Source organism: Pinus tabuliformis, chromosome 8 (assembly GCF_031772625.1).
Source record: "Pinus tabuliformis cultivar Carrire ecotype Pingquan chromosome 8, CPIR1, whole genome shotgun sequence".
Taxonomy (NCBI): Eukaryota; Viridiplantae; Streptophyta; class Pinopsida; order Pinales; family Pinaceae; genus Pinus; species Pinus tabuliformis.
The window spans coordinates 1,823,765,294-1,823,837,382 of record NC_142294.1 but is presented as its reverse complement, the minus strand read 5'-3'; positions in this window follow the sequence as shown (position 1 = coordinate 1,823,837,382).

The following is a 72,089-nucleotide window of genomic DNA, read 5'->3' as shown; positions in this document are numbered from 1 at the left end:
GTAGAGAAAAGTTCACGCACTTTTATGCAGAGAAAAGTTTATTTCATGTAGAGAAAAGTTCACGCACTTTTATGCAGAGAAAAGTTTATTCCATGTAGAGAAAAGTTCACGCACTTTTATGCAGAGAAAAGTTTATTTCATGTAGAGAAAAGTTCACGCACTTTTATGCAGAGAAGAGTTTATTTCATGTAGAGAAGGGTTCATGCACTTTTATGCAGAAAAAAGTTTATTTCATGTAGAGAAAAGTTTACGCACTTTCATGCAGAGAAAAGTTCCCTTCATGCAAGAGAAAAGTTCACGCACTTTCATGGTTGGTTCATGGTATTAGTCCATCAGTTTTTTGATCATATGGTTTTGGACCGTGGTATTGAGAAAGGACTAAGGCTATAAAAGAGGAAGGAGATCATTTGGCAAAGCATCATCTAAATTATTGAATATCTAGATCTGGAATACTGTGATTGGGTTATGGTGCAGATCTGGATCTGAGCTAAAGAGGGATCTCACCGGTTGATGGAGAACAAGATCTAAGGATAGATCGGGATCAAATGGTTTGAAATGAAATATCTCTATATAGTTGATTATGCTTATTCTAGATCTGTATACTGACGCTTGTAATGATCTGAACTGGGTATAACTTAAGTTCGAAATCACTGCAAGTCATGATTGAATATTTATAGATCTGTACACGGGTTGGCTTTTGTGAAAGCACGTATGTACGCAGGTTTGGTTCATTGTAGTAGAATATACCATTTGAGCTATGATGTTTAATGTTACAAGTGGTTCAGGTTGTTGATGTGTTCTGATGACTGTTTAATGGTGTCAGTATTCTACATATTTAGTTTGATTGATTGTGTTGATGGATGAGATCTAGTAATGGATCTAATGGACTAGATCGGGTTGCTAACACTCATATTATCCTTGTATATGTATTGATCTGGTGATTGGGTGATTCAGAAGATTGATTGATTATGTGCTTCAATGATATTTATGGGTCCAATATGAAAATTGGATGAAATGTGGCCTTTCAGATTATGTGTTGTGCTTCAGGTGTATCCAGTCTGAAAATGTATGAAACGTGGTACCCAGAGGAGAGAAGATTGTAGGCCGGCGCCTACGTACTAGTATCTTAGCTAGTACAAGAGCTACGGGGGTGGTAGCTCCCTTCCAGTAGCAGTTGAAAACTTTGGAGCATTATAGTAGGTAGCAGCCTGCGTACTAGTAAATGGATCGGCTAGTACAAGAACTATGGGGGTTGTAGCTCTCTGCAGGTAGAAGCCTGCGTACTGGTATAAGACTACACCAGTACAGAAATATTGTAAAAGGATTTTCTTATTAAGAAGAAGATTGAGATGACTTGCAACAGGTGGTTTTCTCCCACATTGGGTTTCCACCTTATATCATGGTGTTCATGTGTGTGGCTTATGTGTGATGATTTGTTATATTTTACTGCACCTGTTTACTGTTAATATGGTTGATAATGTTCTAATGCACTCATTAAGGATCAACTAACTGAATCATAAGAAGTTGTGGAAGTAGCATATATGAATCTGAATATGGAAATCAAATTTTTTTATTGATGTGATAATACTGATTCACCCCCCCTCTCAGTATTATTTCCAACAATGATAAGATGAGCTATGAGCTAACTGAGTACCAAGACAAGAAAATAATTATGTCCAAAAATTTCCAGTGAAAATGGGATCTCTGTCACTTACAGTAATCTTTGGGTTTCCATGTAGCTTTTGAACCGTTTCCATAAATTCAGTAGAAACTGTACTGGCTTTAAATGGGTGTGATAATGCACAAAAGTGTGCATACTTGGTAAGTCTATCAACTACCACCATGATGACACTCTTTCCCTCAGACTTGGGTAAACCTGTGATAAAATCCATTGAAACCTCTTCCCAACGTTGGCTTGGAATGGATAAAGGTTGTAATAGACCCGGTGTCTTAATTGTTTCAACTTTATTTTGTTGGCAAACCAAACATTTCGCCACAAACTTTTGAATATCTGATTTAAGGCCATCCCAAAAAAATTCCTTCTTAACCCTGTGGTAAGTTTTTAAAAATCCCGAGTGCCCTCCTAAGGGAGAAGTGTGCAATTCCATAAGAATCTTTTGTTTTAGCTGGGAATTCTTACAGAGGTATAAGCGATCTTTGTACCATCACGAATCATTTTGCCAACTAAATGTATCAGAAGTACTGGAATCTTGTTGTAGCTTTCGAATAAGTGCCCACACTTCTTTGTCATTCTTCCATTCCTCCCTTGCTTCGTTTATCCAATCTGGTTGGATAATAGAAATGGCACACAACAATGCTTCCACATCCTCATCCTTTCTTGAGAGTGCATCTGCCACCACATTTTGCTTCCCTTTTTTGTAGATGATTTCAAAGTCATAACCCAACATCTTTGTGACCCACTTTTGTTGCTCTTCAGAGGATAATCTTTGTTCTAAAAAGTATTTAAGGCTATCATGATCCGTTTTTACCTTGAAGTGTCTTCCCATTAGGTAGGGTCGCCATTTCTTAAGTGCATGGAGTATTGCCAACATTTCCTTCTCATAAATAGCTTTGCTTAAAAACTTTCCCTTGATTGGACGACTTTCAAAAGAAATGGGTCTTTCATCTTGCATTAGAACAACACCAATTCCATTTCCTGAAGCATCACACAACACAATAAAGGTTTTTGTGAAGTCCGGTGTAGCTAAGACCGGTGCTTGGCACATTGCCTCTTTAAGATGTTCAAAGGCCTTTGTTGCTTCTGGAGTGCATGAAAATGAATCTTTCTTCAATAATGTTGTTAGAGGTGCTTCTATTCTCCCATAATTCTTAACAAACTTGCGATAATACCATGTCAACCCAAGAAATCCTCGCAGATGCTTTATGGATGTGGGGATTTTCCATTCCTTAATGGCTTTAATTTTGCTAGGGTCTACCTTAACTCCTTCATGAGATACAATATGACCCAAATATTCCACCTCCTGGACTCCAAAGAAACATTTGGATCTTGTTGCATATAATTGTTTCTCCTCCAATAGTTGTAGCACCCTGTCAACATGTTCAACATGATCCTTCCAAGACTTGCTATAGATTAGTATATCATCAAAAAATACTAACACAAATTTTCTAAGGAATGGTTTGAAAATTGAATTCATCAAACCTTGAAATGTTGAAGGTGCATTGGTAAGGCCAAAAGGCATGACCAAAAATTCATAATGACCCTCATGATTTCTAAATGCCATTTTTGGAATGTCTTCAATCTTCATTCTAATTTGATGATATCCTGAACGAAGATCCAACTTGGTGAAGTAAATTGATCCATGCAATTCATCCAGTATTCATCAATGACAGGAATGGGGAACTTATCTTTAATTGTGAGCTTGTTGAGCTCCCTATAATCCGGACACATGCGCCATGATCCATCCTTCTTGTGCACCAATACCACTGGAGCTGAGAAAGAACTTTGACTCGTTTGAATTATACCAGCCTCTAGCATTTCTGCAACCATACGTTCAATTTCACTTTTTTGGACATAGGGATATCTGTACGGCCTGATGTTTGGAGGAACACTTCCTGGAATCAGATGAATAGCATGATCATGATCACGCATAGGTGGGAGACCTTTGGGAGTCTCAAATACCTTGGAATGATTGTCCAGGACTTTTTGGAGATATGGAGAAATAGATGATTCCAATGTGGAAACATCTAGCGAACATAATTGTGCAATTACACCTCTTTGCTCCATTTTAGAAGCTTAGTCGTGCCATTAGAGCTGATTATCTTTCCTGGTTTCCCTGCAATACCCCTTAATTCAACTTCCTTTCCTTTCGTAGAAAATTTGATGAAAAGTTCTTGAAAATTAAAAGCTATTGTACCCAAGGATTGTAGCCATTGGACTCCTAGTACAACATCGGCACCTCCCATTGGAATGGAAAGCATTGGGCTAGTCAATACATATTCTCCCATGGATAGCTTGATATTATGGCACTTTCCAGAGCAATTTATTGTTCCTCCATTTGCAATCATCACTTGACACTCTGGCGCCGGATATAGGAAGCAATTAATAAAATTGTGGGTGCTTCCTGAATCAATCAACACTATTACCTTTTTCTTCTTGATTTGTCCTTTTATATTGATGGTTTGAGGAGTGGTAATTCCCACCAATGCATTACAGGATATGGTCAGATTTATTTTTTCTTCATCTAGGCTTTGTTCCTGGAATATATCCTCTTCTTTTGACCTTTCTTGCTCCTTTTCTTCTTCCTCTTCACAATCTATGTAGAATAATTTCTTCTCAGCACACTTATGACCTTTTGTGTATTTGCTATCACAATTGTAACAAAGCCCTTTTTTTCTTTTTTCTTCCAATTGTTGTGGTGTCAACCTTGTAGGTTGTGGAAGACTAGGGGCAACAACACTTCCGTCTTTATAGTTGTGAGTGGTATGCTTCCTAGTTGCCATAATTTTGCTTTCCATTTTTCTTGCTAACCTGAATGACTTCTCTAATGAATCAGGTTCCCAAAGGCGAACATCATGTTAGATATTATCCTTTAAAGACCCTATGAACACATCAACCCTATGCTCCTCTGGAATATCTTTTACCCTTATGTTCAATTTTTGGAACTCCTCAATGTGCTCCATTATTGAACCCTTTTGTTTGAGACTTATCAATTGGCTAAAAAAAGTGTTGCTTTTTGTATCCTCATAATGTGCTATCAATTCTTCTGTAAAAATTGCCCTAGTGATAAATTGTTTACGAGAAAAAAGCCATTGATACCATACAAACTGATTTGGTTCCAAATATACGATTTCCATACATACCTTTTGTGTGTTTTGCACATTATTGAGATCGAAGAATTGCTCCATCTGTAATATCCATTTATCTTAGCTTCCATGCCATTTATCTTAGCATCTGTTAACTTTTGTGAGCGTGACATTTGTTGCACTTGTTCTTGTAATTTTGATATATCATGTAGCATTTCTTCCTCTTCTTCATGAGTCATGCTAGAGCTTTCAGGTTCCTTACTAGGTGTTCGCATTTTCTTTCCTCGGGTCATCAGTTACCGATAATATTGCTCTACTATGCCCTTTGAATTCCTTCAAAATAAATTTTCAAACCAAGCTTAAGCAAAAATTTAAAAAAATCTACACACCTTTTTTCACTTTGTAGGAGCTCGATATTGCCTCTGATGTATCTCTGTACTTTCCAATCATCTAGTTTTTAATTTGTGACCTGTAGCAGCTCTCTGTGTCCTCTTTCCAATGCCACCAGTCTGATCCAAATTGGATTCTCCAAGAAAGAGTTATGCACAATCTCCCAAGATGACCTGATTATAGACCTTTCCAGAAGAGTGAAGTTGTATGAAGTGCCACGTGTACGATATACAAGAAACTACAGTCCGTCCTCTTTCTGTAACTTCTTACGAAATTTCAATCTGATTCCCAGAGAGAAAGTTATGACAATTTTCCCCATGTCACCTGTTTTGAATGTAATTCAGGAGTCTGCAAAAAGACCAACTTCCTCAGATCATATCTCTGAAAATATCGTGCGAAAATCTCGGAAATTCGGACCCAAGGTTCAGTGCTATTTCTTCTCAAATGGGTGTTTTTTGCGACTTCTGAAACGTCACAGAAAAAAAGTTATAGCGAAAATGCCACGATGACCTGTTTGGAGTAGCGAAACCCTAGAATCCAAAGCTCTGATACCAAATGTTATGAAACCAGCTCAAGAAAGGATAGAAAAGATAGATCAACGCCTTAGAATTCAGCCTCTTCGAGGGGAAACCTCCTTTACATTACATAAATGAACAATTCTTGGATGATACAAATGACAAAACCTCCTTTCTATATATAGGAGTCTAAGGAGTCACAATATAATTCAGCCGACCTAACAATAATCATATAAAGCCACAAAAAATAACAATAGAGGGATTCTATGGGGCACAGAAATAACAATATGGGGGTAATAGGGGCACAACAATATAAATAAGGGGTATAAATACAATAGTAATGGGGTAATCACTAGTATTATAGGGACCCAACACATGATTTCATTCCTTTCAACAAATTTCTTCATGCATAGTATAGGCAGTTGATTCATTAATTCCGCTTTTCTAGTTTGTGAAAATGTATCCATTGCATAGCTTTTTGGAAGACACACATGTTTTATGTAGAGCAGGTGCTTCAGGAGGAGACCAAGAGTTCATAGCTAGCAGCCACCTTCCACCATATCCATCCCTTGTTTTCACCATCACACTCACTAATTTTTCATCATTTTTCATTGAAATTCTCCCAAACACATTGAGAAAATCTAGCCATCTATTATCTTGGATATTGACTCCTGAGTGATTCTAGACCTTCTAACACTCCATTCAACCCATCACACAAATTTCCTAAGCCTCCCATAACCTCCAACACCCCACATTTATCTCTCAGCTATATCTTGTAGGTTTCCTATAATTCCTACAAGATCATCCTGTAGGTTTCTAGTACATCCTATAGGTTTTCCTGCAATGGCTTGTTTCGCGGCTGAAGTGATGGAAAACCTCTAGGAAGTCACCAAAAGCCTCCTAGGGATCCCCCACACCATATAACCACTTGAAAAACCTTCTAGCCATCCTCAAACACCCTTAATCCACCTACCACATCCACAAGAACAATTAGTTTGCAAGCTTGATTTTGCATAAAAAGACCAAAAAAGCAAAAATAGATTTATTTTAGTATCTTTACTTGCACATTAGTATTTTTTGATGCTTCTTACTTCTGCAACTTAGATAGTAGCATTTGTTTTATGTTGATTTAGAATTTTTTCTTAGCATAGCTTCTTAAATGGTTAATTACGGTATGGTGTGGTTTAGCATTACATGTTGACCTTCTCCATTACTGCTATAGAGTAACTCTCTTAGAGTAGATTTACCTTTATTCCATCAAAGAATCAAGATTCTTTTAACTCCATAGAAGTCTGGCTTGGAACCCCAGTGGTCTCTTGCTAGCTAAACAGTGATAACAGGTAGAACCATCACTTTTACTTGTGCATAAAACACTGTCACCTCGAAGTTTGTACGAACCCTGAGTTGATAAGTAAAGCTGGTAGCCCAGGAGTTATAAAATCCTTTCTACAATACTGGTGCTCATCAGTGACTCACTATCGAGTCACTCTGCAGGCGTGGCGATCTTAGTGTGAAGACCTCCCAGCTTGACCTGTATGACCGCAACCTCGGTAGTGCATTGTGTGGTCGCTTGCTTTGCTTCTTCAACCATCTACTCGGTCACTACTACCAAACTGTCGTCCTGAAGCTTCTGCTAAGTTGCTTGTAGAGTTGTAAGCTTTCCTTCAATAGAGGCTATAACCACATACACCTCATCCAACCAGGGCTTCAATCGCGCCTTCAGCACTGTCTCCTTGTGCTGCGCTGCATCTACCTTCTCTTTTAGCTGCTTGGCCTCCTGCAACTTTTCCAGTCTCTGTGTGAGCGTGATGGTTTGTGCTGTTCCTTTTACCTCATCAAAACATAGTTGCAATTCTCACGCTTCTATCTCCAGTCACTATACATTAGGTTCCTCCTGCAGGATCGTCAGGACTTCGAACAATTGTCCAAGAATTTGTGTGCAGTCTGCTACTGCACTATTGAGCACTGTTATTGCCTCTATGATAGTGGTTGCATGATGCTCCATTACTTCTGGAAGAGTTGAAGAATGGTCCTTCAACTTTAATTTGGTGACCTGTAGGTTCAACTCCAACTAAACCCTCGCCATCTCTGTGTGAGAATCACGCACCCCTATAGCCAACTTGCAGACGCACCTCGACTGGTTCATCCTCAGGAATGGCCAACTCTGGGACCATTCGGCTTGCCACCTCTACGACCTAAATTATTCTCTTCTTTTGGTCGGTTACTTCGGTCACAAAAGCAATGGAAGAGGCTCTCTGTAGTGCCATCTGTTCATTATTAATTCGTTTCTCGCTGATCACCTGTAGAGCACAATGCTCACATGCCCTCAGCTTCATGATCACTCCATCTTGCAATAGGTGGAACACCTCACCAGGGAACGCTGCCAGATTCAACCCTACTCCCTTGAGGGCACTGATAGTGGGCTTGTCAACTTCATTCTCTGTGGCCAGTGCTTCATCGAGCAGCACTATCATACTAGAGACCTTCGTAGGCAGCATCTCAGTAGCTTTTGAATTGCCGATAGCAAGGCTGGTAGACATCGTGACAGCCTGTGATGCACACATTTGCAGCTCCTACAGACCTATCTAGATATCCCCCAATATTAGTTTCTGCTGCTACTCATAGTGTTGTAGGTCCTGTGTGGTGACATCTTGCATCGTGTCTTTGATGTCATGCAAATTTCCCTATGTGAGGGTGATTGGGTCCAATGATGTCTTAGTGTCCTTAGATTTCTTCCTGGACCCTCCTTTCTCTTTCTCCTTTGGATGTTTGATGTGGGTGTACATTGCCTATGGGTCCGGGTCGTGCTGCTCTGTTTGTTCGTCTGCCTCTTCCTCTGTCTTTGGCGAAGGTGACCTTGCAACTTTGTTAGAGCCCCACTCTTTTCCACCTATTTGCTTCTTCATCTGCTGAGCGGTTTCGCACCCTGCTTGAGCCTTATTAGCGGCCTCCTTTTTCCTCTTCTCGGCTTGAGCTTGGTCTCCTCCTTCTTGCACTATGCGGCTGAATTTGTCGCTCCCACCACCAAGTTTTCTATAATGCACCATTCTGCTCATCAATGATCAAGTACTGCATCAATGGCACCATCTATTGCCAGGTAAGGCAAGTCATACCATGTCTACACAGGGTCCTTCCGTGCCCTAATGTACACATGGTGAATATTTGCATTAAACTCCATGTATCCTTGTAGTTTGCTAAACACTGTAGGCATCAACCGTGGTTTGTGATTGATGGCCATGCGGATGTTGATCTCCATCAAGATCCAGAAGATCTTGCTATCCTTGATGTGCTGCGCATCCTTGGTCTCCCATAGCGAAGTGTACTTCGCTGCTTCTCATAAGTCCAACGCAACCAAAGGGAATTGATTGTCTTCTCGCAGCTCATACTAGCACAATCGACAACAAGAGCCACACGTAGTGGAACATCTTTCTGAGCTCTTGTGCCTCACGGTAGTTCACAAGGAACTCACTACAGAGATTGTGTGCCCAATTAAACTGGAATCCTTTGGTGCACTGGGTTGCTAGCAAGATGACAGATGTTGGTACCTCATTAGCGCGACACTTCCTCATCACCTTCCCTGCCAAAATCTGCGTGGCCACCTTTATGGTAGGATCACTGATACTTGATATGGCATAGCCCCATGGCTTCTTCACAAGCTTAATTTTTTCCTTCATGGCCTCCATGAGGGCTTGCTTGCTGCCTTTTCCACCAAACATCATTGCTGAATTTTCTCCTATGTAGGGCAACCGTGTGATCCTGTGGATCAATCCGTTAGTGATGGGTATTGCCTCCCCCATCAACAAAAACCCATCATGCACCAAACATAGCAGCTTCTTGATGACCAATACTTTAATTGGGGTACGGTTGTAGCGTGACACCCATAGCAGGTTGAGTAGACCTGCCTTGTCTACTCCTTTGAGCTACTTCCGTGGCTCCAATGTAGTCATCCTAGTGGTTGTGTCAATAATGCGGTGCATTAGTTGCTCGATCGCCAGGTGTGGAAACTTCTCTTGGTCATCTAAGTCTCAGTCTTCGAGCTTTTTCATAGGAACCCACACCAAGCATGGTACTTCGAAGACAATCTCGTCTGGTAGCAAAGGGGTTTGCAAGGGGACCTCTCTCATCAATATATTTTGGCACCTTAGCCTTGCCCTTGTGTGGAGGGACATGCTTAGGAAACCCAGTGATAGGGTTAGCACCTTGGGCTTCAAATTCCTCCGCATCTATCCCCAAGTCCTCATCATCCATCAAGATGTCTTCTATTTCATCCTCCTCCAGCTCCAGATTGATGGCTTTGCCCTTCTCTTGTGTAGTGGGCTTGTCCTCTAGTGGATTTCCTCTAGGCGATGTGCACACTAGTATTGCAGATGGCTTGCCCTTTTTATCCTTCACACTCTCCTTGGTTGGGATCAGCTTTGGTCTCAGCATCTGTGGTGATTTTGTGACTTCTTATAATACTTTGGCAACCTCTGCAGCAGCTTCTTCTGCCTCCCCAACTATTTTCGGCACCAACCTCCTCAGCTGTCATTGCTTCAGTGTCCATAACTATTATAGGTTTCGACATGAAACTATTCAACAGTGCCCCTGTCATCTTTGGTAATTGCTCAAATTTCAAACTCGCTATCAAAGCCTCGAATAATTCTCAGTTCATGTGTGCCTGAGAGCCCAACAACTCAATTCTAAAAATTCCAAGTGTCTTTCACTGGGCAGCCACGTATAATTTATAGGGCATTTTGAATTCAAATCCGACCATTCCCCCCACATTCAGTTCATTAATGCTGAATTGGTGGCATATTTTCAAGGATTTCATCCATAAATGCTATCTTAAATGCTGGTCATCCGCTCCATTTGGCCACATTTCGCCCATCAAATTAAGAACAGTGACTTTAACGGTCACTTTCCAGCTGACCAGCGTGATTTCTCCCAGGGTAGCACAACTCCCTTCACGTTGTCTTGAACCCTGTGACACTTCCTCACTCCACACACTCCTCCAATTGCACAACTCCCTTCGCGCTATCGTGAACCCTATGAAACTTCCTTGCTCTGCACACTCCTCTAATTGCGTGGCTCCCCAACCTGGGTAGTGTAGTTTATAGTCCTACACCTCCTTTCAGTTGTCTAGAGTGCTAAGACCGTGCTACCCTCATATAGTCACATGGTCGGACCACCGGTGTATGGCTTCAATCTGCTACCATTCACCTTTCTTGGGAAGGGATCTCCATTCAATTTAACCAACTGAACTGCTCCACCATCTGTAGTTTCCTTAATGAAATAGGGCCCTAACCAGTGCATTCTGAACTTCCATCGAAATTTATCAAACTTGTTGTCATATAACAAAACCAGGTCATTTACCTTAAAGATGCGCAACTTAATGTATTGATCATGCCATGCTTTTTTGCACTACTTTTTGACCTGTTGTTGGACTCCATCTAGAAATCTCTCTTCCTTAAGCTCAGCCAGCTGCGTGAGCCTCTCTTCTAGGGCTTTGCGATCCATCATACCTATGAGTGCCACTATGTGTATACTAGGCACAATGTATTCCATGGGCATCACTGCTTCAACACCATATTCAAGCCTAAAGGGTGTCTGTCCAGTCAACCTCTTGCATGTCATCTGATAGGCCCATAGTACTGCGAGTATGCATAGGTCCCAATCACTTTGTTGACCATTGCAAACCTTGGTCAACACATTCTCTAACACTTTATTGAATTCTTGCATCATCCCATTAGCCTGTGGGTGATAAGGAGTGCTCTTCTGGTGATATACATGAAATTCCTCCATCAGCACGCTAATCGTCTCGTTCAGAAAGTGCATACCCCGATCACTCATCAAACTCTTTGGACACCCAAATGACGTCAGTACATACTCAAAGAGGAACTTTTCAATAGTCATACCTGTGAAATCCTTCACACACTGTGCCTCTGCTCATCTAGTCAAATACTTCGTCATGGTGATAGTGTACCGTGTTCCTATCTTCTTCCCTTGGGGCTGAATGGGTCCCACAAAATCTATTGCCCATTTTTCAAAGGGTTGTAATGTCATTTGTGGATTCGGATTTAGCTCATCCCTCTGCGATGGCCTGCTCAACCTTTGACAGACATCACATGCTTTGCAGTAAGGTTTGAATCCTAATGGAGGGTTGTCCACCACAACCCTAAGCATAAAATCTTTTGCACAGTCACTCTCACTGTGTAATTTCCTCCCGTGGCACCCCCATGAGTGTCTGTGAGGATACTGCTTCTTTCAAACTCTAGTACATATTGTCGCAATATTTCATCAAACCCAATTTTGTATAGATGCTTGGCAATGACAGAAAATTTTGCCATGTGCACCACTAACTCCTTCTATTGGACAGTGTGACCTTCTAGGGTAGTTCCTATTGTTAGAAAGTCTATGATATCTTCAAAGTGACCATCTATGATGCGCACTACAAATAGTTGCGCTTCAAGAAATCCCTCCTCCAAATTAGCGGGTTCTTCCCTTGTTTCAATGTGCGACAGATGGTCTGGTCCCGAATTCAATCATCCAAGCTTCACAATAACTTCAAAATCATACTCCTGGAACAATAACATCCACCTGCAAATTCTCTCCCCCAACACAGGCTTATTGACCAAGTATTTCAATGTAGAATGATCCGTATACATCTTAAAATGGCCACTTAGCAAATAGTTTTTAAAACTTTTGGAGCACGTATACCATGGCTAACCCCTCACGCTGAGTGGTGGAATAGTTCTTTCCAGCCTTGGATAACCTTCTACTTGCGAACGCTATCGGATGGTCCAATTCTCATCCACTATCCTATGTCAGCACTGCTCCCAGTGCTATACATGATTCATCGACATGTACATGAAACTCCTTCTTCCAATCTAGGAAGACATGAATCGACGTGGTGACCATCTTTTCTTTCAATACATCCAAGCTTTTCTTACAGTCCTCATTCCAACATAATGTGACATCCTTTTTCAACAACTTCTCCATAGGCGTGGTGATCTGGGCATAACCTTTGATAAACTTCCTATAATACCCAGTATGTCCTAAGGTTGCGCATAGCTGTTTCACACTCCTCAGTGCTTCTAAGTTAAGTATCACTACGATCCTCCTAGGATCTACCATCAGTCGTTGTCTAAAAACCACATGACCCAATAGAGTCCCGAAAGGAACAAAAAATAGGAACTTCTTTAGATTGAGCATGATCTAGTACCTTTGACAGGTATCTAGCATCAGGCACAAACTTGTGACATGGCGTTTCACTAGCCCAAACACAGTCTAGTCATCAAAGTACATTTCTAGAAACTTATGAGTAAATTCCTTGAACACAGTAATAACGACGGGTGAAAAAACCGTAGGCACATTGTTCAATCCAAAAGGCATTACAGTGTACTAAAAACATCCCCACTCAATCGCGCAGGTCATCTTACTCCTATCCTTCAGTGCGATTTTGATCTAATGGTACCCATAGAACTCGTCAGTGAAATAATATGCATCCTAGCCACCTACATTGTCCAACACATCATCATTGAATGGAGTTGGGAAAGGATCATGTACGCAAGAATCATTCAACTTACTGTGATCTACGCATATCCTTATTTCTTATTTCTGCTTCTTTTCCTGTACCACCATTCGGCTTACCCAATTAGATTCTTCTACGAGCTCAATGATGCCTGCTGCAAGCATCTTGTCTAGCTCTAAGAAGACCTTCTCCTTATAATTTGGATTGAGATGGTAAGGTCTTTTCTTAACCAGCTTTGCATCGGGTTTTAACATGATCTTCATAATGCCTAGGTATCCTATTATCCCTTTTAGCTGCATAAACTTGGTAGGGAAAAAATCATGGTATTCGTGGAGAAATTCAGTGATGTTATCCACAGTTGTGTCATCCCAGTAATCTCCAATATTAACAAATTTGGGCTCTGCCTCCATATCAATATTTACCTGTTTCATTTTCAGTGGCGCGGTTATATCAGGATTCTCAATCTACGGTCCCTCAACCTCATGGTGACCTTCTATTTCAGGGATGTTAATATTTCGAGGATCCTCCTCTTCTTCTTCAGTAGTCACGTTATAGCATTCCAACATGTGTCTTAGCTGAGTAGTCCAATCAGGTTGAATCAGATCCAAAGGATCCTACGGTACCCTAAAGATTGCTGCTTTCACTTCTTGTAGCGCTTCGTCAATATAGTCAAACCCGTCTTCAAAGCTGAATGTCATTATGAATCTTTCGCACAAAATACCCCATTCAACTGTACCATGGTGGATCTCTGTTTCTAAGTACCATTTCAATGGTATGACATCGAAGGTGTGGCAAAACAAGTGCACCCATTCTGTTTGAGGCTTCGCTCCATAAGCCTGAGCCCATTTGGCCAACTGTGCACACAGACCGTCCTTCCCATCATACTTGTTTGTCATTCGTACCTTTGGTTTCCCAAAGTGTGTTCTCATCATCTTCCTACATTCTCGCCAATAGTAAAAGCTACCCCTGTGCGTACCCGACCACCTTGTGGGCATAGTGCGCAGTGCCCAGTCCAAAGCCTGGAAGTGTTACTTCTCTGGTAATTCCCTCTCAAATGCATCCAAAAATACATCTACCTCATTCAGGCCATCATAAGTGGGCATATTTCTTACCTTTGATGATACACAGCACAGTGACGAGGTTATCATGTTGCAGCTCAGTGTGGTTACTTCATGCAATCGATTCTACCAGTGCTCTAATTCTTCATCAGAGTTTGAGGTTCAGGAACTCTCGCGATTCCATGTAATTCGTCCATCCATTTTTGGATTCACCCAATCTTGGTCTCGCGCTGTTATCCTATATATACAATCAAAATCATCATCACTCTCATAATCGTAGACTGGTTCAGTATAGCACGATTCTTTAGCAGGATCTAAGGGTACTACTACGTGGAAAGATTTATTTTCAAATATCATCTTCTGCTTCTTTAGGTTGATTAACCCACTGATGTCAGTAGCCCAATCAATTCCAAGGAGTGCATGGTAGGGGTTGTTGTCATCCACAATCTCTATTACTTCAAAATTAGCCAACACGCTCGTATCTTCAATATCTATAGTCACCCCTTGTAGCTGCCCTATGGGGATGATCTTTTGCTGATTTTCCATCATTAACTGAATCAGAGACCACTGTAGCGCGGGTCTTCCCATCTACTCCCAAGTTTTCTTAGTTAGGACGTTCACGTTTGATCCTCGATCCAAAATAACCTGATCCATTTCATATTCTCCTATTTGCGCAGTCAGTCTCATTTCTCGTCCTGTCCTTGTTTTATGCTTACCAATCTTTCATACCATGTGCGGTTCACCTAGAGTGTTTCCAGGGCATCTATTTATAAGCTCCTGTAATCCCTTTAGGGCCTTGCTATAACACAACAACCACATGCAGGTTTCTAGATAGGTCATAAGCATAGAAGGGTCCATTTCCTGATCAGGCTTATCCTCGCTTCCTAAGGTGGAACCCTCAGCAAAGATCTTCTTTGCTTCCCTGAACGTTTCACGTGCACACTCCAAATCAAATACAACCTTCTTCATCGGAGCTTTGTGAACCAACGCATTCTCTTTGGGCTATTTCCCCTTATCATCCCTTGTTGCAATTCCACTTCGAAGCACTATACTCACATTCAGATCCTCTTGGCAAGGCTCAAACCTCATCATCTGTAGGTTCTGAGTTGGTTGAGGTGGTAGCGCCCCTTTGTCATGTATCCTTGCTATCAGCGTAGGACAGTTTTCTGTCTTGTGATCAAACTGAGTACAATATTTGCACGATGGTCACATAGGGTTAGTGCATTCATAGGCATAGTGTCCTGGTCCTTTGCAATTGTAGCAAATTAGTTGTCCCCGTCCTATACCGGGTCCTCCTCTACCTTGGCCTTGTCCACACCCATGAAAGCCTATTCGCACCATCCCTACACTCTAGTCAGGGGGCTCCATTTCTACCTAAACCCTATAGGCAGATGTTTTGTCCATCATCAATTCATAACTTTTGTAGTTGCACTCATCATGCCTTATCGACCTAGAGAAGTTACAGAATAATTTTTGTGCTATTTGTACAAACTTCTGCAGCAAATGATAGTTATCTGTCGCATGTTTTCCTGCTATCTAACATATAGCGCACCATAGAGCAGGCCTCGTGCTTGGTCCTGCTTGAGCTTCCAGCCTCAAAGGCATCGGTCCTCCTCCTACAGCATAGTTTGCAAATACTAGACAATGGTCTTTGTCATGCCCTAACCTTTACCTTTCAGGCACCATACCTCTTCGCACACTTCGAGTCGAACTATTCTATCCTGCTTCAAAATTTTCATTTCGAGGCAGAGATTTTGCAACTGTGCATGCATCTGCTAAACCCCCAGATTCAGATATTGTATCGGTGTTTCATGCAGTCTCATTGAAATCTCCAAGGCCTCTACCCAAGTCGTAATCTTCTATTGTGACAAAGCAACCCTTAGGTGTGAAAGGAGCGAAGCCACAAACCACTCGTGATGTTGTCCATCTGTTAAGTTCATATTAGCTTCGTGGATTTTACATTTCAACCTCTGATCCAATTCCCAAGGTGTCTTGCCTGGTTTCACCACAATTTCCTTGAACTCCACAATTGACTGTGCCTTAGATTTAGGACAACTAAATTATTTATTCAACACAGTCTAGATGTCTTCCACTCCATCGTTTGGGTTATCCTTAGAGTACTTAATATACCAAGTTAGCACACGATCCTATCGAGCACTAACTAGTGTTGCCTTCTTCATGTGATAATCTTTGACACCCTAAGCTTCCCATACAGCTTTCACAATGAACCAAAAATGGTCCAGGTCCTCACTTCCCAAGCCTTTAAACAAAGGCAGTGTCATTGAATTTTCCATACTGAACTACGGTGGAGGTGGTGATGGTATGGGTGAAGTCGCAGGTCATGGTGGTGAATTTGGAGGTTGTGTGGGTGGAGGTAGTAGTCGCGGGAATCCTTGTCTTATTAATTGAAGTGCACTTCTCGAAGAAGCCTGTGCTACTCCCTCTTCATCACCTAGTGGAATTGAAATCAATGGACGATATTCAAGACCCTTGCCCCCTTCGTTCATGTAAGTATTTCCGCTTCACGTAGCTCTGAACATCAAGGTAGCTGCATAACCCATTTTTGCACAATAACATCTTAATCTAGGTATTCAAAGACTTCAAGTACTTACCTTGTAGACCTTTGAAAAAGCACCACTCTGCCTCACTATAGATAACTAACGTATTGACTGTGAATTTAGTCACAAATCCTCCTATGATGTGACCGAGCCAATGATTGATAGTGAGGGCGATCTTATCCTCAGAGGCTTCCAGTCTCTGTACTAACTCTGGGGTCCAGACAATAGGACCATCAAGTCTCCACCTCCCTTGGCTATCTGCTAGCTTTGCGATCCACTCATATAGCTCAATCAAAAAGGAACAAAAACAGATCTCATGAATTTCTGTATACAGGTACCTATCCATCTACTATTACTTTTCTAGTCACGAATTTCTATTCTCCTGAGCTGCAAACTAGTGGATCTTCCTATCGAACTAGTCTCTGATCTATTTCTTAGTTGGATTCCAAAGATACAACATCACACATCTCTTATGCAGATTATGGTCTGAGAAACGGAACCATTTTTTGGCTGTGTGGGGTTTGACCCAGGTTCATCGTTAGTTAGCCAAACAAATGCCTATACTATTAGCCCTTTTGGCATTAGCCCGCGGAGCGTGGACCGAAGTCTCACTCGAAGCAGTATGGGGGGATGCTGGAACCACGTTTCCACACCCTAAGATGGCCATGATGTTGGTTTATACCCTCTGTTCCTACTTTTGCGTAGGTGACTTAGTCCTAGGGATATGTTAGTCTAGCCCTTTACCCTGCCCTTCAGTACCTCCATGAAGGAGTGCAGTTGACCTTCGCGCAGCCCTGGCCTACGGTTTGATTACTTTTGCGCTACTATGAAATTGTTTTGAACAGGTTTCCAAGTTATCTTAAGTTATTTACTTATATCATTAGACAATCATGGTTAGCGCTGCGTAATCTAATATTCTTATTTGTGTTTAGTTACCCAATATAATCACATACATTCACACATTACATAAACATTATAAATTAAACCCAAAATGCAATCTAACTAGATGCATTAATAGGAGATAAGTACATAGAATTTGTAGAATACTTCTCTTTATTGATATCTTCAGACTATTACAGACTATATCCGCCCTGCACACACAGTTGCAGGGGTCCATGCACTCAGCTGCGGGCTTCCACCCTAGGCATCTGTGCACTCAGCTACATAGCCTTTTCCTACACTAAAGCCGGAAACTTATACTTCTCTAAAGACTTTCTCCTTATCGCTTAAGACTTCTTACTTCTTAGATCTTACTTACTTAGCTCTTTTTATACAATCCCATGGTCTACAAACCATGGGTAGATCTTTACAGCCGACTTTAGACTTTACAAAATAAGGGCGGACAATCATTTATGAATCATGACACCTTCATGCTTCGCAACCACAAAATGCGGAAACATTACAACTTTATTACAAAATTTGACCCAAAATTTTGGATTTTAGCCCCAAAACTGTCCTTGGGGGATCCTATTCCCAACAACTACACTATGAGAAAATTAAAATAGGAATGAAATTAACTATCCTTACCACTCGCTAGGGGGTCCTCCCATGAGTGTAAGTCTATCACTAATCAAATGATTTCTCAATCGTGCATTGAAAACATAGGATTATATTAATTTGAAACAAAGTTTCACAATTTTGAAAATAAACCATAGCATACTTAATTTCTGAACTATCTTTTGGGTTTCGCCTTATGAATTTTATACAATTTTCATTAAAACTAATTCAAGAGTTCTACATGGATAAGAAATGAAACTGTTTTTCCATTTAGGAAATAGATTTAAAATAGAACTTATCTCCTCATGATTTTCTACTCAGAAAAAATCATGAGGGATTCTTCTCGAATCATATCCTTGTGATTGAACAGGTCTTTTGCATGCTCACCTGATGTCGTCGCGATCTCCTTCTTATATTTGCTTAACCATTGCACTGTCATACTTAGAGTTTGACTTTTAGATCTCTTGATCTCTATAGCCTACCAAGTCATGCTAATAGTTGGTCATCCATGTGGTGAACATTTGTCATCTTAAGATACCCTTCACCCCTTTTATGATGCATTGCGACCTGTCTAATCATGGATATGGCTACAGAATTCAACATTAGTTGTGGAATGATGAATGTTTTGTAATTGTAGAGATGTTCTCATTATAATTCATAAATAAACATAGATTCTAAAACATGGATAATTAGTATCTTTTATAGGCTAAAATAAACTTGAGTATACTAAGACTGCTACAAAAATGGCCACAAAAAGATAAAGGAGATGGAAAGAGGTAGTAAAAAGGAAACAATTTTGGACTTCAACGCCCAGACCCTATAAAATAATATGAATCAATTAGTTATTCTAGAAATCTAGTTAACACGTTGAGATATTGAATACTTGACAAGATCAAAACATATTATTAAAATCACTTTGTTGCTACAGTACAATTACAAATATGTGACAACAATAGAACAAAGAAGATAAACACACATTGGAAATTTGCCCTTTTATGAAATAAGAAAATAAATAATTATATCATAAAAAACCTAGTAAGAACACTATGTTAATGAAAATTGAACAATCCCAAGATGTTCACCAAATCATCTTCCTACTATACCCCTTACTCACGCACCTATGCCAAATCCTCTTCTAGTATAGCCTTCCAGTGTTCGCCTGAAAAGACAGCTAAAAGTGTAAGGAAGACACGTAAAAGTATTATGTGTTATACTCCATCCTATTTTCTACAATTAATCTTAGTATTCTAATATTGTGCAAGATTTTTCAAAGACAACAATAGATCCCTCAAATTATTTCCTAAGGAAACACACCAAAAAAGACATTATAAATAACCCACAAATGTTTCACTATTTCCACTCTAATGCAGTTGAATCAACAAGAGCCTTAATATTGTTGTCTTCACTAGCTTTATCTGCGAACATTAGATGTGAATGTGCTATCTCTGATGATTGATGAACTTCAAGTAGTGCATAAAGATCATTACTAAACTCATCGCACTCGAAATCGTCAGGTTTCATATTTAAATTATAAATGAATAATAATCAATTATGTATTCTTGACTAATTGATAATCACTTTGACAAGTATAAAGGTGTGTGTCCTTACAAATTTGAACACCAAATGAAGAAAAATTTTGAAAACCAAACGACTGAAAAAAATAGGGCTAGAAAACATGGAACTCCTTATGGAGTCATTATTTATGTGGCATTAGAATCTTCTACATGGAAGATGTGTTGAGAAGGATGATGCACTGACATATAATGTGGAGGTGCCTTGGCGTATGATGTGGAGCCATCTTGTGGAGGAGTATTGGAAACTAATAGGAAGGGAGCTTAGCCCTAGGAGCGTCAAGACCACATGGCATAATCTAGAAGGTTGAGTGCTTGGATTGCAGTTTTCGTGGTTCAATGATATACCGCTTGGAGGTTGTTGTGAATTTAAAGCACGTATGTGGAGAAGAAATGGAGCTTAGGATCTTGTCTTGTAGAGTGGCAGACTTTTGATGAGGAGAGTGTGATATGTAGAGCCTTAGCTTATAGAGTGCACCACTTGGCTGTTGGAGTACAAACAACTTGCAACACCATACATGTGGAAAACTTGGAGAGGAGTTCCCATCATGTGGACCTAGTCTATTGGCTCACATTAGCTTATTCATGGATTTTTTCTATTTTCTATTATTCATCTATAATACATATCTTGTATAAAGGGAAGTGTTAGCTTTGCTATTCAATTCAGCATTTGGAGGACCAAATACAAGCTTGGTCGTGTGTTATGCTCAGAAGGCAGCTCACAGCAGTTTGTTCCTTCCTTCTTCTTCATCCTCCTTACACTCTCTTAACCCCTGCCTTATTTTTTTTCCTCCATAACTCAGCATAAGCCCCGTTTCAGTATAGCCCCTAGGCGCTAAGCTTTAAACCCATATAACTGTATGCTTTCACGAAATCCCTAACTTGTTGCTTCCCCGGCCGCATCTAACAAAAAACATTTGCGCTGATCGTCCACCGTCCGATCATTACATCACGATCTAACGGTCTCTGTCACTTTCCCTGCTAGTTAACACATTTATTTCTTTCACCGTGTAATCATTCCCGCCGTGTGATCTGAAGTTATCTGCTCCTCTCATGCCAGCTAACCGCATGCGCGTTAACTTGTGATAAAGTGGTTTTCCTCCTGTCCCATCCACCACGTGTCATTGCCTGAATGGAATCGCTAGCCCGTGTAAGAATACCAATTGAATCCCAAAGGTGGTGCAAGCATTACTGCTCATCGCTTAAGCCCAATCTCCCCGCGCGTTAACTATCCATGCATCTTTTTCGTCCGACAGTTTTTGGATATGTCCGCCCGTGATCTGACAGCTCACGTTTGATTGATCTATTTTTGCCCATTTCCTCCTGTTGTCTCCTGCCAAGATATCTCTGTCGTCCATCTGCGTGATCCAATGGCCTTCGTCTACTCTGCTTCCGAACTTCCCGATACCTCCCACCAAGTTGTACCGATCGTCCATCTGTTTCATCCGACAGCCAATCCTGCTCTTCCGACCAGATCTTCTACCCACCATGCAGTATGCCACCTTTGACTGATCTATGCTCTTGAAGGACATTGACGATCAACTACCAGTACCCTGTGTAGTTACTCCACAACAACTACATTTAGCAAGGAAGGATGGCTGATAAGAAAGAGGTACAAAGCTGAGCAGGTAAATGCATTCAATGGTTATGGAGTTTCATTCATATTACATGCCACCTGCTCAAAGAAGGACCACTGAACACCAAAGAATGTCAAATTAATTCATTGAAACAAGCAGATTACAGCAAAGACCCATATTAGATAGTTAAAGTGGTTGGTGGTCCATTATAACCCCTCCACGCACAAAATAGTAGGGCATTTTTTGTAATCAACCTCTATATATACCCAGAAAATAGATGTAATGGGGGTTGATGGTTGTTGTTTTGATGTAAGGTTCAACTTCTGGAGATTGTAACTACTTTGATACTTGCAGCGTCTGGTCTTCATTTTCAGCTAATACAAGCTTATTTTATTGTTAATTGCTCACTTTCCATTTCTACTCTATTCTAGGCTGTGCATGTTATGCATTCGTTCATGTGTTCTTGATATTTAGCAGTAGAGGGGCTGTCATCCCACCTATATGTTGAAGTCTAGTATGTATCATTGAATGCGTTATGCAGGTTTCTATTTACTTAGTTCCAGAGAGCTGTCATCCTATCTGTGCATTAGGAAATAGATTTGCAGACCTCTTTACTGGTTGCAGCTGGCCATCACATGGTCTTGTGCATCTGCTGGTGTGGTCAGTATTCTCCATGTTCACCTAATCCTCAAACTATGAGTAATTGGTGGTCTAAAGCCTTCTAGTCTGGGGGTGTTCACCCACGTCTGGAGTTAAGCATAGTAGAAGTGGTTATTTGGCTTAGACAAGCATCATTCCTTCCATTCATCCATTTCAAACATTTTTGTTGAGTTTGTAATGTTCCCGAGCATCTCCAAGATACAACCTAGGAGAGTTTCTTGGGGTGATAACAGGAGGCAAGTTCCTTTGTATTAACAATTTAGTAAGTAGATCATCCACATCTTATTTTTGTACTTGTGTTGTAATATTTTACCTGTGTGATCTAAGAATTGAAAGCCTTAGGTAAAGAATTAGAGTGAAAGGGTTGAGTATTTTTGTGAATAATACCTTTGATTTACATCTTGAAAACCTAGGGAAGACTTGGAGCACTTGATGCTAGTGGAGATTATGAATCTCCTTGAAAATTTGTGTAGAGATTTAAGGGTGGACCTTCTGGTGTGACGCTAGTTTGTTGTGTAGTCTTTGTTATGGCTAGCATAGGTTGGTGAGAACCTTGCTAGGTTTTCGTACTATTGGTTAGGGTTTTTTGTTAATAGTGGATGCCTTATCTAGGGTTTGGTAGCAACTGGAGTGTCCTTGCTTACATGAGTTGAAAGGAAATGTACCATCTTGGATGAGCTTAGGTATTGTATTGTATCTTTAGTTATGCCATAATATGCACTTTTCCATTGTTGTCCAAAGTTGTCCATTGGAGACATGAAAATCAAACTCGTGTTTTCAATATTTATGAGTGGTTTCTTGGTTGTTTCTATATGTTGATTTATTATGACAACTTGGTTGATATGTTATGTGATTTAACATGGTATGAATAAATTATAAATCAGATTTATTGCTGAAATAAATATACTTTAACTAAAGTAATTCTTAGAGCTAGTTGATGAAGGAGATTGCATCCTAAGCCTTGTGAATCTTCTCTCCTTAAACTAAATATTTTAAGTGTCCATTTCTTGAGCTTGCTAAGTGATTTTCTTGGACAAAATAAGTATATTGATACTACAATTTATATTTGAAATTCAACTATTATTTTGAAAGTTCTATGCAATAGATCCAGGGAACCTTAAGTAAATGAGGTGAAATTTATTGAGTGTTATAAAGTGTATATTTTAGAAATTTCTATGGAAATGTAATTGATGAAACATTCACCTCCTTGCACAAGAATGAAATTTGTAAGTACATAAACATTACTTAGGCCCTCATTGGATTTTTATGTGTAAAGGCGAAGTCCCCCAATTTTTACTTAATTCAAATACTTATTTCAATTATAAAAACTAAACTAAGATTTCAATGATAACATTAAATCCATCATAGTATTATATGATTAGAATTTGAGGGATGGAACTCTCTTGCTAATCATAATCAATACAAAGTCCCAGTTAAATAAATAATTACTCATTCTATCAATAATAACAAGATCTTGTATAACATAATCTAGATTCAAAATAAATCATAAGAATAAAAATTTTAATAGGAAATCTCATAATATTCCACAATAACTTATAATAAATAAACCAACAATACTACTACAAGAAGTCTCCTACCTTCTGGCTTACAGATGCCCTTATAGCTACTCTGGCCTATGAAAATGTTTGACAATGAGAAGATAACATCAAGAACTTATTAATGGTTTTACAAACAATTTGGATTGCCTATACCTATTCACACTACTATGATACCTTCTTTACCTTGGTAAATATCTCTTCTTTGATGCTATAAAAAATTTGGAATCTCCATTCACATCAATAATGTTTATGTTATTAAGTCAGACAGGCTTTTCTATAAGGGCTTATTGTCTTGGCATGTAGAAGATGTCAGATTACGTGTTTATGTGTTTTATTGACAAGCGTAGCTATTTTTTTTGTAAGATTCATAGGACTCTCCAATTTTCAATTTTACATGTCCATTATTCACCCCACTACCAGGGAAGGATAGCATAAGATTAGAACCCAAGATCTTAGGTTCGATGAGAATTCATTCCACGACCATCGCCACTTGAGCTACCCCAAGCAGACATTGAGAGGTGCAACTATTATTATTATTTATTTCCTAACTTCAACATAGGGAAAACACATTAATTGATTTAATTGATTAAATTTTTCTATTTGGTTATGTTTGAAATAAAAATATTTTATATCAATTCAATATCAACATCAAGCAAATGATTTTCTGGGTGGTCTCAAATACATCTATTACAATATGTTAATCTATTTTTTAGCTGTCAATATAAATTCCTTTCTATATGTGCTGTCAAATCCCATGTCACAAAAACAATACAATTAATTTTCTATTATCATTTGCTAATGAATCCTGTAGTACAAAAATTTGCCTCATAGTTTCATTATCAAATCAGAATGAGTTTTAGAATAAATATGATAATGTATTCATATTTTATGTTAACTGTAATGCATATACTTGAAATATTTTCAAATGATAAGAAGAAACAAGCATAATAGAAACTAATCAGCCTAAAAATTAAAAGGCATATGGCAGCATTACAAATTTTGTTCTAGAAACACAACTTGATAGATATTTTCATAAGTGAGATCCATCATAGTAGCTATAAGTAAAAGCAAAAGCTCAGAACACAATCAAGAATGTAGTCTTTATATCATTTGTCTTACTTGTCTAGTGTCTTCAACATGTCGTTTGTATGACAAAATAAGAAGTCAATGTTGTTGTAGACTCCCCAAGTTGTAGTAGCCTACGAACAATAGTATGAAATAAAATTACAAACCTTATCACAATCAAGTCACAGTAAGAAAAATAAAACTTAACTCAAAAATAGACTGGTACCCTTCATTTTGAAAAGTAACATTAGCCCCACTAGATCCAAGCTTTCACTCTCTAGCAATTAAAGCCATTTTGAAGAGCCAAGGTTAGCAAAATAAATAGTAAATGCACAAATTAGTTTATTTGTCTCTTTAAATTCATGTCAGCTGTAGACTCCATACTTTCAGTTTATCAAGTCTATCTTAAGGGCCTTTATGAAAGCCAATGTTCTCTCTAAAGTCCCGCCACAACTTGATGAAAATTTTAGGTCAGGTGTGTATGATCTAGATAATGTATCAATATAGGCATGCATGCCCTACGCTGAATAAGTCATAAGTAACTTAACATGTGTGTGGTACTTCTACTTAATTGATATCGATTCTGATTTTAAGAAGAAATTGAGGTAGTTGAAATTCAAATAGTAAATAATAAATCTTTTTCTATAAGGGAACAATTAACTAACTAACCATAATTCTAATTCAAAGATATTTTGTCTTCAATATTAATATTCAATAGATTGGGGGAAAATAGAAATTATAATTATGTTTATAACTTCCAAATGTTCTCACAATTGTTTAAATAAAGAATCCCTGGTGATAACAAGCTTTAAATATTGTAAAAATTGGATTCTTTGAGCTTATAAAGGCATTATGTTTTCAACTATTGGATATTCTCCCAGATGAGAATAAAACAAGTGAATGAAATCTAAGAAAATTCTAACGGATTTAATAAACTACAAGTAAAGCTTGTGCTAGGTGGAAGATCCATTTAGAATTACAAGCATAGATAACTAGTTGATTGAGAGACAGTGAGTAAACTTCTCATCCCAATATGTCAAACATGTATCTATTTATTATGAAGCGATCATCTGCCACTGTTTGGGATGAGAAAAGAAAAATAACAATTGAAACAATAATGTCCATATCCTAGATGGCTAGTTTTTAGAAAGAAAATATAGTAAGAAAAGAGCATGGTAAAATCATCTATTCATTACTATGATAACCTCTTTATGAGAGTTCCAAAACTCTCTTTTTTTATTTTTCATGTATCTAAAAGAGTGATGTTTGGATTTGTTTATGAGATAACCATTGGGTCTCCATATTTACATCTTTAAAACAATCACCACCTTCCCTGCCCCCACCCCCCACCCAATTCAAAGAAACACTAAGATGATTACATCCTTTTTTAGTCTTGCTAGCTAACAGGGACATGAACAAGACAACATTCAGTAACACCATTATGGTAGAGCCAAGACCCATGAGGTTCTAGGCAGGAGGTGTCTCTTGTAACGCCCCTCCCCTAAAAACACACTCACAGAGTTACTAACATAGATAGCAGGACAAAAAATATTATCAAACCACCCCACTAAGATGGAGAGACACACCATGGATTAGATCTTAATCTAATATTTTTCCTCTATAATAATTTTCCTACCTTTGGCCTCAGATGGTAGTAGAGGAACATATTAAGAGGTTGATTTCCCACAGGCATTTAGTGCTTCCTCCACATCTTCAGCAAACATATCCACTTAGCACTCTAGCACCTTCTCTTTCCCTATATCCTCCTCCAAGTTATGCCCCCAAGGTCTTTTTTCTTATATCCCTCAAGAGTTCATGTATTAAATCAAATTTCCACTCACACTTTCTTTTCTAGGTGTTAGATTTTAGGCCTCAAGGTATATCCTATTTTTGACTCTTTTCATTTAGGAAAACTCATTTGTTCTCCCACAATGTCTTGAATCTATTTTATGAAATAGTCCCATTGACCTATTTGTGGTCATCTATTTGACATAATCAAATTATTGTATATTTTCCTCTCTTAAGAGGTATTTTCTCTGAAACATCATACTATTCTTCTGTTATGCAGCCAACTCACAAAATAAAATAAAAGATAGATTAAAAACTCAAAGATTAGCCTCTTCGAGGGCGAAAGACCCTTTACATTACATAAATGAACAATTTTTGGATGATAAAAATGACAATATCTCCTTTCTATACATAGGGGTCAAAGGCGTCACAACATAATCAGAGCCTACATAACAATAATATTGTAAGGGCGCAAAAATAACAATAGTGGGCTTCTATGGGGCATAATAATAACAATATGGGGACTACATGGGAATAACAATAGCAATAAGGGGATACACTAACAATAAATATAAGGGGCTACACTAGTAGTATAGGGACCTAACATGCCCATCTCTTTTAAAAAAGTGTTTTCCTCAATGCTTGAGTAGTTTTGGATGCTTCTGTATAAAATTCTCATCCTCCCATGTGGAATCCTGAATGGGTAAGTTCTTCTGCTTGATGAAATACTCTTAAATTGATCGATTTCATAACTGTCGGGTTCTTGTTTACGTGACTGCTTTAGGTTTCAATATTAATTTTCCTTCCTAGTCATGTTCTAAAAATATTGTTTGAATTGGGAGCTTGTCACCTATAACCTTCTTTAAACATGAAACACAGAAAATCGGGTGCACCCGGAAAGACGTAGGAGGCTTCAATTTTTGTGGCATAATACCAATCTTTTGCAACACCTTATAAGGAACATAGTAATTTGGTGATAATTTATCATCCTTCTTAGCTTTCTTGAGGGACATTTGTTTGTATGGCTGTAGCCATAAAAAAACCTAGTCACCTACATCAAAACTTCTTTCATCACGATGCTAATCTACTTCTTGTTTCATTCAATTCTGTGCCAAAGTGAGGTTATCCTTTAAGAGTTATAGATATTGTTTTTGATGCTCGATGTGATATTCCACTACTTTAAACTTAGAATTTTATCTCAAAGATGATTTTATGGATGGTTGATGATGTCCATAAAGTGCCATAAAAGGGGTCATTTTTGTTGTAGTATTGAAGGGAGTGTTATACCGCCATTCATCCATAGATAACCACTTGACCCATTGTGTTTTTTTATCATATAAAAAGCAACGAATATATCCTTAGAAACATGTGTTCACTATCCCTGTTTTCCCATAAGATTGAGGAAGATAAGATGAGTTATGAGCTAATTGAGTACCTAGATAAGAAAATAATTTCATCCAAAATTTTCCAGAGAAAATGGGATCTTTGTCACTTACCATAATATTTGGGTTTCCATGTAGATTTTGAATTGTTTCCATAAATGTAGTATCAATTCTATCAGATTTAAGTGGATGAGATAATGCACAAAAGTTAGGGAAAATTTTAAGGATGGAAATTTATCTTAAATATTAGAAACCTTCGCGAATCTTACTAATCCATAATATGTGAACTATAAAAAGAATCGTGCTATTTTAGTAAAAAAAAGTTCAAACTTATTAAGATTTTATATAGTCTCTATAAAATTTTGGCGATTTTTAAGGTAAAATAATTTTTTCTTATAAAATTTGGGTGAATCATTTTTAGGAAAAAATGGGAATTAGCGATTTTTTTTTTGGAAAAAGGATGCAAAATTAGCCCATCTACAAATATTAGCCCCAAAACATTTCCCTGACAAAATTGTGCATACTTGGTAAGTCTATCAACTACCACCATGATGACGCTCTTTCCTTCGGACTTGGGTAAACCTATGATAAAATCTATTCAAACCTCCTCCCAACGTTCACTGGGAATGACTAAAGGTTGTAACGGACTCGGGGTCTTAATTGTCTCAACTTTATTTTGTTGGAAAACAAAACATTATGCCACAAAATTTTGAATATCATATTTAAGGCCCTCCCAAAAAAATTCCTTCTTGACAATGTGGTAAGTTTTTAAAAATATTCAGTGCCCTCCTAAGGGAGAGGTGTGTAATTCTGAAAGAGTCTTTTGTTTGAGTTGGGAATTATTACCAATATATAATCGATATTTGTACCAGAATCAATGATTTTTCCAGGTAAATGTATCAAATGCACTGGGATATTGCTGCAACTTTTGAATGAGTGTCCAAACTTCTTCAACATTCTTCTATTCATCCCTTGATTCATTTATCTAATCTGGTTGGATAATAGAAATGACACAAAGAAATCCTTCGACATCCTCATCCTTTCTTGAGAGTGCATTTGCAACAACATTTTGCTTCCCTCTTTTGTAGATGATTTCAAAGTCATAACCCAACATCTTTGTGATGCATTATTGTTTCTCTTGTAAAGATAATATTTGTTCCAAAAAGCATTTAAGACTATCCTGATGTGTTTTTAACTTGAACTACCTTCCCATTAGGTAAGGTTGACATTTCTTTAGTTCGTATAGTATTGCCAACATTTCCTTCTCATAAATAGGTTTGTGTAAATACTTTCCTTTGATTGGTGGAATTTCAAAAGAAATGCAACCTCCTTCTTGCATTAAAACAACACCAATTCCATTTCCCAAGGCATTGGGTTCCACAATAAGATTTTTTTGTGAATTCTGGCATAGCTAAGACCGGTTCTTGGCACATTGCCTCTTTAAGATGTTCAAAGGCCTTAGTTGATTTTTGAGTCCAAGAAAATGCATCTTTATTTAGTAATGTTTTTAGAGCTACTATTCTCCCATAATTCTTAATAAACTATTCATAATACCCTGTTAACCCAAGAAATCCTCGAAGATGTTTTATGGTTGTGGGGATTTTCCATTCATTAATGGCTTTAATTTTTTTAGGGTATACCTTAACACCCTCATGATATAAAATATGACCCAGGTATTCCACTTCCTGCACTCCAAAGATACGTTTGGAGGTTTTTCCATATAATTATTTCTCCTCCAGTAGTTTGAGTACCATGTCAACATGTTGAACATGATCCTTCCAAGGCTTGTTGTAGATTAGAATATCATCTAAAAATACTAACACAAATTTTTCTAAGGGTTTGAAAGTGGAATTCATCAAACCTTGAAATGCAGAAGGTGCATTGGTAAGGCCAAAAGGCATGACGAAAAATTCATAATGACCCTCATGAGTTCTAAATGCTATTTTAGGAATGTCTTTAGTCTTTATTCTAATTTGATGATATCATAAACAAACGTCTAGCTTGGTGAAGTAAATTTCTCCATGTAATTCATCCAAAAATTCATCAATGAAAGGAATGGGATATTTATCTTTAATAGTGAGCTTCTTGAGCTACCTATAATTCAGACATGTGTGCCATGATCCATCCTTCTTATGCACCAATACTATTGGAGCAGAGAAAGGACTTTGACTAGGTAGAACCTCTAGCATTTCTAGAACCATACATTCAATTTCACTCTTTTGGGCATAGGGATATCTATAGAGCTTGATGTTTGGAGGAAAACTTCTTGGAATCAAATAAAAAGAATGATCATTATTAAAAATAGGCGGGAGGTCTTTGAGAGTTTCAAATACCTTGGAATGATTGTCCAAGACATTTTGGATATCTAGAGAAATAGATGATTTCAATGTTTGAATCTCTAGTGAGCATAATTATGCAATTACGCCCTGTTGTTCTTTCTCTAGAAGCTTTCTCATGCCATTAGAGATGATTATGTTCACTAGTTTCCTTGTGATCCCCCTTAATTCAACTGCCTTTCCTTGGCAAAAAAATTAAAGAAAATTTCTTGAAAATTAAAACTTATTGTACGCAAAGATTGTAACCATTGGACTCCTAGTACAATCTCAACACCACCGATTGGAATGGAAAGCATTGGGCTATTCAATATATATTCTCCCATTGATAGGTTGATGTTATGGAAGATTCTAGAGAAATTTATAGTTCCTCCATTTGCAGCCATCATTTGACACTCCAGTGTTGGATATAGGAAGAAATTCAATTCCTTGGCTACCTTGCAATGAATGAAATTAGCGGTACTACCCGAATAAATTAGCACTAATAGCTATTTCTTATTGATATGTCCTTATATATTGAGAGTTTGAGGAGTGTTAATTCCCACCAATGCATTACAAGATATGGTCATATTCATTTCTTCTTTCTATAGGGTTGGTTCCTGGTGTATATGCTCAGCTTTTAACGTTTCTTGTTCCTTTTCTTCCTCCTCTTCATAATCTATGTAAAATAATTTCTTCTCAACACACTTATGACCTTTAGCATATTTTCTATCACAACAATAACAAATCCCTTTTCCTATATTTTCTTCCAATTGTTGTGGTGTCAACCTTGTAGGTTGTGGAAGGCTAGGAGCAACAAGGCTTCCATCTTTATAGTTGTGAGTGGTAGACTTCCTTGTTGCCATAATTTTTCTTTCAACTTTTCTTTCCACCCTAAATGCCTTCTCCAATGAATCAGGTTCCTAAAGGTGAACCTCATGTAGGATGTTATACTTTAAAGTCCCTATGAAGAAATCAATCCTATGTTCCTTTGGAATATCATTTACCCTTATACTAAATTTTTGGAAGTCGTCAATGTCCTCCACCATTGAACCCTTTTGTTTGAGATTTATCAATTGGCTAAATAATATGTTGCTCTTTGTATCCTCATAATGTGTTATCATTTCCTCCATAAAAAATGAGCAAGTGACAAGTGGTTTATGAGAACAAAGTCATTGATACCATACAAACTGATTGGGTTCTAAATATAAAGTTGCAATGCGTACCTTTTGTGTGTGTTGCACATTATGGAGATGAAAATATTGTTCCATTTGTAGTATCCATGTTACTAGATCTTTGCAATTAAAATTCCTTATATCGATCTTTGGAATATTATGTGTCTTCAATCCAAGGTTAGAGTTTATGCAATCATGATTAACATTTATTTTTTTCTCATCATGAGCTTCATCTAATATTTTTTCGCCATTAGGAAGCATTTTTGTAGAAACTTTGTCAAACGTTCTTTCAAATCATCCATGTATTCTTTTAAGTCATCCTTCAAACCTTCCATGTATTCTTTTAATCCTTCCTTCAAACCTTCCATGTTTGGTTTTAAATCATTCTTCAAACCTTCCATCTTATCTTACATTTCATTTTTGGTTACTCTTTGCGAGAGCGAAATTTGTTGTACTTTGTCTCGTAAGTTTGCATGTCATGTTGCATTTCTTCCTCTTCTTTATGCACCATATTAGAGCTTTATTCTTGCTTACTAGGTGTTTCCATTTTGTTGCTTCGAGTAATTTTGGAATCAAACAATGATATTTATTCTTCATTATGCCCCTCAAATCACTTCAAACTGATTTTTCAAACAAAATTTATGCAAATTTTTAAAAACATACACACCTTTTCTTGCTTTGTAGGAGCCCGATACTGAATCTGTTGTATCTCTATAAATTTAGATCTTCAAGTTCTGAAATTTGGTCCCGTGGTAGCCCTCTAAGTATTTTTTTTTATGCTAATGTCAGACCAAATTTAGATTCTTCAAGATAAATTCATGTCCATTCTCCCACAATGACCTGATTATGGATGAGTTCACTAGAGAAAACTTGTACAGAGTTCCACGTGTCACTCTTTTGACCTTATGCCCTAAAAACAATATACAAGTTACTACAGTCTGTGTAATTTTAGCCACCTAATATGAAATTCCAATCTGATGTTCATAGAGTAAGATATGATGATTTTACCAAGGTCACCTATTTGAGACGAAATTTTGGAGCATGCAAAAACCCTAACTTCACTGGACCATATCTCTGAAAATATAGCGAATGAAGATCTAAAATTTTGACAAGAAGTTCATCAGGATTTTAGAACCTTGTGGTAAACAATTTAGCTTTTGAAACTTCATAGAAAAAATTTATAGAAAAAATTCTACGATGGCCAGTTTGCAACAGCGAAACCTTAGAATCCAAAGCTCTAATACCAAATTTTATGCAACCATCTCACAAAATATAAGAAAATATAGATCAATGACTTAAAAATTAGCCTCTTCTAGGGAGAAGCCTCCTATACATTACATAAATGAAAAATTGTTGGATGATACCAATGATAAGACCTACATTATATATGTAGTTGTCTGAGGGTTCACAATATAATGAGAGCCTACATAACAATAATAATGTAAGGGAACAATAATAAAAATAGTGGAATTCTATGGGGAACAACAATAACAATAATGGGGTTACACTAACAATAAAAATAAGGGGCTACACTACTAGTATAGGGAACTAACATATTCAAACCATGTAATAGAAGAGTACTGCAACTTTTGTGGAAAATATGTATGTTACTATGTTCTAAATTTGGCACTCTATGTTGGGAAAAGTAGTCAAGTATTGACACTAAAGAGAAAAACCAACAAATGGTAATGGGAATAGTCAAAGAGTGAAGGAAAATCACCACTTGGGTGCAGAGTGACTACGAATATGATTTAAGAAATTCGTGGAGATCTAAATAATCTATGTTGAAAATACTATTTTTGACCAATGAAAATATTATAGGAACCACATTTGGGTCCACTTTATTATCTTCCATGATGTCATTTTTATCGACTGATTTGAAAATTAGAGATCAATTTAATGAAACTTTATCTCAACACAAACTATGAGTGAAATCCATTTATATTTTTAAAGTGTCGATGAATCAATTGAGATTAAGAGAACATGAAGAACATATATGTTTTTTCATTCACTAAATAAATTGGTATCACACAACATGACAAGCTAAATCTACTTTGAAATACATTAGGTGGACTATGCTTTGCACTATCTTAATACATTGTATTAATGTTACAAATTCTTCCAACTAAATGAGCTTTTGATCCCATAAACCCTAGAGTAAATACCCATATCTAGGTTACAATTTCAATTAAAAATACTTCTGATTAAATTTGAGAAGCATTGCTAATTGATGCCATTTAAATTGATCATTTTTATTGATCTATCCCAAGGATTCATTTTATAAATTGTTGATGTATTAAAATCACCAAAGGTGATCTTTTCCTTTCCATGCACACCATTTGGTTTTCCATTAGAACTTTCATGCCCATTATTTGATTCTCCATTTTTTAGAAAAACTTACCTCACATGCCAAGGGTGATGCTTTTTAGATTCAAGAACGGTTTTGAGAGAATGCAAAGAAGTGTTCATCTCCTTAACTCTTTTATTTTGTATTTATGGAAAATGGCCTCGTACCATCCATCACCTCTTGTTGGATTTCATTATGTTCAAAATGAGAACTTTTTATTTCCCTGTACTACTCAATTAAATGTAACAATTGTTTGTCTCCTCCATGAGCATGTTTCCAAAAGATGTTAATATCAATGTTTTCATCTCTTATAAGAAAAGATTGTAACCTCTCTTCCTTTCTATGAGACTCAACTTTCAAAACGCACCTCTCCTCTTGCAAAAACGCTGGTGTAGCATTATACTCATTCTCTCGTGTCTTCAAGAACTCCACTTCAGTGTGTAGCTACATATTTTTTCTGATCATTGATTCCATTTCGTTAGACATGAACTCAAAAGTTGTTTGTAGCTCTACAAGATTGACTTCCAAAGTTCTCTTTTCAGAAATCAACAATTGTTTTTCATCAAGTAACTATTGTGTCCTTACCATGGATTCATTCAATTTCGATTCGAATTCAATATTTTCTACTTTATATTGAAATAATACCCTTTCATTTTCCATAGCCAACTCTTCAATGTTTTTTTCATAGGTGGCCAATGAAGACAAAAACTTCTCCTTGTCAAGGTTTCATTCTCACTTTTCCATTTGGCTCATTTTAGTGATCTCCTCAATATCTCATCTTGATTCTACAACTTGTGATGGAGGATCATCCTTTCTTAATTTCAAACTTTATATTTTACATCTAATTCTGCAGATATCACTTCAATTTCACCATTCAATTGCAAAACAATAGATTTTAAATTTCTTCTATCAGCAACCAATGCTTTGTAATTTTCTTCTTTATCTAGAGGAAAAGATAACAAAGAGACTAAAAGGTCTCTCCACTAAAATTGGAAAACAATCACATCCACTAACAACCCTAAGAAAATGGACTTCTTTATAAAGTCATTATTATCTGTATCTTAAAAATGAAAAAGAATAGAAAACCCACTTGGGGAATCGATCAATGAACTACATAGAAAAATGTTTGTTTTATTTAACTAAAACACCATAATGGGGAATAAAGAATTGAATGGTTTCAAGAATAGATTATGTATTAGTAATTGTTTGTTTTGTGTAACTTGTATACATACCTCACCTAAATACACCATAATATTTAGCTATCAGAGATTTTCAGAAAATGACAGGAAGATGAATTTTTCTTCATATCCAAGTCTCAAATACTCACCAATTTCTATCAAGGTTTCAAACTATGATCCACTTCCCTCACTTTCGAATAGGTATCCAAATTGAAGATATATTGGCGGGGCATGAAGAATATCAGTAAAGGAGACTTGGGGAATAAGATATTTAATGTGTTTTCTAGGATGGAGGAATGATTGCAAGCTTCTTCAGGCTAGAATCAAAGGCTGCAACTTATGCATGAAGGGAACCTTTTATCTACTAGAAAGAGAAGTTACCAACATTTGATAATATTAAAATGCAAGAGTGATCATGCTAGGGGCATATTAAGAAACTCCTTCCTATATGATAATTTATCATGTTTTCCTAGGTCTCACCCATATTTATATAACTTAAGCTAAAAAGGAAGAAGCCAGATCCATAAGTCCTGATTTTCAAGATCTATCAGGACAGGACAAAATCAAAATAATTTTAGCCTTTATCAGAAGTGTTTGGGTAGGATTTCTTCCTTCCCCTTAGGTGAATAAATGTTTCTAGTACAGAGTAGTAACTTCCTAGTTTTCATGAAGATAGTGTAATTATAAGTTCCAAGCTTACTGACTAGATCCAGGATAACTAACTAGTCTTCACCATAAGTAATGTTTTTCATGTATCCCTCGAAAACATGAAATTTTTTATCTTTGTAAATGGAACATCAGATATATGCTCACTTTCCATATACAATTATATCTAATTTAATTTTACATACAAATATATCTCTAGTGAAGAGATAACATCAATTATGAACTTAAATCCCATCACTATTATGTAACGGTATTTGGAAAATAATTACATTAAATAAATATTCAATAAATAAAACCACATGGTCATAGAATATAACCTCCATTGAAATACGCAAGACCAATCCCATTAGAAAATGGAGATAGAGTAGAAAATCCAAATCTAGTTACATTTCCAGCCGACCAAGTGGAAACAAAAGTTGAAGTTTACATGGAATCCACCAGATGCTTTTGTTGGCTATGTTGTTGTTCCTATCCTTGTCTATGATGCTACTAAAGAGACTTGTAGCTTTTACCATGGTTTTTTCCTTTACTTCAAGTATTTATAGTGAAATAAAAGCTTGATTTATTGGATTAAGGGAAACTCAATCAACTTTCTCTAGAAAAGGAACCAAAAGAGCCTACTATAAATGATTGGAAGGTCTCTAAACCCAAATTTGGTATGCTCCCTTTGCTTTTACTTCTAGTACCATCTCTCTAGTTTTTGTTGAAGACTCTTCCTATGCCTTGATTATTTATGTAGGATATATAATCGAAGTTAACACATCGAATCTAAAGGACAAATAGACAGAGGAAACACCCCTATTAGCGTACGATCCATAATCATTTGATCATGATCAATACCCTAAGTTGAAGGCTATGGGAAAGGAAGTTGTTGAGAACCTATTTTAATTAGTTGACCCTATTGAGGCAACACTAATTTTTGAAGCAATGAAACCATAAATAAGGGTATTGTAAACCCTTAATTCTTACATAAAATTATTGTTCTATAAAAAGAATATCTAGAAACAAAAAAAATAATTTTAAACGTGTAAACCCTAATGATGATAGAAAATAAGATAGACCATGTTTACCTCGCAGTGAGTTCCTCTAACTTTGCAAGCCTCAAATTGAGCTATTATCAACATTTCCTCAACTAATGTTGCCTATATTTAAGAAACATAGAAAAATTTCATGGTGCAAATCTTCAAGATGCTTCCCATTAATGAAACCCTTGATAGGTAAATAGGGGAAACATAAAACCTATTGAATAAACCCAAATCACAAATAGAAATACCCTCATTTACCTGAGATTAAACCTAACTGAACACCGTAACAATTCATATGATGGAGGAAGTATAATGCATATTGCAAAGGAATGGAGCATTGCCTTTAATGGTGAGAGGCTAATTGTTGATGCCCATTTATTTCCCTTGTTTAAAATTTCATGGCGTTCAAGATGGCACTCTCATGGATACTACCAATAGAAGTTTCTTGTTGAGAAACGGAGCACAATAATAGAGGAATGGATCAAGAATAACTTCCCTTAGATGATCGGGTTGAAACCGACACTGTGCTAGCTGCCACCAATAAATGTTTATTGTTGAGGAATGGAGTGCGATAGTAGAGAAAGGGAGTGAGAATGAATTAATGAACCCACCAAGTTTTTGTTTTTGTTTTGTGTTAGTTTAAGATGATTAAAAAGTGAAATTTCATTTATATTAGTTTAAGATAGTTAAAAAGTGAAATATATGTGTTTGAGACAAAATTCACATTTCCCCATAAATTGGTATCTTAAAAACCCCTCATGTATAGTAGTGTGGATTGGTGTTTTAAGCACACATACTTTGTTGTTTAATAAAAGATACTTTTTGTTACATAAAATTGTGCACAATGAACTAGAATAGGGTTGAAATTCATGGTGTTTGTATAGATGGAAGCATTTGCATTGCAAAGGAAATGCAAGTTGAAAGTCATTTATAAATTTAGTTTTGTTTTTGTCACAAGGTCATCCAAAGGTTTAAATTTCAAAATATATTACATCACATTACACTATAAATTGGGTTCATCTTCATCCCAATTATAGATTAGTGTCCATTGACCTGACTTGGATGGTTCTAGCCCTGTTTTCACATACTACTAGATATATCTCTTCTTTTGGAAGTAACTGTTAGGAAAAATACTGAGGGGGGGGGGGGGGGGGTGAATCAATATTTTAACTAAACTTGATTTAATTTTCTTATTCCGATTTCGCAACTATTCTAAAGTAAATGTGCATATGACATGACTTTAATGCAGACAACTATCTTATATCCAGTCAACTTAATTTTTCATTCAATTTTATCTTGAAACAGTATGTTAGTACTTGATCAACATTAGATATACAGTAACCATGTGTAGTAAGAACATAATAAATTATCACATATAAGAAACACATATGAACACCATGATTTTTAGGTGGAAACCCAATGTGCAAAAAAACCACTGCTATTGTTCTCTCTATCTTCTTCTTTTTTAATGATGAAATAATTCTTATCATATTGTACCAATGCAAGCTCATACCAGCATGTAGGCATCCACCTTCAGCAGGGTATGACCTTCTCGCATTCTCCAACACCCATTGGAAGGGAAATTCAACCCCCTGCTCTACTCTCAACTGCGTTTCATATATTTTCACACTAGATCCACCTGATACAAAAAATAAATTATGTAGGCCACATTTCATCAAATTTTTAGAATGGGCCCACTACCATCATTTAAGCTCAATACCAAATATCAAAATTGAAACTTATCACTGCAACAAATCACTCAATCATCAAACCAACAGAATCAACCAATCATTGAACCAACTGAGACCCAAATCAATCAATTTATTCTCAAACAACCAAAGCAGTTAGATTACTATAATCAGAATTCCAATAGTAAACCAAAACACTTAATCAACTTATTTAAAAGACTGATTAATAAAATTTCAGAATATATACGCTACTTTACTTAAGGAAATCTACATGTATACATGACTTCCTTGATGTATACTCACATGCAGATCTAAAATAATGGAACCTTGAAACTAAATCACCGCTATTCTAAAAAGAACATTGAGTTACACCTTGAACCACTAAATTACTCTGAAATAATCATAGAACCATCACATATCTTCATTCACATACAACTAGTAGCATCATCACTCTTCAATCAAACAATCGAACTTCAATCATCATTGTTAAACATAGATCATCAAGTAAGACTTCATTGACAGACAACAGAAACATAGCAAGACTTATTAGACTAATCAGACATCTTATTCGGTAAAACGATAACTTATATACGCACTTTCCACAAAACACTTCCACGTGTATATGCACTTTTCAGGAATCAAACCTACGTATGGATTTGAATTGATACACGACTTACCAGTATTAAACCAATGTATGTACATGCATTTTAGGTTATCAAACTTGCGTACATATATGAAATTATTGAGTTATAGCTTCACTGCACATCAAAACTTCAAAATAAACCCAGTTCTTGACATACATAGTAAAACATGCTTAGACATAATATCATAGATCAAACCAATACATTATCAATATAGTCATTTCAAATCTATGGGATCTGATCCATGATCAAATTCCCAGGTGAATACTTAATTTCAAATCACGCAACTCATTAATAGTTGATTACATGCACACTTTCTTCATATCTAACTATTCATGAAATATTCAACACTTGCACACTCAAGTACTTTGATCTTCATATCCATGTATAGCTTAACCCTTATCTAATACCATAGGTCAAAACCACACTAATGCTGACGGTATTCTTTGACGAGATCAAATATTTGTTGCTAGGCTCAATACTATGGGTCAATACCATGGTAAAGACCCTTGGTATTTAGAATACCATGGTACGGAAATTCTACATGCCTTTTCTCCTTCATACCCTTGTATGTACGTGACTTTGTTTCATAGAACCTGTGTATACTTATTGGAACATAATCTTTATCATTTGTCTGTATCTGAACTAATATTCCTTTGCTGAATGTTTCTATCACATCTGTACTGACCTGAATATTCATCCTACTACCATCGTGTTGATATTTTTATTAAGTAGGTTGCCATCAAGTACAACACATTTGTCATAATGCCAACAATCCCCTCCTTTGGAATTTATGGCAACAACATTGGTGTTTATTCACCACCACCTGTAGGTATTTTTAAATTGATCTGTAGATATACCAAGCATTCTCGAAACACCAAACATTGCTCCCCCTTTGACATCAATGACAAAGGGATGACCAGTGTTGAATGAAGGGTTCCTTTTCCTCGTAGATACATGAGCATCATTGATCTGCACTATATACTGACCATGCTCCCCCCAAGCACATGCTGAAAATTCTCAATGAAATACATGAATCTATGAATTTTCCTATCACCAAGGACAAATACCTACATCAATCACCCAATCACAATGGGGTTACATATTTTACCTCATTATTACATCAACCACTGAAAATAGGATTAAATTCATAACTCATTTGACCCCAATAGTTCAAACATGACTAAATATTACAATTATTACATCAGTGGTTTTTACATAACCTTTACATCAAGATACATATATGAAATTTATAACCAAGGCTAAAGAGACCTCAAAGAGTGAGGTAGAAATAACAACAACTATATGAGTAATTTCAACAACATAATAATTCATACATTTGTAAGTAAATATAATGCCAAGAATGCAAATGCTCCTCCTGAACTATAAACAACATCAAGAGACTATACTCAACCAATTCTAGAACCAACAACCAAAATTCGAGCTTGTTTCTTCATCATAGTAAAACATACATGACTATTTTGGTAGAAACTCACGTATATACACAATTTTTATTCATATGATCTACGTACATAAAGTAAAGCATTGAAACTTCACAACTATATATGATCTTGTTTACTGTGACTATACTAGATGCACTGTTAGTAATAAAAAGATGGATATCAAAATAAACCATGAGAATCATCACCAAGACAACATATAAATTTCTCCCTATGATCTTGAAATATTAACAGAGTGATGAAGTAGGGACCATTCCTAATTTCTATCTGAGATATTAAAATGCATGATGTGGAAGAGGTTTTGTAAATATATCAACAACTTGTTATTTTGAGGGAACATATTCCAGTTTGACCTTTTTTTCAAGCACCTCTTGTCTTATAAAATGATATTTAATTGGAATATTATTGTTCTTGGAGTGCATAACAGGATTTTTCAAAATATTGATGGCACTTGTATTATCACATAGAATGGAAATGGGTGGAGAAAAATTGATTTGAATATCCTGCAAAGTTTGCATCATCTAGAGAAGTTTTGTGAACAAGATGCAACAAAAACATATTGTTCTTCTGTAGTATATAAATAAATTGATCTTTGTTTTTTCTTGAACCATGATACCAAGAAGGGCTCCATATAGAATTCTCCTCCACTAGTGATTTTTCTATCATCAACATTTCCTACCCAATCTATATTTGTATAAGCATGAAGAGTAAGATCTGCATCTTTGGGATACCATAAACAAAATTCTTGAGTGCCTCTTAGATTTTTAATATTATTTTGACTACTTGAAGATGAGTTTCTTTTCGATTATCTTGGAATCATTCAACAAGCCCAACTGCATGTGTGACATCTGGGCTCGTTCCTATAAGACAAAGTGGACTTCTGATCATGGATTTGTATTCTGGTTGGTTTGCTGCGAGAGAATCATCATGCAAACTAAGACTACATCTTGTCACCATTGGTGTCAATACCTGTTTGCAATCTTCCATTCAATATTTATTCAAAATTTGCTTGAGGTACTTTGTTTGTGAGAGAAAATTTCCATTCATTGTTTTATTTACTTGTAACCAAGAAAGTATGTTAGTTCACCAAGTAAAGACATTTCAAATTCTTGTTGCATTACAAACACAAACTTTTGACTCATGGATTCTTCATTGCTACCAAAGATGATGCCATCCATGTAAACAACAACAATAAAAAATTTACCATCAGCCACCTTTATATATAGGTTGTTCTTTGCAGACCCCTTAGTGAAGCCTTGTTGTTGAAGATACCTATCAAGCTGATAATACTATGCATGAGGGGCTTGTTTTAGCCCATATAATTCCTTGTTGAGTTTGGAAACACAATTTTCATCATTTCCTAGAATGAACCCTTTAGGCTTTTCAATAAAGACTTCTTCTTCTAGCTCCCCATTTAAAAATGCAGATTTAACATCCATTTGATAGACTTTGAAATGATGAAAGATTGAAAAGGCAAGAAAAATTCTTATGGTTTCTAGTCTGGCTATAGGTGCAAATGTTTCTTCAAAGTATATTCCTTCTTGTTGAGCATAACCTTTGCAAAGGAGTCTTTCTTTATTTCTAGTTACTTCTTAATTCTCATTCAATTTATTTTTGAATACCAATTTTGTCCCAATAACATTCTTATCACGAGGTTGAGGTACTAATTCCCATGTATGATTCTTTTATATTTTGTCAAGTTCTTCATTCATTGCCCTAACCCAACATTCATCTTTTCTATATTGATTTACATTTTTTGTTTCAATTGTGGATAGTAGGGCTAGATAACTAGAAGTTCCAACAACAGTTATTCTAGTTTGTACTCCATTTTCCTTATCACCTAGAATTTGAGATTTTGAATGATTTTCCTGAACATGCCTTGATGGGCTCTTTCCTAATTCCTCTACTATCAATTCCTTCTTCTGATGCTTAATTGATTCTTTATTCAACATTATTTTGGCTTGTTGTTGGAGAATCTTCGTTATCTACTGGTGCTTCATTTTTGGTACCTGTGGATGCTTCATCAATCACAATGTCAATGCATTCAACAATATTTTAAATTGTTTTATTGTAACATTTATGTCCTTTTCTTCTAGAGTAGTAACCAAGTATAATTCCTTCATCTACTCTAGCTTCAAACTTTGCAAGCTTATCATTATTATTCTTTATGTAGCATTTACTTCTAAATACTCTAAAACGCTTGACAATTGGAGGCTTACCGAACCAATGTTCAAAGGTGTTTTATCACTATTTACATAGATATAAGTTTTGTTGAGAATAGTTATTGTTGTAGTGTTTCTCTTCCCAAGAAGGTATGATGTGTCCCTAAATCATCAAGCATGGCATATGTCATTTGTTGAATTTTTTTGTTCATTCCTTCTGCTACCCCATTTTGTTGAGGAGTCTTAGCTATAGATAATTTCCTCTTGATGCCATGTTGTTCACAAAAGTAAACAAATTCATCTGATATGAATTATCCTCCTCTTTCATATTTGACACATTTGATTTTTAAGTCTAACTCAGTCTCTACTAAATCCTTGAAGTCCTTAAATTGATCAAATGATTCACCTTTTTGTTTTAATAAACCAATCCAACACATTCTAGTAAAGTCATCAACAAATAAGATGCAATATTGTTCACCTCTAGGTGAATTTTTCCTCATTGGGACACATAAGTCAGTGTGAATAAGTTCAAGTGGCTTACTTGCAAAACCTTCGTTCGCATTGAATTGTACCTTGGTTTTCTTACCAAATTAACATGATTTTCATATAGTATTTTCTTGTAGAGAGATGTTGGGAAAATCAGGTACTACTCGTAGCTTGCTTGTCTTATGTATTTGAGTAAAGGTTATATGTCCCAATATTTTGTGCCACAACTAGGTTTCTTATGCTTTTCTTAAGTAACATTGTTCTATACTGCCTTCCAAAACATAGACATTACCTAGAGTTCTTGTTCCTTTCATTACGGTTTTGCCTATATCGAGATTTTGAACCATATAATTCTTTGATCTGAAAACAACTTCATTCCTTTGGTCACACATATAGCTAACACTTAACAATTTATGCTTCAACCCATGAAAAACAAAACATTTCCATCTTTAAATTTTTCTTTTAGAAACATAGTTCATTTTCCTTTGATAGCAGTAGGTGAAATATTTCCAAAGGTTACATTCTTTTCTTTCTTTATTTCATTAAAAGACATAAAATTATATTTATCACCTGTCATGTGTTTTGAGCATCCACTATCAATGTACCACAAGTTTTCTTGATCTCTTGCATATAAATCTAGACCACAATTCTTAGATTTGATGGTCTACTTCTTCCATACCTTAGATGTTGTTTCCATTTTCTCATTCTAAGGTGTTAATCATCCTTTTCTCCTGCATTAAGATTCTTTATGCCCAAAGTTATTGAGAAAATGGAATTCATATTGAATATGATAGAAGGAATTGTAAGAGTATTTCTTTACCCCAACCTCATTCTTTTGTTTTCTTGCTTCTCTAGTCATGATAGTTTTGTAGGAAACACATTGAGCATCCTTATGGCCAAAATTGTGGCGAGCGAAACATTGTCCATTAAAGAAGAAATTTCTGGGAGTATGTTACCTTCTAGTGTTATTTTCCTTTTGATTTAATTGAGCATAATTTACCTGGGAAGTATTTCGTCCTTTATTATTTTGATGTAGACTGGAGTTTTGTTGACTGCTTCTTTTTATTGCATTGAGATAGCTTCCTCTTTCTGTAGAAGGCTTTATAGTCTTTGATGTTTCTTCACTGTATCCAAGGCATGTCTTTATAATAGGAGAGCATTGAACTTTGATGATTTCATCTAAGGTTTCAGATCCTTTAGCAAATATAATATTAAGAAGTTTTTCTTTCTCAAGTTATTTCCTTAGATTTACTATTTGACATTCTATTTTTTTAGTATGCTCTTCCTTTTGTATAATTTGTTTCTTCAAAGTTTCTTCTGATAATTTAGATTCTTCTAAACAAATATTAATATGATTTATTTCTTCAATAAAAACATCCTTTTCTTCTAAGGCATCCATGAAATTATCATCAGACTCATTACTACATCTATCGTCAAATGCCATAAGTAATTGATATTCTTGATCAGACTCACCTTCTTCAACATTTGAAAGACCATCACTATCTTCATGTGTGTAAAGACTTCTCTTATTTTCAAACCTTCTCCTATTTATTTTTGTAGCTTCTTTTCCTTTCTCATGATTTTCCCTATAGGGACACCTAGCACCGTAATGACCAACTCTGCAACAAGAAAAACACTTATAAGGAATCTTACCTCTAAATATTCCAGTACCCACATGGAGTTTCTTTATGAATTTTTCCTCTTCTTCTTATGATACATAACCTGATTCTTCCTTTTCTTTTCCTTTTGAAGTAGCTTTGAATGTAGCTTCTTTGATATCTAAGGGACCCACTTTTCTAATTTTATAGGCTTTTAGAATCCCATGAAGTTATTCAATAGTAAGATTCTTCAAGCCTTGCGTTCCTTCTATGGAATAAAATTTCGGATCGAATTTGAGAGTTAGAGACCTTAATATTTTTTCAACTAGTAATGATTGTTTTATTTCTTCAACAATATTTCTCATGGAATTTACGATATCATCTACCCTAAGAAAGGAACTTGCGATACTTTCATTATTGTGCATTATGAGAGTTTCATATTGAATTCTAAAATTTTGAAGTTTGGCACTTTTTACCTTGGTGTCACCTTCATAATTTTGGATGATCTTGTCCCATATAGCCTGTATTTAGCTACATGACTTTGAAAAATTTTGATTCTTCCAAGATTCGTAATAGAGCATTGGCAACCTTTTCATCGGGCTCATATTTCTTCTTTTCTTCTTCATGTGTGGGAATAGACGATGGATATTGATATCCTCCTTCAACAATTCCCCATACATTTTCCGAAATTGACTATTAGTATGCTATTCTTCTTACCTTCCAAAAAATAATATTGGTTCCATTGAACAATGGTCGCTTCATATATGTTGTTGCCTCTTGATTTCTCATCTTGATTAATCTTCCTTCAAGCGATTAATCTTATTCCAAAGGACCCACTCCCATACCAATTGTTAGGAAAAATACTAAGAGGGGGGGTGAATCAATATTTTAACTAAACTTGATGTAATTTTCTTATTCTGATTTCTATATGCTACTATTATGAAGTAAATTTGTGTATGTACATGACTTTAATGCAAACAGTTAGCTCATATCTAGTAAAATTAGTTTTTTAGTCAATTTTATCTTGAACCCATATGTTAGTACTTCATTAGCATTACACATACAGTAACCATGTGCGGTAAGAACAGAATAAAGAATTACACATAAGAAACACATATGAATAAGATGATTTTTATGTGGAAACCCAATGTGGGAAAAAACTACCGTTGATGTCACCTCTGTCTTCTTTTTATTATGATGAAATAATTCTTATACTATTGTAGGAGCAGGCTCATACCAGCATGAAAGAACCCACATGCAGAAATCCACAACCTTCTCTCATTCTCTTGCACCCACTGGAAGGTATCTCCAAAGCCCTGCACTACTGTGGACTACATTTCATAAATTTTCACACTAGATCCACTTGATACAAAACATCAAATATCTATGCAACGTTTCATCAAATTTTTAGACTGGACTATTGGCTTGATGGACCCTGACCTAGGTTCAACATTAATTGGCCAAGAAAATCCCTACAGTACTAGCCCTTTCGGCACCCGAAGAACTATGGGGGGATGCAGGAACCAAGTTTCTACACCCTGAGATGGTAGTGATCTCGTTTTATAATGTAATCCTTCCTTCATGCAGACCGATAAGCCATTTAGCGATTGTTGATATACTTCTCTTATTCGGCTTCAAGACCTTCACGAAGGTCTGCGATTGTCCTCCACGTATGCTAAATAGGAAATTTATACACTTACGTGCCTCTATCACTACTCTTATAAATGTATTTACCCAGATTAGATTAAGTAGTGGATAAATTCAACATGCATTATGATTATATTTGCGTAAATAGATATTCATACTTGCACTCATATAACAAAGTAAAACACATAGATTTGCACATCAATACATCATTGAATAATAAACCTAGTATTCAACATAACATAATTGCATACATTCATAACAGAATTAAAATAGCTCATACACAGGTATTTCCAGAATAATTCTCTTTATTGATGTTCAGATCTCCTTTATAGATTCTGACTACCCTGCACACACAACTGCAGGGGTCCGCGCACTCAGCTATATACTTCTACCCTAGGCCTCTACGCACTCAACTACAAAGCCTATTTCCAACACTAAATTCAATCAACAGACCCATTAAATTCATCAACATCCACTATGAACTCAAACTCCCACCTCCTTAGACTCTTCTAGGACTTCCCTTTTTATATAATCCCATGGTTTGTGCACTAAGGGTGGATCTCATAAAGCCAACACAAGTTACTTAAACTAAGGGTGGAGACCCTTGATGACTCTTTACATCTTTGCGCTCTGCGACCATTAAATGTGGATACTTTACATTCTTTATACAAAACTTGGGAATTTAGCCCCAAAACTTGGGCTTTCAACCCCAAAATTGACCCTAGGGGACCCGTTCCCAATGGGCCCCCAACACAAATCTGGTGGCTTGCCCCTAAGTCACTCTATTGGCGCAAAGATCTTGTTGTGAAGACCTCCTAGCTCCACCTGTACTACTACAACCTCGTCGGTGTTACAGGGCTATTTGGGTACATCACTCCTGACATTCAGATTAATACTATTAGGGCTCATCAAACCCTAATTCATTTGTAACATGCCCTAGACAAGTCAATTCATTAAATGCTTCCATCTATGAAAGTTTCCTAGCTTGAAGCCTTCTTGAAATGCCTCCTTGGGACACCAGCGCAACCTTGGTCAATGGTAACTGTGTTGTAGAACAGGCAAGCCCACTGTGGCTTACACTACAATGCACTTATGCCCTCTTTGACCTACACTGGGAAAGATAGAGAAAAATTTGCATAGGGTTCTGGGAATATTCCTTGATTCTAGATGATTCTAGAAGGATCCCATCTCTTATCTCCTCCTATGAGCTCGAAATTGGATAGGCTAAGGATACATTGACCTCCTATCCTCTCATCCCTTGCCCCATGGAAACTAACTCCAAGTTTGGAAGGCCATTCAATACCCTCATTTATGACAAAACCACCTCCATTCCCTATAAATTGAGAACTCATCATAGTGATCAAGGGGCTAGAATCTGAAGTTTGTAAGGAAATTATGTTGGTTTGAGAATTGAGTTTATGTTGAGCAATGTTATGCTACTGTATTGGTGTGCTTTTATGTGGTGAGGGTTGGAATGAAGCTGGAGGAGTGGCACAAGATCGAAATGTGCTGGGTGATACTCTTCCTTCTACATTAATAAATATTTTATTCCTTTTCTCATATTATTGTTCATATTTGTGATGATTATATGTTTCAATGTCTTTGGTTCCATTGTTTTATAGTAGATATATAATGTATGTTTTGAACGTTTCTTGTTTCTATTTCTCTTGATACAGGTACCTTTTGAGTGCATTTATTTCAAGTGGGAGCGATAGGAGAGAATCAAAAGAGATCAAGGAAGCAAAAGACTACAAGTAAGCTCCTCCATCTCATCTATCTTCTATAAGAAAAGATTAAATTACTTTCTTTCTGTTGTTATAGGCATAGTCACCCACCTAGGGAAAATGTCTTTATCCATAGATGCAAATTCCATATAAAAAATTGGTGACCATACTGGGGAACGACTGTCATTCTTGGTGGCTTACCCTCATCATATTACACCGTAGTAGACTTTGCTTGACTTTATTGATCTTATTTCAGTATTTTTGAAGTGTTTTTAGTAAAAAATTGTGCTTGAATGTCTCTTGATTTGACTCTCTGGCACCAGTGCAGTGTTGGTCTTGATAGAGTGTGCTACAAAGCAGTGCCTACCTTAGAGACAATGCATTGAAACACACTATCCCCCACTCTAGCCTGCGCTAATTTCTCTTAGGCTAGAAAACCCACCTTTGGCTTGATTTTTCCAAAGTTGCTTCTATTTTTGCTTGCTGAAAGATCAATGATTCTTGTGGTTCTGAAATCAAGTTGTATTTCTCCTCCTAGCCATACTTTGGCCTTGATTGTTTAGTGTTTCTTAAAATATTTCTTTATCATTATCAATTCATTGTCAAAGTTATCTTATAGTCAATTAATCTTTTCTGAAAAGGAAGTGTCGTAAAGTCTTCATTTCTTTCAAAAAGGAACTGTCGTAAAGTGTTTGTTTCTTGCAAAAAGATTGATTGATTCTATGTGCATTTAGTTTCCTTTTGTTCATCTAAACATCAAGGGACTTGAAAAGAAAAACTTGAATTATGCAATTAGAGGTTTGTGTGTTCTTGTAGGAATAGTATAGGGAAATTGCATTAGATGTGCTCTTTGCTCTCTGATTAAACATTTTGATTGCTCTATCCCTTGTAGTTAAGGTTTTCATTGTTCAAATAAAATGAAAAGAATGTTTCTCATCATAGTTTCATTCTAGGAATTTCAAAGACATCACGCGGTGAACCTGAAATACAAACTCTTAATCAATATCAACTTAAAAGTTATCTCAATTAACCTAATGGAGCATTGTTACCAAACGAATAACATTTAGAGGTTCTAGGCTAGAGATGTGATCTGGCATTGTAAAAAATAGTAGATGTCATTAATTGTCTTTGATACATTCTGAGTGTGATACCTCATTCCACGTACATAAGTATATTGTAGCTCATCCACGTACCTTCGGGTATATAGGGTGGTGTTATAGTACAAAAAGTATAAATGAATGCTCTCACTGTGCGGTTTCACTTTTGATAGTGCTAACACGGATTGGGCCTCCACATACTTTCATGTATATATGGGAGGACTACATTAGGTTGCTATCCATCCTTAGGTAACCGAGTCGGCTGCCTTTTACATTGTGATACTCCGAACACAACATTTAGGGAGATTGCCTGCACGTATGTTAAGTCCTTGGTTTACTAAGGCAGTATATCGCAGTTCATAGTTGCTTGGCAATCCTTTTGCATAGATTACCCTCTTTTTGTTTATTTCTTTTTATAATAAAAACAATTGGAAATAGTAGTAACATGAACCCTCACCCTATCATTCATGGAGGACAGTGAGTAAACCACCTTTACCCCCTAAAGCTACACCTAGCTGGAAAAAGCGGTCTCATTTGACTGAATCCAGTACATCAAAACCTTCTGGTTCTTCATATGAATTACTAACGTCACCTATATCGATAAGTACTATGACCCCATTTACTCCTACAATTACTGGTACATCTGTTACTGAATTGGAACAGTTACCTGAGGACACTAAAAGTGAACTTAGTGAAACGGTAACCCAAGTTGTTCAACAAGAAACTACTTCTGAACCTGAATCTATTCAACCAGAAGTTGATCATGAACCTTTCATAGTTCAACTAGAAGTTACTTATGAACTAGAAGTTGTTCAAGAAGCTCAACTTGAACCTATTGTTCTTTTAGCAGAACACTTGGATCTTGAAGTTGAATAATCATAAGTTGTTCTTGTACCGGAAGATGATTGACTAGTTTATCCGAAGACATCTGTAATTGTTGAGACTTCCCCTTTACCACAGAGTCAAATACTGGAAATCTATTATGGACCTAATGGTAAAATCCTTCCACCTGGTTTGATTTCAATTGAAGAGGAACCTAAAGAAGAAACACCCAGAACTCCAACTTGATTTGGACCTGGGCTTTATCTTTATCCTCACACTCCTCATTTTATTGCTTCTTTTGATCAAAATTACTTTTAGACTCCAATTGATTCATTAGGAAATTTATTTGGACATTTGATTATGGTAGAATCAACATCCCAAACTATACCATCGTTTATAGCTACAACAGAATCTACTATTGCTACTTCTTCGATGTTTACCACAACACATGAGTCACATTTATATGGTGTTCCATCCATCCCATAGGGTTACTAATATTTATCTAGAACCCACTCAGGCGTTGATTCTAGTCCATGGTCTTCACCCAGGTCCTCCACAAGAATTTTACCAGGTTCTTCACTTACGGATACTGAATAGTTTGATCCATCAAGTCAATATCAAGCTGGTTCATCTGGTTACCATCCAATGTATCCACTTTACACTGGATTACCCCCATATGGAGAACAATATGCACAATCTCCTTATCCTCCATTTTCTAGGGGGAAACTATATGGTAGTATGTAGTTGTATTTAGGTCAGTCCGAAATGACTGTTTGTCAATGCAGCCAACAATGCCAGTTCAACCAAGACTTGTGTATCCATCACAACCAATGTAATATGTTTCATGCATACCTACTACACTTGTCGTTATGAATTTACCACAGTCGCAAGCTCAATTAGTTGTATCTCAACCTTTGCAAGCTGGTCCTTCAACCTCTGACCTCCAAGTTTCAGGTTTATAGATTCAGTCTTCTCAGGCTGTTTTACAACAACCGTTTGTGCCTGGAATCCAACAACATCAGGCCAATTTACCATTTACGGAAATGACTCAAACTTATACTGGTTTAATATATTCACAACTTGGTCAAACTTACATTGGTGGGCAACAACCGTTAAATTAATGTTTGCTATGTGGGGCCTGACCCAGGTTCAGCAGTGAGTTTAGCCAAGCAAATCCGAGCACTATTGGCCCTTTCGGCAACAGTCTGCAGAGTGCGGACTGAGGTCTAACCCGAAGTAGTATGGGAGGGTGTTGGAACTAGGTTTATGCACCCTAGGGATGTCTTGATGATAGTTTTGGAGGTTTGCGTTCCTAATCTGCGTGCTGCACTACTCCACACAACTTTCTATTCTTCCCAACCCATGCATACCTTCGTATTATTCTGGTATGATCCTTACTATGCTATTATATTAGTTCTTAACTTAACTTGTGCGGGCCCAACATTCGTATTACTTGTTCAACTTTTTGATTTGCACGCCTACCAGAAAATAATATAAATGCATAAAGAATAACCAGAACATGGAAATACAGATCACAAGAAGATGCACAATATTCTGAATCAATCTTATCTTTATGAATACTCCAGTTCAGTTACAGACCCAACTCCACCTTGTACACCCAGCTGTAGGGGTCCGTGCACTCAGTTGTGGACTCTACTAGGCCTTTGTGCACTCAGCTGCAGAGCCTCTACCTACCAGTACAACACAATACACTTCAGATTGACTTCTATCCTCTAACCATGCCCTCACACCTGTCTATTACTTATCGAAAACTAAGAGTGGCTTTACACTTAGAGCCTCACTCTATTTATACAATCCCATGGTCCGCAGACCATGGGTAGGCCGACATACCATATAATAAATTATGTTAATTTATGGTGGACAACACTAGAATATTGTGCTCCACACCTGCATTTTACGGGGTCCTTACATTACACTTGACAAAAATTTGGGCTTCAAGGCCCAAAAACATGCTATGGGGGGATCCGCTGCCCAACAGGCCACCAACACAATCATCATGACTTGTCCCAAGTCACTCTGCTAGTGTAGCGATCTTTGTGTGAAGTCCATCTAACTATGTCTCTGTTGCACGAAGATCTGTAGAACACTGCTTTGCCGTCCACTAGATCCATTCTGCTCGCTTAGCTGAATGCTTATTGTCAGGGTCAAATCCCTGTCTCAGGTCAAGCATTGCTTTCATTTTGTGAGTTTTCCTTCGATGTCAGCCGTGATGAGGAAGGCCTCATCAATCCAGGGCTGGACATGTGCTTTAAGTACTACCTCTTTTTGGTGTGTTGCGTCCACTTGCTCCTTTAATGCCTTTGCCTTTTGTAGCCTCGCAAGTTGCTGCGTTAGGACCACTTTTTGTGTTGTCCCGTGCACACTTGTCATATTACATTTAAAGCTCCCGCACCTTTGTTTCCAACCGCTATATGGCGGGGTCCTCCTGTAAGGTTGTGAGGACCCGGAAGGGTTCTTCCAATAATGTGGTGCAGCTTTACACTTCCTGTTCAATCTCTTCCAACCATTTTCAGATATCGCTGATGCATTGATCTCGAACTTCTGGGGGTGTGGAAGGTTGCGCCTTTAATCATAGTTCAGAAATTTGTAGGTTGAGGTCCAGCTAGATCCTCGTAGCTTCCTCCTTTGCCTCATAGAATCCACTGGCCAATTTGTGGATCTGCATTCCTACTGGTAGATTTGTCGCAATTTCCAGTTCTGGGACGTGACTACATGCTTCCTCTACGATCTACGCCAGCTACTAGTTCTGAGCCACTACTTCATCACGTTGTAGGCTAAGCTAATCAATGTTGATTCATTTTCACTTAGCATTTGCACTGCACATCCCTCCCTAGTGCAGAATTCTGTTGTCGGCCCATCTTGTAGCTGGTATAAAATATCCTGCGGAAGGGTAGCCAAGTTTAGGCTGATTCCCTTCATCCATCCTACCATGGCTCTATCTTCCATGTTGTTCACGGTCGGTGCTCCTTCCAGCAGCATGACAGTGTTGGCCATTTTGGCCCGCAACATCTGCTCTATTGCCAATGCTCCCATGGCACCATAAACGGCTACCGTTCCTTCTTGTGGGAGTCACACCTAAAGTCCCTACAAATGTGCCCTAAGTGCCCCTAACACATTCTACTGCTTCGTCATTGCTTCTTGGAGCACCTCCCCAGTGACCTCACGAACTATGTCGCCGATGTCATAGAGATCACCCTATGTTAGTGTAATAGGATCCCCATCTAATTTGGAAGCCTTGGTCTTCTTCCATGGCCCTGTCCATTCCATACCACGCGACCATTCAATTATGTAGAGGTGGTGCTTGGGTCCACACCTTTCTCCGTATCATCTGTCCCATGTCTTGTGGTCAGGTCCATGCCTCTTTCCTCTTACATTGTGGTGGCCCCAGTTGCTGCTTTCTTTTCGGCAGCCTTAGTCTACTCTGCGGTGGTTTTCACTACCTTGTAGGAAGCCCTTACCTCCTCAATGAGCTGCTCATTCCACTTCTGTTGTGCTAGCAGCTTGGCAAAATCCTTCTGTCTTTGTGTTGCTGCCTCAACACGCATTACCAGATCTGGGGCATGCTATTTAGGTGGCCATGAGTCGAGCACCATGAAAACAATGTCATCAATTGCGATGAATAGGAGCTTGTCCCAGTTCTACTACGGGTCCTTCCGTGCCTTGATATACACATTGTGCATATCTGCCTTAATGTCTGCAAAGCTTCGCAGACTGTCATATACTGTGGGGGATAGGCACAACTGTTTTTTGATCTACATCCATATGCTTACCTCCATGAGTATCTAGAAGGTCTTGATCTTGCAGATTCATGTAGCGTGCCTTCTCTCGCATAGCGACGCGTATTTTGCTGCCTCTGGCAAGTTTTGGTCAAGAGGAGGAAACTGACTATCCTATGGAAATTCCCCTACAACCAACAAGATGGATAAGAGCAACCACACGTAGTGTAAGGTCTTATCCTACTCTTGAGCCTCCTTGTAGTTCGTTAAGAACTCCTAGCAAAGGAACTACGCCTAGTTGAACTATACCCCCTTAGCGAATTGTTTGGTCAGTACGATGACCATTGCTGGTACCTCATTGCCATGGCATTTTCTCATCACTTTTCCTGCCAGCAGCTGGGTGGTTACGGGCACCCCTTTGTCTTGAATGCTAGTAATGACATAGCCCCTCTGCTTCTTCTCTAACCTGTATTCTTCTGCGAGCACCAAGTCTCTACTTTGGCTAGCTATTTCCACAGGGTCCCTTCACATATAGGGAAGGCAAGAAATCCTATGAATAATCTCCGCCGTAATGGGAGTCGGCTCCTCTAGCCACAAGTATCCATCATGCACTAGGAAAAGCAGTTTCCTGATGATGAATATTGTGATTAGTGCCCGGTGAAAGTGTGGAATCCATAGTAGGTGGAGTAGCTAGGCCTCCTCCACCCCGTGCAGCCATTTCCATGGCTGTAGCACTATAACTAAACCCTCCTTGCTTTATTTTATAAGTTGTCTAGTCTCCAAATGTGGGAACTTTTCACTGTCCTTGAGGTCCCAATCTTCAAATTTCATCATGGTTACGTGGCCCAGGACTGAACCTTCAAATAGGATTCCATCTAGGAGGAATGGGGTTTCAAGTGCGCTCTTAACGGTATCCATGTCCTTGGGTACTTTTGCCTTTCATTTCCTTGGGGGGACATATTTGGGTAGTTTTGCTACAGTGCAATGGCTGAATGTCTTCCTCCACTTCTTCATCTAGTTCAATCTCTTCTACGAAGGCCTAAAGATCCTCCTCCTCATCAGCCATCTCAATGTTAACCGTCTTGCCCTTGTCTTCCATAGACAGTTTGCCAAACTGTGGATTTTGTGGAAACATACGAATCGATCCTCCTGCCTATGGATCCTTTTTGGGCCTTAGCGTCTGGGGTGATTTAGGGATTTCCGGTACATGACCTACTGGCGGTGTAGAGCTCTGCGCAGATCCCTTGGTCATTGACATCATTCTAATCAGGGAATCTCGTGTCTCCTTCGGTAATGTTTCAAACCATGGACTTACTCTCACAGCCTCGAAATTCATCAGGTTCATACCCAATTGATAGCGCAACTACTGAATTCTCAAAATGCCATGGGTTGTTCAGTGGAGAGACACCTATGATTTATAGGCCGTTTTGAATTCAAATTCGACCGTTCACCCCATATTCGGCTCGTTAATGTGAGATTGGTGGTAGATATTCCCAAATCTAGTTCTGAATTTATGTCTTAATTGCCCGCCGTCCACTCCTCATTGCATTAAATTGGACATCTTGTCATGAACAGTGACACCAACGGTCACTTTCCATCCTACCCGCATGGCAGCGCAACCCCTTGTGCGCGAACACGACCCGTGCGTCATACTGACCCTTCGCACAGCTTCTGTGTCGTGCAGCTCCCATATAGACTCCTTTATAGTCCCGCGCTCTCTTTCAACTACTTGGAGCACTGAGATTGTGCTTCCTACGGATTGTCAAATGGTTGCACCATTGGTGTGAAGTTTCAAGCCACCTTCCAACCCAGTCCACGGGCCTTCCTTAGCTACGCTCGTGCCAATCAATGCCTCGCGTTCTTCCTTATGCGGTGTGCTTCCATGGTTACTTTGTCTGATAAGGTGCAGTCGTAGCCATGGTACCAGAACTAGAAATTCTTGGCGACAATCTTCTAGTACGGTGTTATGGTTGCCCATATGTTGTCTTGTCCTTCTTTCGACACGTATTGCTTACGCGATTTTGGTTTCCAGTTTTCTAATTTCCGCATCCATTAACATGCTTCTCTTCTTCAATCATACCCAGTATTCTTCGAGTTCGCAAAGCTCAAGGTTTCCTCGATGAATGGCTTTTTGAATCTACATATGTTCATCCTCACATGGTTGCATACTCTCTTCACTCTGGTCCTCGTGTGTTGTCCTAATTTTTGGATTGATTGCGTGAGGATTCCCTTCCAAAGCATCATCCTCAATTCTGCATGTCATCCTTGGAATTGTTCCCACACTAATGTTCTTGTGCATGGCCCTATAGGCCCATTGGACCGCTGGCACGCACTGGTCCCAATCAGTTTGTTCTACCTGGTAAACTCGGTTCATAATTCCGCATAGTTTTGTGAATGCTTCGATGTGGAATATTTGTGGTGTTCATCGCTTTTCCTACTACCGCGTCAGGTTATAATTTTCAATCCTTAGTTTGGGATGTGCTTGCAGAGCACATGTTTGCACCTATCGACACAGGTGGGCATGCAAATTGCTTCATCCTGGCTGCTCCACTCTTGTTTGATGATGGGGACTTCCAAACTACAAGTGCATCCACCTTCTACATTTGTGCCAGTTTATAATGGTCTCCTGATGTGTACTCTACCATTGTGTGGGTGTTGCACGCAGCTCCCATTCTAGCGCACCGTACCACTGCTGTTCTGGTACTGCACTTTCATTTTTTCTAGGAATTCATCCACCGCTGTTACTCCATCATATGTTGGTAGTTCCCTTGCCTCGGTCGTCACACAACGTAGTGATCTAATCATCATATTGTAATTCAGCATTGTCACTTCGTGCCACCAGTTCTGCCAGTGTTTTAATTCTTCATCTGAGTCCGAAGTACAAGAAATGTCGCTCTCCCATGAGATTCTCCCATCTATAGTCGGGTTCACCTGCTCCTAGTCTCGTGCAATTATCTGGTAAATATAGTCCAGATCATTGTTTATTTCATCATCATGCACTGGTTCAATGTAATGTGCTCCTTCGGTTTGGTCTAGTGGAACGACTACGTGACAGGACTTTTTCTCGAATATCATCTTCCACTTCTTCAAGTTGATGACTCCATTCATATAAATGGCACAGTCTATTCCTAGCAATGCAGGATAAGGATTGCTATCATCAACAATCTCTATTACTTCAAATTCTATCTGTGTGCTCGCACCTTCGATATCAACTGTTACCCCTTGCAACCTCCCCATGGGAAAAATCTTCTATTGGTTCACCATTCATAATTAAATAGGGGACCATTGTAACGTGGGCCTGCCCATGTGTTCCCATGTCTACTTTGGTAACACATTCACATCCAAAACCAGGTCTAGGATTACCTGATCCATTTCATACTCACCAATCTACACCGTCAAACTCTTTTCCCTCCCGGTGCACAATGCATGCTTTCCTAGTTTCCAGACTACACGTCGTTCCCCTGACCCTGCGCACCTAGTGATCAACTCTTATAGTCCCTTAACTACCTTATTGTCACGTAGCAGTTTCATGCATGTCTCCAAAAAGGTAGTAAGCATAGAAGGATCCAACCTTGTCTCTGGTTGATCCTTACTACCTGAAGTAGAGGCTTCTGCGAAGCACTTCTTAGCTTCCATGAATGTCTCCTTTGCATGTTCTAAGTCAAACTTAGGTTCCTTTGTAGGAGCCTTACGAACCCATGTATCTTCCTCAGGCTGCTTCCCCTTATCCTCTCCTATGGTTGCACCGCTTCTGAGCATCATGTTCACATTTAGGTCTTCTTCGCGTGGTTCAAACCTCATCATTTGAATATTCTGAGTCGGAGGAGGCTGGAGTACCCCTTTTTCGTGCATCTGTGTGATCAATGTAGGACAATCTACCATTTCATGGTTGAACTAAGCACAATATGAATAGGATATTCTCGTTGGGTTGGTACAATTGCAGGCGTAGTGCCTTCGTCCTCCGCAATTGTAACAAATTAACTGTCTGCAGCCCCTTCTTGGCCCCATTCCTCCTCATCCTTGACCTCGCCCTTGAAATCTAGCACACGCCATAACCGCTACTACATCGAGGGCTTGCGTCTACGTCTACATCCGATAGGCTGGGTTCCGATCCATCATTAACTCATAGCTATGAGAAATATGCTTGTCATGGCCTACTGACCTGCAAAAATTATAAAATAATTGTTGTGGAGTCTGTGTATACTTCTACAACAAATGATAATTATCCGTTGTGTGCTTTCCTCCTATCTGATAGATCACACACGATAATGTGGGTGTCGCACTTGGCCCTTCCTGTGTGTCTGGTCTCAACAGAATTGCCCCCCCTCCTGCTAAGTAGTTCGCGAATACCAGACAGTGGTCCTTGTCATGGCCCTAGCGTTCTCATTTTATGCACCACACTTCCTCGCACGCCTCCGGCTGCAATGCCCTATCCTTCTTCAAGCTCTACATTTCCAGGCGGAGATTCTATATTTGCGTGTAGATTTGTTGAACTCCCAACCCCAGATCCTATATCGGTGTCTCATGCAACCTCATCACCATTTTCAATGCTTCGACCTGGGTAGAAAGTTTCTGTTGTGACAATGCCATCCTCAAATGCATTGTAAGAGATGCCATAAACCATGGGTGATGATGTGCATCCGTGAGCATCATATTATCCTCACCGATCATACTCTTCAGCCACTGATCCAGATCCTAGGGGGTCTCACCTAGAAGCATTGTGATCCATTTAAACCTGATGATTGACTGTGTCTCTAATTTCAGCCAGCTAAACTCTCTGTTCAGTGCATTCTGGATCTCTGTTATTCCTGCATTTGGGTGATCATTAGAGTGCTTGATATACAATGTCAACGTGTGATCCTGTAGCGCACTCACCAATGTAGCCTTGTTAATGTTGTCATCTGTGACCCCTTGTGCTTCCCACACCACTATTTCCACGAACTAGAACTAGTCTAGATCCTCATTCCCTACTCCTCTAAATAGGGGTAACTTAATCGCACTCACCATGCTGAACTACAGGTTTGGTGGAGGTTGACTGGGTGGAGATGGAGGTGAAGGAGGTCAAGCGGGTGGCGGTGTTGGTGGAGGTGGTAACTGCGAAATGCCCTGCCTTATCAAACTGACGCACTTCTCGGAGAGACCTGAGCTATCTCTTCCTCGCTCTTTCACGAAGGTGAAATTAAGGGACTGTTTCCTATTTCCCCGCTACCTTTGTAGATCTTTCTGCTCCGCGTCATTCCAAACATTAATGTATTCACATAACCGCTTTTCACATAACAACATCTTAATCTAGGTATTCAAAGATTTAATGTACTTACCTCGCGGTCCCTTGAGAAAAGATATTTCTTCTTCACTGTAGCTCACGGTTGTGTCTATTGTGAACTCAGGGATAAATCCCCCTATTATCTGGTCGAGCCAATGGTCCACAACTCACACGATCTTATCTTCTGATGCCTTTAGTCTATGCACTAATTTCGGAGTCCACACTATCAGTTGGTCAAGCTTACACCTTCCCTAGTTGTCAGCTAACCTCGTGATTGTTACAGGGAAAAGTGTTTATGCAGAACTGCTAATCCCACTAAGGTGTGGTACCTACCTTAGAAGCAAACAAAGTAAAACTACTTTCGTTTTCCTTTATGAAAGATAGATGAGAGAAGAATAAAGGAGACCAACCTTTGTCTTGCACTTGGTTCCTTGCTCAATTCCCCTCTCTTCTGATAGTCCTTTGTTACTTGCTTCCTTGTATACCCAGCTTCATAGAGTACCTGTAGAGTCAAAGCAGCATAACACTATACAAGAACATGGATCTATTATCATAAACAATCTAGGATCAGATGTAAATTGACCATACAAATGCATGAAACATAAATGACACAATAGTATGGAGGAAAACTTGAATAGCTTTATTGATAATCAAGAAAGAGCCAAGAGAGTTACAACCAGTTGTTCTAACCCAGCATCATCCTCTCAGCAAGTAAGCCCTTCTTCACCTCATGCAAAGCTTAGATCACCCAACACTATGATGTTGCCTCAAGAAACCAACAACAATTCCTTACAAGATGCAAAATTCCAACCTCTGGATCTCTGGGATGAGGGATCCATATATAGATATTTGTAAGGGAGATGAGTCAGCTTGTGATTTGATTAGTGTCTTCCCTCTGATACTTCTTGCTTCCACTAGGAGATTGATGATCTCTTACTCATCCTTGGTCGAATTCAGAATGGCAAGTGTCACAGGAGAAGTTTCTGGAAGATTCCATGCTTTTCCACCTCGCAGATTGACACTGCCATTTGTCTCTTTTTGCCCATCACACCCCATAGAAGGGCTTTTTGAAATGCAACACATCCACAGAGTGTACTTAGGTGAGATGCAACACACTTTGCCTATGGAGCAGGTGAAATGATCCTGTTTTGACCAGTTCTGAGTAGTTTTTCATGGAGAACTTCTGGGAGAAGCTGTAATCAGTTGACCCTGTTCCTTTAGGGGTTGGAACAACACTTTTAGGGACTTAGGAGCCCTTGGTTTATGGACATTTTAAGCTTGGGGTTACAGTGCCCAAAAATGTCTATAACAGTTGCCCCCTAAAGCATGAGGTCGTTAATCTTTTTTGATGTCGGGTGAAATGCTTTATCATGAGGGTCCGAAGTTCTTTCAAGCTGGGAGGAAACCTGTAATAAGATACAATAAAATACATTATCTTCATAATATTTTCATGATCTAGCTGAGGCGGGCATTCCCATGCTCAGCTTTATAGATTCATTTTCATGTACATAGGACAAACAATCGTCTGTGTGTAGACTGATGATTCTGGTAGAGCCATCATCCCTTTGATTGGATGATTATCTATGCAGCAATGATGTACATTTGATGTCTTTATTTCCCTGAATATATATCGCAGCCCGGATGGATGAAACTAGATCCGGGGTCTTCAATCGCATTCAATCTTCATTCAAAGTACAAGTCGATCCATGTGAGAGATGTTCTGGAGTCGAACATGGAAAGACATCGCCTGATTACCAGCCAATGGTGTAAGCTGTTAACAGGCGTGAGAGGAATCGCCGATAATGATAATGACCCTCAAGGTACTGCAGTACAATTCACATGGTGTGAATAAAGAACTTGGCGTCGAACACCATGCAAAATCTTTCGGTCGAAGGCCATTGATGTAAACCTGTCGCCGGAAGTGAGAAACTTGCCATTGAGGCATGCAAGCTTCAAAGTATTGAAAGGGGTGTCCCTAGATCGACTTCTTGGATAATGAGTTGATGTCAACAAGAAGCGATCCGTCATAGGAGGGCCTTAAGGAATCCCATATCAATGACACAGAACGGAGCAAATGATTTTAAAGGAGGTGAAAATGATCACGTGATATAAGGTTCAGGGTGGTGGTCATGAAAGAATGGAGTGTAAATGTATTGCAGCGGATGAGACACAGGTGAATTCTGTGAGTGACTTCTCTTGAACATATCGGCGAAACTGATGTGATGGATTGGTAGCATTAACCCCAAGTGTGGATGGTGTGATGGGACCATGGTGATGTGACCGGCGAATGAAACAACCCAACCCGACTTGGATGCGGAGTGAAAGTGTCATGTTCAAGAGCGACTTGCTACCAACAAAGTTTCTTCAAGTTTCCTCCCAATTTTCCCCAGTCATTGCTGACCAATACCTCTTTATTTTTTTCAAGCCTGAGGAGGATAACATATGCTTGTTCTATAATTTTCCCTTCGGGCAAACCCATCGCTATGTTTTAACGAGCCTAGCGATAGTGAAACTCGTTCTTATCTACTATGGACAAGTTTGTCGCTATTAGGTTTTAACGAGTTTAACGACAAAGATAACTCGGTCCTTTTCAATTTTAGAGAGTATAAAAAGGGACATAAAGGAAACTCCAAAATCCTTTTTCGTCATCTAATCCCTTAAGTCCGAAAAAGTATAAAACAATACAGAAGGGATGAATTTTCGATACTTTTAACGAGCCGAACAAACAAGCGCTCGATCTTTTTTTGTAATAATCCCTCAGGTCCAAAAAGATTAAAATCTAAAGGAGGGATAGCACTTCCAGTCCCTTTAACGAGATGGAGAGGCTAATGGCTCGGCAATATTTTCATATTTTATGAGTTAGTTGAAAAGAGCTTAAAGGAGACTCGTCTTTGAGGAACGAGTGATAAAATTGGGTAACAGCTGATTCTAGGTAAGGTTTGGAATTTTCCAATCACGGCAGTGTTACAAGGATGGCTAGCGGGATCACTCTTCGCAGTTGTTCCTCAAAAGGGGTAAACAATCAAATGGAGGTGAATGATCGGCCAATACAGAGTGGAGGTGATGATGGGAACATGACCAAGGCTTTAAAGGCTAAAGTACTACATTCACGATGATTATTTACCGGGAATTGGTTCATTTTTTATTGAGCTTAAACACTAGGGGAAACATTTGCTCATTGCTTATGTTTATTTTTTAACGAGCATGAAGTCCACATTAAAACTGCTCGATATAACGGTCATTTCTTGACTTTACCATAAATAGTTTTGTCCTTTCAAAGATTGTACTGCATGCTCAATTGCTTCATCAAACTAGTTAGAAATGAACAATATATGTTTGAAAAATGAGTTAGGACACTAATATTTTACTCGAATTACGTAAAAAGTAATTTAAAAGTTCTTTTACCTCACATTTTACCATTTCATTTGAACTTTGGCTTGGTGGAGATTTGGAGGTGCTTTCCCCCCTTGATTTTCATCAGCTAATTCCAAGAGATTCTGTGGACGATTTTCGGCGCCGTCTGGACTAGGTAGGAGCTAGACCTGAGCTCTTTCATTTCATGCTTTCCATTTTGCATTCTGAGCCTAATTTCTGGTTTTTCTGAGCCTCCGGGGTTTGAAAAAATCACCTTGGTTCCATTGCACCCTTTGTGTATCGAAAGGTGCGTTGGATGTTAGCCTGTCTACTGGCCAACTGACATGCAATGCACCCAGACCACTACTGTAGGTGCGATGAGCGCAAGGAAGTAAATTTATGCACAATTTTTTGATGGAAATTTTGTCTGTTTCTCACCAAATCAGGATCTAACTCTTTTCTTGTCTGTTTTCAGAGATTTTTAGAGCAAGATGACTACTACATGGTGAGAAAGTGAGCATGAAGAAGAGGACATGCTTGCTTTACATGATCCGGTTATAGTAAACGCACTGCAGAACTGTGGCCTGTTGAAGTTTTTCCGCATTTCTAGCATGAGACAACAAATCAACTTGCTGCAGTATTTGCTCGATGCTTAGGATCCTACTAGCCAGGTGTTCTAGATTAGGGGCAAATCCATCCCATTGACTGTAGTGGACATCTATTTTTTGACCGGCTTATCGAGGCGGGGTGCCCCATCTCTTTATCAAGTTCGGCCCGAGGAGGTGAATTTGTGAGAGATTATGTTCACAGGTATTGCAGAGAGGGATCTCAACCAAGTAAAGACGGCAAGATCATCATCCGAGATGTCACTGACAGGTCCCTGAGGACTATTCTATTCACTTTTGGTAGGATGGCTGGTGGTGCGGCTCTTCATGTGGCCAATCGATCTTATATCCAATATGCCTTGGAATGTCTCCAAACGAAGGTGTTCAACTGGTGTGACACAGTGCTCCTTGTGATGAAAGAATAGTTGACCAAGGTGAAGACCAGGAGACTGAAGAACTTTGGATATGGTTCTATCTTGACTGCCTTCACCTTGGAAAAGATACCACTGATGCAGCCGCTGTATATTGCACTCGATTTACCTCCATCGACTGAACCACGTATGTGAATATGGGTCGACCATATGTCTAGGCATGCTAGTCAGTCTTAGATTTCCTTTTCTGATACCTTCTTCGGGTGGTTGGATCGTCAAGAGATGGTTTATTCTGAGTATCCATATGCTGGTATGGACTTCTGGGGTGACCCAGATTTGGTACTGCCAGCTGGCGAACAGTGGGGTTCCATTGGTAAATTCTTTGACCATATTCCTATTTATCGTTTTTCTTTTATAATGTCCTTGTGCTTTATTCTATTAAGACTAATCAAAACTCATGTGTTCATGCAGATGTCGGTCTTGTTCGGCCAGTAGCACGCCTGAGAGTGCCAGCTACCGCCTCAGCAGGAGAGGCTGTTGGAAGGGCTATCCTTCACGACCTCGATGTGGCCGGGACTCTTTCAGCATTATAGGATCAGGTCGAGGACCCCACTCTCGGTATTCCAGATGTGAGGACTGATGAGCTGCCTTTGAGGTTGCAGCGACATACTACTGGTGTGCCAAGATGATGGACTAGGATTTTACGCATGATCGCACAGGCTGTGACTTGTTATCACAAGCATCATAAGACTAGGGTGCTCCCTATCGTTTTGAGTTTTGGGTCATTTTACTGATTTTGTCTTGGTTACAGAACATTATGTGTAAACCATAAACAATTATATATATTTTTTATTTTCTGAGTTTTATTTTGGTTAAGTTGCACGATCTTGATGTAAATATTGATGTGATGCTTCTTTTATAAATGTTGCAAATGTATATCTAACACATAATTTTCCAATGAGTCAGTTAATGTGTTTAAGGTTCTGGAAATATGTTGATATTGAATAAAATAAAATTTCCTTTCCAAAATCTTGACCCTTAGGAACATGCGATAGATAGCTGGATTTCGGACGGAGTAGATACCAGTGAGTTGTAGTATGACGAGCTGTGAGTCTAGCCTAATGACCAGTCGGTGTATGCCATGTGTGATGGCATCAGAGAGAAGTTCTATATTCAACGATGTTATTTGTTGACCGACCAATGCATACCCCTCTGAAACTTACTAACTCGCTGCTTGGGTCAAAAATGGCCCAGGCCATAGAAGATAGGTTCCGCGAACTACGACTTGCTCCGTCGGCATATCCAACAAAAGATTCCAATAGGTTCGACATCTGCGACAAATGTAAAAAGTGGGTTTACTTGACCAAAAAAAATACTTTAGCGAAAACAAAAATGTAACAAAAGCATATAGGTTACCACACCGAATCATGCATAGTAATGCTTAAGGTACAGCCCATTACGAGGTTGTGCCAATGGAATCCCGTCATAATCCATTAACTCGTAGGCTCCTTTTGCTAACACTCACTTAACAATATAGGGGCCCATCCATAAAGACTTGAATTTACTTGCCCCCAATTTATCGGATTGTTGGTCATAAAGCAAGACCAAGTCACCTTCTGAGAAGACAGGGGGTTTGACATTCTTGTCGAACTGTGCCTTGACTCGTTTCTTATGGGCTTTGTTAGCCAAAGCGGCATGACGAAGGGTTTCGTCCAATTGGATTAGTTCCAAGAAACGAGCCTCCTCTTCTGAAGTCCCAGGGAGAAGGTCGATTGCGAGTTTGAGGGATGAGATTTCACACTGGATTGGTAAGATTGCTTCTAGGCCATACACTAGTTGGAAAGGTGTAAACTTGGCCGCATTCCTTACCGGTGTTTAGTAAGCCCACAAGGCTGAGTACAGGATTAGATGCGAACTTCTTTTGCGAACTCCAATCATCCTTTACAGCATGCGCTTCAGGACCTTGTTGATTGCTTCAACTTGTCCGTTGGCTTGCGGGTAATATGGAGTAGAGCTGTCGTCAGACAACCCTAATTTGGTAGCTAATTCGACCATCATGTGATTGCGAAAATGCGATCCATGATCTGTGACTATAGCTTGCGGGATGCCGAATCTGGTGACTACATGATTGAAAAAGAAGAGGGCAGCTGTTTCACCAGTGTTATCTAATGTAGGCATCGCCTCGGCCCATTTGGTGAAATAGTCAACTGCGACTATGATATACCCATGCCCCCCGATCGAGGTGGGGTTACATGTCATGAAATCGATGCCCGATTTTGCGAATGGCCCAACAGCAACTATTGGCTGCAGAGGTGCGGGTGGTCTTCTGGTTTTGTTATCGAAAATTTGACAGGCATGGCAACTTCTGACTACGGTTATGCAATCTTTGAACATTATTAGCCAGAAGTATCCTGCTCGTAAAAATTTTTGCGCTGTAGCGTAACCGGATTGACGCCCCCCACATGTGCCTAAATGGAAATCATTCAGGACCTTTTCGGCCTCCTCATGAGTGAGGCACCTCCGTAGAATTGTATCGACACCACGATGGTAAAGTGTATCACCAACGATCATGTAGTATTTTGATTGGTATCGAATACGTTTTTGTTTGGAGCGGGAGGTATTAGGCCTATACTTTTGGGTTTGGAGATAGATGATTATATCTCCATACCATGGATTGCTTGAAGATATCAGAAACAAATTTTCGTCCACGATCGTTTCTTCGGATGTTTCATCATTGGATGACAATGGGAGATCGCATAATAACTCTGCAAAAACCAGTGCTTTCTTTGACTTGGCTTTTACAAATTCCAGATCAAACTCTTGTAGAATTGCTATCCATTTTGAATATTTGCCCCCAGCAACTGTCGCGACAATATATAAGTCATGGGGTTGCAATCTGATAGAATGGTAGCTTTTCGAAAGAGGACATAGTGTCGAAATCTCTGTATCACTTGAAATCTTTGTATCCTTTGATACTACAAAGAAAAGTAAATGACCAAAACTGAAACAGAACACACATTTGTGTGGATTGAGTCGTATCTTGTAGTGTCGGCACTGTAGAAATATCGCTCTTAAATGTTGCGGATGATCAGTCCGCTTTCGCGAATGACCCAGAAGGTCGTCAAGATATGGTTGAACGATGTTTTTGATGTCATGGAAGGCATAATTAATTGCCCTCTGAAATGTTTCCCCTATGTTATTTAAACCAAAGGCTAATTTTCGATATGCGAATGTGCCGCACGGACAAATAAATGCAGTCTTTGACTGGTCCTGTGGGCGGATATTTATTTGATTATACCTGGAGAATCCATCCATAAATGAAAATATTTCACATCTAGCGCATTCATCAATTATCTGGTCAATGAAGGGTGTAGGGTAGTTGTCTTTTGGACAAGCTTGATTTACATTCCTATAATCGATGCATACTCTAATCATTCCTTGTTTTTTCATAACAGGAACAATATTCGATACCCAATCAGTTAGAGGAACTGGGTAAATGAAACCAGCATGGAGAAGCTTTTCAACTTCTGCTTTGATGGCAACGACTTTCTTGGGGTGCACCTGCCGTAGTCGTTGTCCTACTGGTTTGACATTTGGATACATGATTTCGTGTTCAACTATATTCGAGTCAATGCCTGGCATTTCTTCATATGACCAAGCAAAGACATCTCTGAATTCGCGAAAAAGAGTGTTATATATTTCCAGTTCTGAAGGAGAACAACATTTGCCAACATAGATATTTCTACAACATCTATTTTGGTCGAGATATTTATGGCGATAGTCTCTTCAATGTTGGACAAGTTTCGCTCGGAATCCACTATGTTCACAGTATTTGATAGAAAATCAAAAAATGAAGGATGATAAAGGTCATCTGGAGTATCTTCTTCGCAATCCGGAAGAAGGGAACGATGGTGGTAATCTTCCCATGGTGCCCCTTAAATTACCATTGATTGAACAATTCCTTCGTCAGTGTCATGCACTCGCGACCAAGGATCTAAAGGGGTGCCATATTCCTTAGACCTATCTATCCAAACGCTTGATGAGCGTTGATTTGGGTTTGCCTCCCATGCTAGGAACATTGATTGCTACAATATTTTTGTTGGGCTTGGAGGCAATACCTGCGCATGATCCATGCTGATATCGTCTTTTGAGATCTTTTTAATCAAAGATATCATATTGCAGGTTCCTACCAACGCTACTTCCACTAGATTGATTGGAGGCGGAAGGGAAAAATTTCCCATTAATATAGGGTCTTTTAGTAGGCCTACTCCATATTTTGAAGCAATTGTGGGCTTCCATGGATCATTGGAATGCTTCCCGTAACTTGAGAACCATTGGGGAGGAAAGTTTGTTGATCGACAATTGTAATCCCTCCTTAAAAGGGGAATGAAATCTTCCTAAAATAGGTCGACACAACAGCTGCCATAGCATATATCCATTGTCTTCCCAGTAGGATGTTGTAATCGAGGTTTCCGTCAATTACTTCGACATCTATTTCTATTGTTTTCCCTCCTAGTTCAACCTTCAAGTTACTTAGAATACCATATGGGGTATATGTTCATCCATCAAATGCTTTTAATGTCGTCGAAGATCGCGACAAGGTTGGAGATCCTAAAGTTTTCCAACAACTCATGGACATAATACATGTAGATGCCCCCTCATCAATAGTTGTTCGATGAATAGTTTTGTTGAGGGCTTTCACTTGAACGAGGAAAGCTAGTTGAGCTGGAAATTGAGGATCGTATCCTTTATGATCAAAGGATACAAGATTGGAATCCTTTGGGTCTATCCCACCGATGGCTGATAATAAAGCCTGCTTTTGGGATGGGAAATTTTGTAGTACCTCAAGTGTCGACATAGCGTATGGAGATTGCGCCAAATCTTCCACTATATTATAATGTTGTGCTGCTTTAGCACGAGGATTAAATGTCGACTTGTGTACTACTCCCTTTGGCGGTTTTATCGTCAGTTCAGGAATGATGGGTGGCGCAACTTCTGTCGAAGTTGTTGTCGAACTACTAGGTTGATCTTTATCCTTGTTGTTCGACAGCTGTGGATTCCCGTAATCCTTGTTCCTTGTCAATATCAAAGCATCATTTTGCTGTTTGGAAATCGACAACATCAACACTTGAGACGGGGAAGCATTTCCACTATCAACCAGATTTTTTCATGGATTTGGAAACGGATCAGTTAATACTGCCGAGGTTTTTGAATTCTTGAAGAAGTTTTTAAGCTCATCTCTATGTGGACAATCTACTGTCCAATGATCCTCATCGTATATAAAGCATGGACGATTTGGTTTCCTATTTCCAGAAGGGTTTGTAGAAGATTTTTCAGGTGATGATTCCTCCTGTTTCTTCTTCTTCCCTTTTCTTTTCTTCTTGCCTCCTGGTTGCTTGGTTTCTTTGCCTTTATCTGTCGAGACGACATTTACTTCCAAGGCAAGAAGTTCCTCTTTTTCATTTTGACTGGAAATCTTATGGGCCTTTTTAGATGTAGCCTTTGTCGATTTCGTGTCTGTTGTGCCTATCACGCCATCGCTGGCATGAGAGTCATTGTTTTATTTAGGAGGAGGGGGGACCGAAAATTCCGGTCTAGGAGCGTTAGGTATTTTATCGTAGAGCGTGCCAAACTGAGTATAAATCAAGTCTAAATATTGCGCACGAGCAATGACTTGCTCTTCGCTGACGACTCCCCCTTTTGCCACATCTTCTGTAATGGAAGGTAATAATGATTTAATAAACCATTAAGCTAAAAGCTGATCAGGAACATACATTTTTAGCATTCTACGATGATGTCGCCACTCATGTATATGATTAGATATGTGAGTGGCCGTTGTTTGTTTGAAATTGGTAAGAAGTTCCATTCCCATTTCGTACCTTATCGGTAACTAAAAATGGGTTAGAAAGGTTGTGGCTAGGGTATTGAAGTTGTCAAACGAAGCTCTGGGCAATTTGATATACCATTTTGCTGCTGAACCAATTAACGTCCTCTGAAAAAGGCGAAGCCTAATCGAATCATCGTTTAGGGTGTTTGATGAACACCACAGATGAAAGGTCATCACATGATTCGATGGATCTTCACCCAGATTTCCATTAAATTTAGGAATATCTGATGGAAGTTTATGCGGAATCGCTGGCCAGCAAGGGGCGTAAGCGATTGGATCGTTTGTTAACCAATTTAAATAACGTAACTCTAAAGTTGCCACGAAGGGTAACTGTTGATTCAGGTTAGGTGAAACATACCCAGGATTAGATGGAATCGCCTGAGCAGTTGGTCTTTGCATACCAGCATAATGCATTTGATGCTGGTAACTTTGGTAAGGTTGGTGGGCATGACCATTGTAGAATGGTTGATTTTGACCGTTTTGAATATACGGCTGCCCACTATTTGCAAAGATTTGTTGCTTAGATCCTTGGTATACTTGTTGGAATTGCAGTTGTTGGTATTGCACTAGCCATGGTTGTGAAGCCATGTGTTGTTGTCCGATACTAAATGTTTGACCAAGATGAGGGGTAATTGTACCCATTTGGACCTGTGTCATTCCACCAGTCGGCGATTGTGGTTGAGTCGCAGGGTCAAGGGGCTGTTGCATTACAACCTGAGAAACCTGAGGTTGGCATACAATAGGCATTGCTTGTACTTGCAACACCGTCACAATAGCTGGCATAGTTGGTATATTTGACATAGGTAAACATTGTTGCATTGAATATACAACTCTTGGTTGTTGAGGTAGTATCGGTACCAAACCGCTAGACGTAATTCCAACATAACTCGAATTTTGTTGTGAACTCCCATATGGCTGTCCTCCTGGAGGGGACAACGAAAGGGTATACTGCCCCCCATACGGCGGTAATCCGGTACTTAAAGGAATGGTTTGCCCTTGAGGACCACACTGCCCAAATCGACATCCCAATGGATCAATTTGTTGAGACTCAACATAAGAGTTTTCGGATACTATTCCAGATGAACAAATAGGAACGGACCATACTGTCGAAATAACCCCTGAGTGGGCTCCTTCTAGCGATTGAGAACTAGTTGGGACAGATGGTATACCGGCGAACGTTGTTGGAGTGATAGCAGGAAGTTCTGCCATCGCTGTGGCGGATGACACAGTCCTAGATGTTGATGGTTGTTCGAACATTTCTAGTCTATCCAAAAGATTACCTATCGATTCTACAGGAGCTTCCGCTGGCGGTAGACTAATTTCTGATGAAGAAGGATACAGAGTGATCCCAACTCCAAATTGTGATGGAGTACTAGATGGAGGAACCTCCATAATCTCTTCTATAGCAATCAGACCAGGTGGAAGAGGTAGACTGTCAGGTCCATAGAATATTTCTGGTGCCGAAGAAGGTATGGAATCTGCAGCGACAGATGTTTGGGGAACAACACTCTCCGAACCGGTTGTAGATGGAACTGGTTCAGTGATACAAGTGTTTACCCTCAGACTAGGATCAGTACTACTGTCCTTTGGTGGCTGCTGAACTTCTTCTGTAAAGGCAGGGATACCAGAAATGTTTGGAGTAACCGGAGTCTCTGATGTTGTTGGAACACTTGTTCTAACTTTACCAGGAGATTTGGAACCGGTTAAACGAGTTCGCTTTGTCCGTAATAGTTTCGATTCCAGAGACAAAGACGGTTGACTCGTAAGCCTCCGCAAACGACGGGGTTTCAATTGGCTTTCCTCCACGATTGTGGATTACTCGATCAACTGAAAATAAAGGCGAAGTATGTTTCCGAATTAGATGAATTTTAGATGCTTTTGACACAACTTGTTTTTTCAATTTTAAAGAGTCGAGAAAAAACAAAAGATGACTCTAGTCGCCTTCGATTTTTAATGAGACTGAAGTGACAAGTGCTCAGATGGACCTTTTCTGTTAAAGAGTCTTAAAAGGAACGAAAGGGACTGCTTTGGAATAGGCAGAGGGATTACCAAACCAATCGCAAAACTGCAGAATACTTTTTACGGTATGACAATCAATCTTCCTGAATGTTGTGTTCAGTGCATTGCGATCGATAGGGCGGCAGACACAGATTCCTATGGATAAAGGATTACGCCTATTGTGGTCTCTCAAAATATAATCGACTGTATGTGGAAGCACAAGTCCGTACTGGCACTTATCGTCTCGAAGTGGAGGAATCACCCAACCAACAGTGAGAACAACAGTTACCAGGCTTTACGACGCCGAAATACGTCTCTAGCCTAGACTTCTAGATGTTGTGCGTTAGGTTCCAAAGCGTTGTTAGATTCATCAAATTTATTTTATAGTTGATCTTGCTTAAGAAATTTGCCTTTCAGGTTCACCGCGTGATGTAGATGTACAATTCCTAAAATGCAATCTAAGATGATAAACAATCTTTTATCTTCTTTGTGCAATGAAAATCCTAGCTACTAAGGAAAGAAAGACAAAATTCTTTCAACAAAGAGCAAAGAGAACACACTATATGCACTGTCCTAAATCAAACCAATCAAATAGTCTAAATGCAAATGAACATGCATGTATTTGTTTTCAACCTTCTTAATATGTGAATGATAAAAAGAAAGCTAATGCGCAAATCTGAATTACTTTTCAAGCGACAATTACTAACAAGTTTCTTTTCAAAATCAAAATAAAGACAATGACAACACTTTGCGATTTGGAAATGAAGACTTGTTTTCAACACTAGAAAAACTACTAATTCAGATCAAATACAATAGTAACAAGGTAATCGACTATCAAGAGCAATCAGACTCTCTTCTATGACTGAAAACGACACTTGCGACACTTTCAAATCAAGAAATGATAGTACAATTACGTTAGTTTTTTGCAAAGGAGAACTGAAAATGACTCAAC